Source organism: Zea mays, chromosome 5, assembly GCF_902167145.1.
Source record: "Zea mays cultivar B73 chromosome 5, Zm-B73-REFERENCE-NAM-5.0, whole genome shotgun sequence".
NCBI classification, from domain to species: domain Eukaryota; kingdom Viridiplantae; phylum Streptophyta; class Magnoliopsida; order Poales; family Poaceae; genus Zea; species Zea mays.
In genome coordinates this window covers 224,462,312-224,533,510 of record NC_050100.1, presented here as the reverse complement: position 1 = coordinate 224,533,510, position 71,199 = coordinate 224,462,312, and the positions used below count along the sequence as shown (strand labels likewise).

Genomic DNA, 71,199 nt, shown 5'->3' with positions numbered 1-71,199 from the left:
GTGACAGCTATGATGTGGACAGTGGTGGTGAAGACTCCGAAGATCGTCCCTGGCGACCAAGCCATTCAGTTTATGGTAAATCGACTATCAAAGAAAATCATCTTGTCAATATGAGAGGAAGGTATTTCCGGGATTTGTCCATTGTGAGGGCGGACGAAGGGGAAAAAACTTGCCCACATCCCGAAGAGAATGAAGTCGTAGTGTATCGAAGCTTTTTGAAAGCTGGACTGCGATTTCCCTTAAGCAGCTTCGTTGTGGAGGTGCTGAAAATTTTCGAAATCTATCTCCATCAACTTACCCCCGAGGCAATTATAAAGCTGAATATTTTCGTGTGGGCCGTGAGAAGCCAAGGTCTGAAGCCTGATGCAAAAAGCTTCTGTAATATACACGAATTATCATACGAGACAAAACCTTGGGGTAAAGAACAGTATCACAATAATTTTGGCTGCTACAGTTTCGTTTCTCGGTCCGGGTCAAGCTGCCCCGTGCCAACCTTTCGGAAGAGATGGCCCGGCGACTGGATGACAGAATGGTTTTATGTGAAGAATGATCTGACAATACGAGAAGATATCAAAGGTATAATTATGCGCCCTATTTGGCAAAGCTTCGGCCTTCGGAGGCCGAAGGTTGAAATGAATGAAGCTGCCGAAGAATGCCAGAGGGCCTTCGGCGCAGTCTGCTCTTTCATTGGAACGAGAGACTTAGTACAAGAGCATATTGCCTTCAGGGTATGGCCGCTCGCGGAGAAATGGGAAATGCCACAAGAGACCGTAAAAGAGGCCGACGAAGGTGGACTTATCAGGTTGAAGTACACTTTTAAATTCGGAGATAAATTCGTTGAGCCAGATGATGACTGGTTAAAAAGTATTGAAAATTTAAGTGATGAACTGCTTGGGGCTTATTCGAAGGCCGAAGACACTGCAATGTCAGCAGCCTTCGGAGGCCGAAAAAAGAAGAGGCTGAATCGGGTATTTGATGCAATCGGGTTTGTCTACCCTGACTATTGCTATCCCATTCGAAGACAGAAGAGAAAAAACACAACCTCTGCAAAAGAAGAAGCTGCAACTGCTCCTAGCGAGCCAGAACCGAAAAGAAAGAAGATAAAGGTCCTTACACATCGGCCGCGCTATATTGAACCAGCTTCGGTGCCTGAGTTTACCGGAGAAACTTCTTCGGCCACCGAAGCTGAAAAACCAACCGAGCCAACCTTGCTGCCAAAAGTCGCAGAAACGGCCGAAGTGCCAACAAAGATAGAATTGGAACAATCAAAGATTTTGTTATCAGAAACGAAAGAGAAGGCCGAAGCGCCATCCACAGAAAAAATGGAAGAGGTAAAAGAAGCAACTGAGGGATCCAAAACATCAGAAGTTTTGAGTCCTGCAGCAAACATTGAGACAGTAAAAAATCAAAAAGTGCCAGCAGTGACTCCGAAAAGAAAGAGAATGGCTAATGTGCTAGATGTATTGGAAACGATCAAATCTTCAAGCACACCTCCGAAGAGGGCTGCTGTCATTCCTGAAACAACAACTGAAATTTCTGGTTCTAGAGCTCCAGGGCAAGAGACTGAAGCCGAAGCCGGGCCCTCAGAGCCTGCAAAGATAAAATCCTTGGAAAGTGAGGCAGAAAAAATAACAGAGCCAACTTTTGTTGAAGAAACCGGTGTCATTGCCCCCGAAGCATCCCCCAAAATTCGTGATTATATTGTTCGTCATGCTTCGGGGAAAAAACTGTCAGAAAAAGAAAAGCAAGAGGCCCAGTACTACGCCCAAAAGCTGAAATATCCAAAGGGGGCGTTAATATTCAATGGCAGTGGAGAAGAAGACTTCTTGTATTGTCTCCCTGACAGCAAGGAAATTTCTGTCTGTCGGGAGATGAGCAAGAGCTTCGGATTCCCAACTTTAGAAGACGGGATCTCGGTGCTGTCGAAGAACGATCTGGCCGACAGCCTGGCTTACAATAGCTTAAAGGTGCGACAAATGAAATCCTTGTATTTTTTGTTGAGTCCAAAATTTTTCGTTTGTTTAAACCTATTGAGGCACACATATTTCTCTTTGCAGGGCCTGATACTTAGCAATGCCCTCAGGGCACAGAAAGATGCTGAAGACGAAGGGTGTTCTATGGCCCTGAGCAACCTTCGTTCCGAAGTTATTGAACTGAGGAACGAAGGTCTTGAAAAAGATAAAATATTACACTCATTGATAAATAAAATAAAGGAAGACGAAGCTGCTTTTAAAGGTCAAGCTGAAGCTCAGAAGCGCGAAATTGAAGATCTTCGGAAACAACTGGCCAGAGCCAAGGAAGAACGCATACTTGAAGAAACAAAGCGAGAACTCAGCGACCAATGGGCCGATCACCTAGAAATAACTGTTGAAGAGCTTCGTTCGTCCAGAAAGAGATGCTATAACAAATCTATAGAGTGTGTTAAGAAGTTAAAAGCTAGCTTCGCCAAGGTCGGCGCCTTCTCAAGCGAAGAAAACTTTACGAGGGGCAATCCCGAAGGTCCCATCGAATGGATCGACCACGAAGCTGAGGCCTTCGAAGAAATTTTAAATAGCCGAGGAGATATATGTGCCTTCTCTGGTGCTAGAGGGATTGCCACCATCTTAGAGAAGGAGGGCTGCGAACATGTAAAAATTTTAGCACAATCCGAAGCTGCTTTGTCCTTTGAAGATGCAAGAGATCCTTCGGCCGAAGCTAGTATAATTGGTGGAAAATTTTTTACCGATATCTGGGATAATGGTGGCCGAGAAATGGCCGGAGAAATTATTCGAAGAAGTGAAAAGGGCATTCACGATGCTAGAGAAGTAGCTGAGGCTGCTGAAAAGAGCGCAGAGGCCGAAGGTCAATTAGGTATTAACTAATAGTTTTTATTGTGTTGTAATCTTAGGCTTTAAGATTTGTTTGCGATTTGTAATAGCAATGTAGCCGTATCCTGTCTTACTTCAGATCCTGCTAAAGCGTCTTCGGGCCCTCAGCCGAAAGGAGACGACGAAATTAGAAAGATGGCTGAAGATATTATGGACGAAGTCGTCAATCGGCTCCTGAACGAGGCTGCAGAAGTCGTTTTGAGAGAGGATTAAGTATTTTTGTGAAAACTTCTAAAATGTAATATACTGTAACATTTTGTAACCCCAAATGTAATATACCTATTTTTGTTAGTCAATTCTTTACGATGCATGAAACTTTACACGTACCGCTTTTGAGTCTTTGACGAAAAAAACACCTTCCCTTCTTTTCATGCTTCGTGAAGAAGAATTCTTCTTTGTCACACCAATATCCAATGTTCTGATGAATAATATCCAGGCTTCGTGAAAATATTTTCCGAAGCTACACTTCCGAAGATCAATGATGTATCTTTTTGTGTCTATGATTTCTCCCTTTTTTCAAAGCGTTCTTCTGTAGATTGATAATGTGTCCACCTCTCGTGCCATGTGCAAAATGATGTATGATGCTTATGCTATGCGAAATGATGCGATGATGTTATGTTATGTGAGATGATGTTTATTCCGAAGATACATACGCATCCCTGCAATAAAACACAATCTTTTATAAGCCTCCCTTAGGAGCTTCTTCGCCTTTTACTTCAGCGGAATCAGCGTTTATTTTTCGCTGTAAGCCTCCCTTAGGAGCTTCTTCGCCTTTTACTTTCAGCGGTATTCGCGTTGACTTTTCGCGCTTCGCCTTTTACTTAGGCGGTATCAGCGTTGACTTTTCGCTGTATGCTCTGCATTCCCTTTGGAACGACTTTGGAGCAGAAAACTTACACTGCGCTCCCTTTGGAACGACTTTTTTGTGACTTCGGCAAACTTACTCTGTGTTCCTTAGAACGACTTGTTGTTGCTTCGAAGAATTTTCGATAGTTCGAAGGTCCTTTTTGTTATCACAAGTCTTTGAACTTTAATCAATATAAGCCTGTGAAGAAAATATATTTTCCTTGTAGGAATCAACGAAACTAATTACATGAAACCTAAACAATGTCCTTTATTACAAAAAATAAAACTGAATGAAAAAGATTGCTATTAAGGTAGGATATTTGTCAATAGATGTGCTTTGACTCTGGCATAGTGCTATTGACTGTACGAGCTTCGGACTGCTCTCTGAAATCCCTCTGGTGTGGAGCATACTGGCTCCCTTCTGGCTGCTGGCCTTGTTGCAACGGAGGTGGAGGCGGAGGCTGTTGCTAGGAAGCTTGAGGCTGACTCGCCGAAGCAACAGAAGCTGCAGGATGATTGCCCACATATTCTGGGATGTAGGGCGAATGATACGAAGCTGTATGCATGACCTGCTTCGGCTGAGCTTGTTGTGCTGCTGCTTCAGCTATTTCCTTTTGCTTCTGAATAGTAACATGGCACATCCTGGTAGTATGGCCTTTGTTCTCACCGCAGAATAAGCAAAAGATTCTTCTCGGTTGATCGCCAAATCTTCCTCCAAAGCCCCTGGCGCCTCTGCCTCTTGGAGCTGGTGGTCGGAAGGAGCTTTGCTGTTGCCCCGAAGCCTGTGAGGAACATTGTGGCCTTTGCTGTTGGCTTCCTCTATCATCATTTTGTGTAGAATTATGAATTGATCTCACGTGCCTCGGGTAGAACCTCCCTCCGAAGCCCCTGGTCATTTCAGAAAACCTGAAAGCCTCCTCCCTTCTTTGGCGAAAATCATTATCGGCCCGAATGTACTCGTCCATCTTCTGGAGCAGCTTCTCCAAAGTTTGAGGAGGCTTCCTGGCGAAGTACTGAGCTGACGGTCCTGGCCGAAGCCCCTTGATCATGGCCTCAATGACAATTTCATTGGGCACCGTTGGTGCCTGTGCCCTCAAACGCAAGAACCTTCGGACATACGCCTGAAGGTATTCTTCGTGATCCTGGGTGCACTGGAACAGAGCCTGAGCAGTGACCGGCTTCGTCTGAAATCCTTGGAAGCTAGTTAGCAACAAGTCCTTCAGCTTCTGCCATGAAGTGATCGTTCCTGGTCGAAGGGAGGAATACCAGGTTTGAGCAACACTCCTGACAGCCATAACGAAAGATTTGGCCATGACCGAAGCATTTCCACCATATGAAGATACTGTTGCTTCGTAGCTCATTAAAAACTGCTTCGGGTCCGAGTGGCCATCGAATACGGGAAGCTGAGGTGGCTTGTAGGACGGAGGCCAAGGTGTAGCCTGCAGCTCAGCGGATAGAGGAGAAGCATCATCAAAAACAAAATTCCCATGATGGAAATTGTCATACCAGTCATCTTCGTTGGGAAAACCCTCCTGATGAAGGTCTTGGTGCTGAGGCCTTCGGTGTTGCTCATCCTGAGCAAGATGACGAACTTCTTCAGAGGCTTCGTCTATCTGCCTCTGCAGTTCAGCTAGCCTGGCCATCTTTTCTTTCTTCCTCTGTACTTGTTGATGAAGCATCTCCATATCTCTGATTTCTTGTCCTCTGGTGGTGTCGGGCTGACAGCCTTCCTTTTCTGGCTTCGGGCCTCCCGCAGGGAGACTGTCTCCTGATTGTGGTCCAGTGGTTGCAGAGCTGCAGCCCCAGTCGCCGAAGCCTTCTTCGGCGCCATAACGAAGGTTTATGATCGCCGAAGGTGTTCAAAAAACTCAGAGTGGAAGTGAGTTCACCGGAGGTGGGCGCCAATGTTGGGGACTTGTTCTCAAATGCTATGAGTTAAGAACAAGGCAACATAGAAAATGTTAATCGTTAAAGTCCTTCGTCCTACGAAACATTATTTCCCTTAGGGTATAATGGTTTCCGGACGAAGGTTATGAAGGGTATACCTTCATAAATTCATTATATAATGACGAAGGGTAATGTAAGGAATATAAATGACAAGATGAACAATTATGTATTATTATTAAGCATAAACAGAAATATCGTTGAATTACAAGTGTACCTTCAATTGGAAGGAGATGATAGTACAAGCGTGACGCAAAAAGCGAATGCCAAGTCAGCGTGAACAGTACGGGAGTACTGTTCACCTATTTATAGGCACGGGACGCAGCCCGTGCAAAATTACATTAATGCCCTTTACACTCGATAATAATTCTATAGTAATCTGTCGAGGTCTAAATAGCCTTTTCATCTTTAAGTCGGTTTCACCTGCTGCTGTCACGCCGAAGCTTTCCTGCTTACACCCTCGGCGCTTCACCAACCTTCGTATTATTCTGGTCTACTGTGATGCCTGACTTGAGTCCGGAGATACCTGTTCGCACATTATACTCCAGAAACACTGTTAAATCCTGTTTTTGAGGACCTTCGGATGCCGAAGGTCCCCAACAACACCGTAAACCACCACAAGTTAGCATTAGTTATCTACACGTCATCGGGCATACGTAATCAATACCATTAGAAAGACGACAAATACTTTCTAGAATTAACCAGCGCAACACGGCATCACACGTACAAGCATTTACCACATTCACTTTTATCATCCATTAGTTACTTATTATTAAATTAGTTAAGTACACATAAATTTATGATGACTTACACATAGACAAACTTAGTTAAAAAGGAATAGTTGCTTAATCGGGTTTCACAATCATCCACATCATTCTACTATAAGCATACACCCTAGAGAACACACATGAGGAGATAGTTTAATCACAATTACATCTTATACTACTTTAATGACATTGGTTACTTAGTGGTATTAGCAGAAAGCCAAGGTCATGACATTATTCATTTTGTTTCCCTAATATATAACTGCACTTGCTAACTGTTGATTAAGCTAAGCAACTTATTAGACCTTAACCAATTTAGTTCACTAACTTAGTGAGATGTGTACTACTTACTTATATATAACTCAAATTATATTAGTCACTCTCATTATTACCCATGTTCAATTAAAACCAAAACAAGCAAGCAGTCGACTCAAGACAAGCACACTGGAGTGGAACAATCAATCACAATTAACATATTTAGGACAACAGCATATTAGTTGTTTCAGTCATAACCCACAAGATATTTATCCAAAATTAGCGAACCAGTACTTTTTGGAAAGCTTATTAAACTCTCTATAACTTTGGTATTTTCATCTCAAGGTGATTAGATACTTAATAAGGTTAAATAGTGATAAATGATATTTTTATTTAGATTTGGACAGATTCAGGCTTGCGGCTTAAAAAATTTACAACTAGAGACTCAGGCATTCAAATCAATTGATCTTAAACTTTCTGGAAAGATAATTAAATTGTCTACAATTCAATTATAAACAACTCAGGTTGATTTAAAGTGTATCATGGTTAAAAGACACTAGGAGTGAGTTTAGAAAAACCACACAACCTCTCGGCTCTTATGCAAGCCGTTGTAATTGTATCGAGTAGGGTGAGAGTCTTGCGAGACCATGACAATCGTGTTTGTGTCACGGCCGCCACCGTGTACCGGAGGGAACGAGGCCCGCAGCGTTTTGGCCGGAAGCTCGATAGTGGAGACGACGGGGAGCGTCCGAGAGGAGCCGGAAGCGGAGTACCAGTTGCGCGTGGAGAAGGCTCGTGGCTCTCTATGGAGTTACTTGACTGTGGTGCTTGGCCCTTGCGTAGGGGCACCAATGAGGATTAGTCGGGACCTTGCGTGGTTACGGATACCTCGTTAGAAATACTAGCGTCATCCATGAGAGTTTGTATCTCTACCTTGCTCTTTAGCTTCCGTATTTATATTAAGCATTTAAGTTTCAATCTTGACTTTATACTTATATTGTTTAGGATTGAAACTTAGCCATTGCGGTAGAGATAACAACACTTAGACAAAACCTAGGTTGCACATTCTAGTTTGATTATTTGCATAGGTTTTGCTCTAGGGTTTTATTTGTGGCCTAGTTTATAGAAAGTTTTAGAAGTCCTAATTCACCCCGCCCTCTTAGGCGTCACTTGTTTCCTTCAGTCATCTCTAAGAAACCGTGGTGATTTCTAGAACATAGTGTGGGAAGGTCCTGCAAGCAATAGATAGTTTGTTAGTTCCAAAGAGTTTGCTACTACCACTATTGTCGGCGTTTCGAGACAGGGGGGTCCCTAAGCCGACGAGTGAGTGTGCTGCGTGCCCCAGCCCAGATGGGTCGAGCGCGTGGGCGAGCGCGAAGGGGGGAGAGGCGAGGTGGCCGGAGTCGAGCGTGAGAGAGGTGGAAGTCCCGCGGCCTTCGTGTTCGTCCCGCGCCCAGGTCGGGTGCGCTTGCAGTAGGGGGGTTACAAGCGTCCACGCGGGTGAGGGAAGCGAGCGGCCCCAAGAGAGCGCCTGTCCCGTCCTCGGTCCCGCGCGGCCAACCTTTTCTGAGAAGGCCCTGGTCCCCCCTTTTATAGTCGTAAGGAGAGGATCCAGGTGTACAATGGGGGGTGTAGCAGAGTGCTACGTGTCTAGCGGAGGGAGAGCTAGCGCCCTAGGTACATGCCAATGTGGCAGCCGGAGAGATCTGGGCACCCTGCTGGCGTGATGTCGTGGCTGTCGGAGGTGCGGCGGAGCCTGGCGGAGGGACAGCTGTTGGAGCGGTCGAGTCCCTGCTGACGTCGTCCTGCTTCCGTAAGAGAGCTGGGGGCCGCCGTCGTCATAGAGATTGGGGAGCGCCATCATTGCCCCTCCGGCGGAGCTGGCCGGATGAGACGCCGATCTTGTTCTCCGTGACCCGAGTCGATTCGGGGTAGGATGATGATGGCGCCTCCTGTTGACATGGCGGTCTGTGCCCTAGGCAGGGCGACGTGGGGGTTCCTCCGAAGCTGAGGTTGAGTCTGCCTTCTGTTGCCGTGGCCGAGCCCGAGCCAAGGGGTCGGGCGAGGCGGAAGTCGTTCGGCCGAGGCCAGGGCGGAGTCCGAGCCCTGGGGTCGGGCGAAGCGGAGTTCCGTCGTCTTCCGGGTGTTAGCTCGAGTCCGAGCCCTGGGGTCGGGCGGAGCGGAGTTCGCCGTCTTCCGGGTCTTAGCCCGAGTCCGAGCCCTGGGGTCGGGCGGAGCGGAGTTCGCCGTCTTCCGGGTCTTAGCCCGAGTCCGAGCCCTGGGGTCGGGCGGAGCGGAGTTCGCCGTCTTCCGGGTGTTAGCTCGAGTCCGAGCCCTGGGGTCGGGCGGAGCGGAGTTCGCCGTCTTCCGGGTCTTAGCCCGAGTCCGAGCCCTAGGGTCGGGCGGAGCGGAGTTCGCCGTCTTCCGGGTCTTAGCCCGAGTCCGAGCCCTGGGGTCGGGCGGAGCGGAGTTCGCCGTCTTCCGGGTCTTAGCCCGAGTCCGAGCCCTGGGGTCGGGCGGAGCGGAGTTCGCCGTGGCGCCTTTGGCAAGGCCTGACTGCCTGTCAGACTCACTCTGTCGAGTGGCACTGCAGTCGGAGTGGCGCAGGCGGTGCTGTCCTTCTGTCAGACTGGCCAGTGGAGCGGTGGAGTGACGGCGGTCACTTCGGCTCTGCCGGGGGCGCGTGTCAGGATAAAGGTGTCAGACCACCTTTGCGTTAAATGCCCCTGCAATTTGGTCAGTCGGTGTGGCGATTTAGTCAAGGTTGCTTCTGAGCGAAGCCAAGGCCTCGGGCGAGCCGGTGATGTGTCCGCCATAAAAAGGGGGCCTCGGGCGAGACGGAAGTCTCTCGAGGTCGGCTGCCCTTGGCCGAGGCTAGGTTCGGGTGAAGCGTGATCGAGTCGCTCGTGTGGACTGATCCCTGACTTAATCGTACCCATCAGGCCTTTGCAGCTTTATGCTGATGGGGGTTACCAGCTGAGAATTAGGCGTCTTGAGGGTACCCCTAATTATGGTCCCCGACAACTATGCATAGAAAAGCTAGTTCCACAAGTATTTGTACCTAGCCTCGGCTAAAAAACATGTCCGGTGGCTCTCATCGTAGAACGGGACGAGGAGGTGGAACTGTGCCATCCTACAAAATTGAATTAAGGTTGGTATAGATATAAAAATACATAATATGAATGAATAAAAATATATTCTAGAAATGAATAAAAATATGAACATTGCGAAAATACACACCTCACTAATATGCTAATGACAGGTGCGTTAATTGTGACCAAGTCTACTGCACTTGCCACACTCGTACTATTCGGGTCGGTAAGAAATGGTGTTCTTCTTCCCAGCCTAGTCCTTCTAGGCAGCTGATCCATAACCATCTTGTGCCTCGTCCTCTTCTTGTATATACGCTTGTTCTAACGATTGCTTGGATCCGCAACGTACTTTGGCCCATTGTATGGAGCCACTCTCCATGGTCACAATAAGAAATAAACCGAGAACTCCAAGTCAGCACAAGCTTGTCAATAGTAAACTCAGGGGGTATCCTCCTCTCTATGTCAAAGTTACGAGCACGGGCTACTGTAATAACATGAGAACATGAAAATGGTATTGCCTCGATGCCCCACAAGTGCATGACAAGTCATTAAAGATGACCACATGCTTCCTCGACTCTTGTGATTCGTCGACGGATGTTGTACCAGCTTGAAGGAATACCTCATAAGTCCCTGACTGGAAGTCAAAACCAATTAACTGTATGTTTGACCGCCCTTTCCTTTACCTTCTCTAGGAAAGCCTTTGGTTTTGGAGCCCATCTCTCTCCATCACTCTGCAATCCCGCTGCATGGGCATATCTATCATTAAACCAGGTAACAAGCTTGTAGAAAGTAAATGACGCTATAGGAGTCACCAACATACCACGTATCCCCAACAACAATTTGTTGAATGACTCTGCCATGTTACTGCACTGGAACTCACACCTCCATCTGAAAGGGAAATAGGGTCAAACCTTTTCCTAAATGATTTTGGTGGTTGAAATGCCCAACACAAATAATTGGACTAACTAGTTTGCTCTAGACTATGTATTCTACAGGTGCCAAAGGTTCAACACAAACCAATAAAAAGATCCAAGTTAGGGTTCAAAAGAAAGGAGCAAAAGAAATCGAACAGAACCCTGGTCTGACGCATCGGACTGTCCGGTGTGCCACCAGACAGTGTCTGGTGCACCAGGGGCGATCGACTCAAACTCTTTACCTTCGGGTTTCTGGAGAGCCGCTCCGCTATAATTCACCGGACTGTCCGATGGGCCACCGGACTGTCCGATGGGCCACCGGACTGTCCGGTGTGCCAGTGGAGCAACGACTATCGAACGTAGCGGTCAACCCCAACGGTCGCCTGCAACGTGAACAGTGCGCGGACAGTTCGCGCAGAGTCAGAGCAACGCCAGAAGGCGCACCAGACAGTGAACAGTGCCTGTCCGGTGCCCCAAGATGTCAGAGCTCCAACGGTCGAAACCGTCAGAATCCTAACGGTTGGGTGACGTGTCTGGCGCACCAGACAGTGTTCGGAGGCGCACCGGACTGTCTGGTGCGCCCATCGATAGACAGCCTCCCCAATGGTTGGTTTGGTGGTTGGGGCTATAAATACCCCCCAACCACCACCACTCCAGGAATCCAAGTTTTCAGACATTCCATTCAATACAAGAGCTAGTGCAATCAATACAAGATACAATTCAAAAGAATCAAAGCCTCTACAAGTCCCAAACACACTTCAAACACCTAGTGACTAGAGAGAGTTTTGCTCGTGTTCTTTGAGCTCTTGTTCTTGGATCACTTTCTTCTTCCTCATTCTTGTTCTTCAAAGCACTTGTAATCAAAGAAGGAGACACCGATTGTGTGGTGGTCCTTGTGAGGTCTAAGTGACCCATTTGATTAAGGAGAAACTCACTCGGTCTAGGTGACCGATTGAGAGAGGGAAAGGGTTGAAAGAGACCCGGTCTTTGTGACCACCTCAACGGGGACTAGGTTCATTGGAACCAAACCTCGGTAAAATAAATCACTGTGTCATCCGCTCTATTTCTTTGGTTGATTTGTTTTCCTCTCTCTTTCGGACTCGATTTTATTTCTAACGCTAACCCCGGCTTGTAGTTGTGTTTAAAGTTGTAAATTTCAGTTTCCGCCTATCCACCCTCCCTCTAGGCGACTTTCAATTGGTATCAGAGCTCGATACTTCATTAGAGTCTAACCACTCTAAGTGATGTCGGGAGGATCCGCCAAGAGGGAGATGGAAACGGCCACAAGCCGCGGGAAGGCTCCATCAAGGGAGTCTGGCGCCAAATGAAGGGAGGACTCACCTCCCCGGGGCAAGTCGCATCGGAGTGGCGACAAGAAGAAAAAGATGAAGAAAGTGGTCTACTACGAGACCGATTCTTCGTCGTCATCCACCTTCGGCTCTGACGCTCCGTCCATCACTTCTAAGTGCCATGAGCGCAAGAAGTTTAGTAAGATCCCCCTATGCTATCCCCGCATTTCTAAACGCACTCCTTTACTTTCCGTTCCATTAGGCAAACCACCGGTTTTTTACAGTGAAGATTATTGTATGTGGAGTGATAAAATAAGGCATCACCTAACCTCACTCCACGCAAGCATATGGGATATTATTGAGTTTGGAGCGTAGGTACCATCCGTAGGGGATGAGGGCTACGACTCGGATGAGGTCGCCCAAATCCGGCACTTCAACTCCCAAGCCACTACTATACTCCTCGCCTCTCTATGTCGAGAGGAGTATAATAAAGTGCAAGGGTTGAAGAGCGCCAAGGAGATTTGGGACGTGCTTAAGACCGCACACAAAGGGGATGAGGTGACCAAGATCACCAAGCGGGAGACGATCGAGAGGGAGCTCGGTCGATTCATCCTCAACCAAGAGAAGAGCCACAAGCGATGTACAACCGGCTCAAGACCTTGGTCAACCAAGTGCGCAACCTCGGGAGCACAAAATGGGATAACCATGAAATGGTCAAGGTTATTCTAAGATCACTTGTTTTTCGCAATCCTACACAAGTTCAATTAATACGTGGTGATCCTAGATATAAACTAATGTCTCTCGAGGAAGTGATAGGAAAGTTTGTGAGCTTTGAGTTGATGATCAAAGGCTCCAAACAAATCGTCGAGCAAGGCAGCACCTCCACACCCGAGGTGCAACCCAACGCATTCAAAGCGACAGAAGAAAAGAAAGAAGAGCCTACATCAAGTAGGATCCCCATCGACGCCTCCAAGCTCGAGAACGAGGAAATGGCGCTCATCATCAAGAGCTTCCGCCAAATCCTCAAACAAAGGAGGGGGAAGGATTACAAACCCCGCTCCAAGAAAGTGTGCTACAAATGTGGTAACCTGGTCATTTTATCGCTAAATGCCCTATGTCTAGTGATAGTGATAGGGACAACGACAAGAGGGGGAAGAAGAAGGAGAAGAAGAGATATTACAAGAAGAAGGGCGGCGATGCCCACGTGTGTCGGGGATGGGACTCCGACGAGATCACCACCGACTCCTCCTCCGATGAGGACGCCGCCAACATCGCCGTCAACAAGGACCTCCTCTTCCCCAACGTCGGCCACAAGTGCCTCATGGCAAAGGACGACAAAAAGAAGAAGGTAAAATCTTGAGCCTCCACTAAATATACGACATCTAGTGACGAGGGTAGCTCTAGTGATGATGAAGATGATTTGCTTGCTCTTTTTGCCAACTTAAACATGCAACAAAAAGAAAAATTGAATGAATTGATAGGTGCCATTCATGAGAAGGATGAACTCTTGGATAGCCAAGAGGAATTCCTTATTAAGGAAAACAAAAAGAATGTCAAAGTTAAAAATGCTTATGCTCAGGAAGTAGAGAAAAATGAAAACTTGTCTAAAGAGCTTAGCATTTGCCACGACACTGTCTCTAACCTTAGAACTGAGAATGCCAAATTACTTGCTAAGGTTGAGAAGTTAAATGGTTGTGATGATTCTTTTGTCAATCTTAAAAATGATAATGCTAGTTTAATTGCTAAGATTGATGAATTGAATGAATCACTTTCTAGCCTTAAAATTGAAAATGGCAAATTAATTTCTAAGGCTAAAGATTTAAATGTTTGCAATATCTCTATTTCCAATCTTAGAAAGGAGAACACCATTTTGCATGCTAAGATTGATGAATTAAAATCTTGCAAACCTTCTACATCTAGTGTTGATCATGTTTCTATTTGTACTAGATGTAGAGATGTTAATGTTGATGCTATTCATGATCACCTAGCATTAATCAAAGAACAAAATGATCACATAGCTCAACTAACTGCTAAAATTAATGAGCATGAGATAGAGAATGAAAAATTTAAATTTGCTAGAAACATGCTCTATAGTGGGAGACGCCCTGGCATTAAGGATGGCATTGGTTTCCAATAGGGAAGCAATGTCAAACTTAATGCCCCTAAAAGACTGTCTAATTTTGTTAAGGGCAAAGTTCCCATGACTCAGGATAACGAAGGTTACATTTTATATCCTACTGGTTATCCTGAGCATAAGATTAGGAGAATTCATGTTAGGAAGTCTCATTCTGTTTCTCATCATGCTTTTATGTACAAGAATGAGGCATCTAGCTCTAGGCATTCTACCCATGTTAAAATGTCTAAAAAGAAATCTTCTATTGCATCAAATGAGCCTAATGATTCATTTAAAACTCTTGATGCATCATATGTGTTTACCAACAAATCAGGCAAATTAGTTGCCAAATATGTTGGGGGCAAACACAATGGCTCCAAGACTTGTGTTTGGGTACCCAAGGTGCTTGTTTCTAATGTGAAAGGACCCAAGACCGTTTGGGTACCTAAGAACAAGGCCTAAATTTGTTTTGTAGGTTTATGCATCCGGGGGCTCAAGTTGGATAATTGATAGCGGGTGCACAAACCACATGACAGGGGAGAAAAGGATGTTCCCCTCCTACGAGAAAAACGAAGATCCCCAAAGAGCTATCACATTCGAGGATGGAAATCAAGGTTTGGTCAAAGGACTTGGTAAAATTGCAATATCTCCTGACCACTCTATTTCCAATGTTTTTCTTATAGATTATTTAGATTACAACTTGCTTTCTGTTTCTCAATTATGTAAAATGGGCTACAACAGTCTTTTTACGGATATAAGTGTTACTGTCTTTAGAAGAAGTGATGATTCAGTAGCATTTAAGGGAGTATTAGAGGGTCAGCTATACTTAGTTGATTTTGATAGAGCTGAACTCGATACTTGCTTAATTGCTAAGACTAATATGGGTTGGCTCTGGCATCACCGACTAGCCCATGTTGGGATGAAGAATCTTCACAAGCTTCTAAAGGGAGAACACATTTTGGGACTAACAAATGTTCATTTTGAGAAAGACAGGGTTTGCAGCGCATGTCAAGCAGGGAAGCAAGTTGGTACCCATCATCCACACAAGAACTTCATGACGACCGACAGGCCACTTGAGTTACTCCACATGGATCTATTCGACCCGATAGCTTACATAAGCATCGACGGGAGTAAGTATTGTCTTGTAATTGTGGATGATTATTCTTGCTTCACTTGGGTATTCTTTTTGCAGGAAAAATCTCAAACCCAATAGACCTTAAAGGGATTCTAGAGACGAGCTCAAAATGAGTTCGGATTAAGGATCAAGAAAATAAGAAGCGACAACGGGACGAAGTTCAAGAACTCTCAAATTGAAGGCTTTCTTGAGGATGAAGGCATCAAGCATGAGTTCTCTTCTCCCTACACACCTCAACAAAATGGTGTAGTGGAGAGGAAGAATAGAACTCTATTGGACATGGCAAGGACCATGCTTGATGAGTACAAGACTCCGGACCGGTTTTGGGCTGAGGCAATTAACACCGCCTACTACTCCATCAACCGGCTCTACCTTCATCGAATCCTCAAGAAGACATCATATGAACTCCTAACCGGTAAAAAGCCCAATGTTTCATATTTTAGAGTTTTTGGTAGCAAATGTTTTATTCTTGTTAAAAGAGGTAGAAAATCTAAATTTGCTCCTAAGGCTGTAGAAGGCTTTTTACTAGGATATGATTCAAACACAAGGACATATAGAGTCTTCAACAAGTCCATTGGATTAGTTGAAGTTTCTTGTGACATTGTGTTTGATGAGACTAATGGCTCCCAAGTGGAGCAAGTTGATCTTGATGAGCTAGATGATGAAGAGGCTCCATGCGTCGCAATAAGGAACATGTCCATTGGGGATGTGTGTCCTAAGGAATCTGAAGAGCCAACTCAAGCACAAGATCAACCGTCATCTTCCATGCAAGCCTCCCCACCGACTCAAGATGAGGATCAGGCTCAAGACAATGAAGATGAAGATCAATAGGATGAGCCACCTCAAGAGGAGGACAATGATCAAGGGGGATATGACCATGACAAAGACAATGAAGATGAGCAAGAAGTCCAGGATCAAAGACCGCCACACCCAAGAGTCCACCAAGCGATTCAAAGAGATCACCCCGTGAACTCCATCCTCGGCAATATTCATAAGGGGGTAACAACTCGATCTCGAGTCGCTCATTTTTGTGAACATTACTTTTTTGTGTCTTCTATTGAGCCATACAGGGTGGAAGATGCATTAAGAGATTCGGATTGGGTGTTGGCAAAGCAAGAGGAACTCAACAACTTCACAAGGAATGAGGTATGACATTTAGTTCCACGTCCTAACCAAAATACTGTAGGAACCAAGTGGGTTTTCCGCAACAAGCAAGATGAGCATGGTGTGGTGACAAGGAACAAAGCCCGACTTGTAGCCAAGGGATATTCACAAGTCGAAGGTTTGGATTTCTGTGAAACCTATGCACCAGTAGCTAGGCTTGAGTCAATTATGTATATTACTTGCTTATGCTACTTACCATGGCTTCAAGTTTTATCAAATGGACGTGAAGAGTGCCTTCCTCAATGGACCAATCAAGGAAGAGGTCTATGTTGAGCAACCTCCCGACTTTGAAGATAGTGAGTACCCTAACCATGTGTATAAACTCTCTAAGGCGCTTTATGGGCTCAAGCAAGCCCCAAGAGCATGGTATGAATGCCTAAGAGATTTTGTTATCACTAATGGCTTCAGAGTCGGAAAAGCCGATCCTACTCTCTTTACTAAAACTATTGCAAATGATTTGTTTGTATGCCAAATTTATGTTGATGATATCATATTTGGGTCTACTAACAAATCAACTTGTGAAGAGTTTAGTAGGATTATGATTCAAAAAATCGAGATGTCTATGATGGGGGAGTTGGAGTATTTTCTAGTATTTCAAGTCAAGCAACTCCAAGAGGGCACCTTCATCAGCCAAACAAAGTACATTCAAGACATACTCAACAAGTTTGGAATGAAGGATGCCAAGCCTATCAAGACACCCATGGGAACCAATGGGCATCTCGACCTCGACACGGGAGGTAAATCCGTAGATCAAAAGGTATACCGGTCGATGATAGGATCCTTACTCTATTTATGTGCATCTCGACCGGATATTATGCTTTCTGTATGCATGTGTGCAAGGTTCCAAGCCGATCCTAAGGAAGTTCACCTTAGGGTCATGAAAAGAATCATGAGATATTTAGTTTATACACCTAAGTTTGGTCTTTGGTACCCCAAGGGATCCACTTTTTACTTAATAGGATATTCAGATGCCGATTGGGCAGGGTGTAAAATTGATAGGAAGAGCACATCAGGGACTTGTCAGTTTTTGGGGAGATCCCTGGTGTCTTGGGCTTCAAAGAAACAAAACTCAGTAGCTCTTTCTACCGCCGAAGCCGAGTATATTGCCGCAGGCCATTACTGCGCGCAATTGCTTTGGATGAGGCAAACCCTCAGGGACTATGGCTACAAATTGAGCAAAGTCCCTCTCCTATGTGACAATGAGAGTGCAATCCGCATGGCGGAAAATCCCGTTGAACACAACCGTACTAAGCACACAACCATTCAGTATCACTTTTTGAGGGATCACCAACAAAAGGAGGATATCGAGATTGCCTATCTTAGCACAAAAGAACAATTAGCCGATATATTTACCAAACCTTTAGATGAGAAAACCTTTACCAAACTCAGGAATGAGCTAAACATTCTTGATTCTCGAAACTTTGAATGACACTTTGCACACATAGTTCATTTGTATACCTTTGATCATATCTCTTTTATGTCTACGACTAATGTGTTTTCAAGTTTATTCCTATACTAAGTCGTAGATTGAAAGGGAAATGGAGTCTTCGGCGAAGACAAGGCTTCCACTCTACTCTATCGGTATTATTTATCCTTCGCCGTCACTCCGCATCACTCTCCACTCTCAATTGGTATAATCTTCACTCTTATTACTCATACCAACGGGGAGAAAGTAAACAAGGCTCACAAAGTCTCCGTTTTTGGCGATTACTGCCAAAGGGGAGAGAGTATTAGCCCAAAGCAAAAGGACCGCACCACCACCAAATTTCAAAATTTTCAATTGATATATTTTAATATATATTTACCTTCAAGTCTTTTTCAATTGGTATCTAAGTCTTATTCATATTTGTAAAAACCCTATTGAACACTAAGAGGAGAATTTCATCCAGGGGTAGTTTTGTTTTAGTCAAAGGAAAAGCATTTGAAACAGGGTGAGAAAATTTCAAATCTTGAAAATGCTTCTCGAAATCCTATACCTTTGACTATTTGCAAAAAGACTTTAAAAGGATTTTCCAAAAGATTTGCAAAAAAAGTGGTGCAAATGTGGTCCAAAATGTTAAAAAGAAAGAAAGCAGTCCATGCTTATTTAGTGAAAGTATAAATTGGTTTAATTCCAAGCAACCTTTGCACTTGCCTTATGCAAACTAGTTCAATTCTGCACTTATATATTTGCTTTGGTTTGTGTTGGCATCAATCACCAAAAAGGGGGAGATTGAAAGGGAAATAGGGTCAAACCTTTTCCTAAATGATTTTTGTGGTTGAAATGACCAACACAAATAATTGGACTAACTAGTTTGCTCTAGACTATGTATTCTATAGATGCCAAAGGTTCAACACAAACCAATAAAAAGATCCAAGTTAGGGTTCAAAAGAAAGGAGCAAAAGAAACCGAACAGAACCCTGGTTTGACGCACCGGACTGTCCGGTGTGCCACCGGACAGTGTCCGGTGCACCAGGGGCGATCGACTCAAACTCTTTACCTTCTAGTTTCTGGAGAGCCGCTCTGCTATAATTCACCGGACTGTCCGGTGGGCCAGCGGAGCAACGACTATCGAACGCAACGGTCAACCCCAACGGTCGCCTGCAACGTGAACAGTGCGCGGACAGTTTGCGCAGAGTCAGAGCAGTGCCAGAAGGCGCAGTGGACAGTGAACAGTGCCTGTCCGGTGCCCCAAGATGTCAGAGCTCCAACGGTCGAAACCGTCAAAACCCTAATGGTTGGGTGACGTGGCTGGCGCACCGGACAGTGTCCGGTGGCGCACCGGACTGTCCGGTGCGCCCATCGAGAGACAACCTTCCCAACAGTTGGTTTGGTGGTTGGGGCTATAAATACCCCCAACCACCACCACTCCAGGAATCCAAGTTTTTCAGACATCCCATTCAATACAAGAGCTAGTGCAATCAATACAAGACACAATTCAAAAGAATCAAAGCCTCTCCAAGTCCCAAACACACTTCAAACACCTAGTGACTAGAGAGAGTTTTGCTCGTGTTCTTTGAGCTCTTGTTCTTGGATCACTTTCTTCTTCCTCATTCTTGTTCTTCAAAGCACTTGTAATCAAAGAAAGAGACCGATTGTGTGGTGGTCCTTGTGAGGTCTAAGTGACCCATTTGATTAAGGAGAAAGCTCACTCGGTCTAGGTGACCGATTGAGAGAGGGAAAGGGTTGAAAGAGACCCGGTCTTTGTGACCACCTCAACGGGGACTAGGTTCATTGGAACCGAACCTCGGTAAAACAAATCACCGTGTCATCCGCTCTATTTCTTTGGTTGATTTGTTTTCCTCTCTCTTTCGGACTCGGTTTTATTTCTAACGATAACCCCGACTTGTAGTTGTGTTTAAAGTTGTAAATTTCAGTTTCCGCCTATCCACCCCCTCTAGGCAACTTTCACCATCCACCTAAGTCGTGAGCTCTCGTCCATTTCTCCAACTCATGCATCAATCTAGATAACCCATCTCTGCCTTCAACATTTGTTGCCACTTTGAGCTTCTCTAACTTTTCTTTAAAAAACTTGTCTTCTAGTTGGCGACAGGTCTTCTAGAAATGATCAAAGTTATCCTTCACACCATCCTTATGGAGAAGATTCTCAGCAATGTGCCGAGTACACCATCTGTGGTGCAAATAGGAGGGTACCCATCGATCTGCTCACGAACCGCATTGAGTATTCCTAGTGCCGATATGATATTACACCAACCTCCCATCCTGGGCCAACAACATGTATCCGAACCAGTCGCAAGAACCACTCTCACTTGTCTTTGTTGTCCCTCTCAACCAATGCAAATCCCAAGGGAACCAACTTGTTATTTGCATCAACAGATAGGCAATAAGAAGCGTGCCCTGGTATTTGCCAAGAAGAAACGTGTTGTCAATGGAGAAGACATGACAACTATGATGGAAGGACTCCACACAATGAGGAAAGCACCAGAAAGCATGCAGAATATCTATCTCCCATTAATCCATGCATTTGGTTTCGGGACGTAGTCATGATGCATGCTTGGATTAACCGCCTTCATTTTATTTAGAAGAACAGGCAGCTGCTCGTATCCAGACTCCCAGTCCTCATATATCATCTCCCAATCACACTGCTTACCAGTCCATGCTTTACCATATGTTATCTTGTATCCATCATACACATTCTCCACAATCCTCATGACTGTCCTCACCTTCATATTTTGGTTCTGAATGCAATATTCGCATAAGCTGCTTCCTAATGACGGTAGAGGTCAATTGGCGATGCTTCGTCGTTAGCTCATGTTCAGCACAATTGTGTTGCCCCACAACTTCTGTGATCTTCCACTTTTCTGGTGATCTTTTGTATCCTAGTACAGACCCTCCATGAACAGTGCTCCTTGTCACATACAACAGTGTAACGCCGCTTCTCGTATGAATGAAGCACCCTATACGGCCTCTTACGTAAGGCGACATAATGCTGCAACCACCTCTTCGCGACAGTCAGGTCCTTGAAAACCCGACCCTTTTCGATCATCATGCTAGGACCTGTCTCGGGGGCATCTAGCAACTCATCATCCCTCCTTTTTGCAAAGGCTTCATGAGAAAGACTTAGATCACTGAACTCATGAGAAAGAAACATAATACTAAGTACAAAACTTCAACATCACCTCCCCTACACAGGGAGATTTCTATAACATGCAAATTCACATCATTTTCATCACATGAATCGCTTGCATCACGAATCACTTTCATCACATTCAACGTCGTCACATAATTCACTTTCATCGCATTCACCATCGTCACTTAACAAAAACAAAACCAACAACTACATAACTAGCTAATATAAATAAAAAATAAATTAATAACTAACTACCAAGTTTAATAGATACATATTAGGTTACGACAAAATTAGTAATAAGTACATTACAAACTGTAAAGTTCAGTACCTATATTGCAATAAATTATTAACTAGAATATCATAAACCCTAACTAGATACACAACTATCTAAATTAGTAATACTTAAATTTAATACCTCGTTCACCGATGCAGGCTTGGAGGTCAGCGACGAGCACGAGGCCGAGGAGTGCAGGCGGCCGACGGTGGTGGGGAACGTAGGCCGCGACCGACAAACAGAGGGTGTGGCCGACGGTGGCGGCGGGCAGCAGAGGAGGGCGCTGGCGGCCTCACCGGCGGAGGAGGACGCGGGCGGGCTCACCGGCGGTGGAGGGCACAAGCGGTGTTGGATAATGGGCTAGCAGCGACGACGTCGAATGAAAGAGAGAGGAAGAGGAAAAGAATGTAAACCGATATATAAGGGTCGGCGTCAAGATCCATGACGCCGACCCCCCGCCACGTCACCGTGCCACACGGCCCCTCCTGGCCACGTCATCGAGACACAAGCGCTAAAGTAATTGGCGCTAATACTTGTTAGGTCGACACCAATAATGACACGTCGACCTAAGGATTCATATTCTAAATTCAAACCATAAATGATATTTTGTGAAAATAAAATGAGAAAATGGCTAAAATGGAAAAAAATTGGTTCTGCAATCCAAATCCAAGGCCCATAGTTTGCTCTCCTCTTCTCTCTAGTCTCTCTCTTCCAAAACTCCAAACCAAACAAACTCACGCCCATCAGCGGTCAGCCCATGTCCTCCGAGGACCTCTTCGACGGCCTGCCTCCGCCCGCCGCCGCCACCGCCCCGGCCGGAGGCGGAGCTGGCGCGGCCTCCCTCTTGCAGCCCCCGCCGCCACCACCTCCTCCTTCTCTGGCGCAAGCAACGGCACCCAAGCCCGCGCTGAAGAGCTCACTCAAGCGGAGCAAGCCCTCCCCCTCCTCAGACGCTACTCCCTCTTCCACTCCTGCCCCCGCGGCTGCCGCGCCCGAATCCCATGGTGAGATCTCTCCTCCATATCCTCCTTTACTTTCCAAACCGAATGATCCGCGGCTTCTGGCCTTCTGCTGCTGCTCTCGCCGCTTTGGATTGGAACCCGTAATCGTTTAATTGACCCCTATTGACTTCGAGTAAGAGACTGAGCAGCACATCGTAACCGGCCGGTAAGGGGCCTGGAGTGAGGTCGATTTGCGATTTCCTAGACCGAGGCTGACAGAGGAGGGGTTTTCATGTCGGGATTTGACTACCCCATTCCTATATTGTCAGATCCCACTTCCCAGGTCGAGGTCAACGAGGGCAAAGTCGGAAACAGAGGTCGTTTCAGTTCGGGAGATTTGGATCGGGTGGGTGGCTTGAGATTTGTTACTGGTGATGAAGCAATGGATTTCGTGAGCAAATTACCTGTATTATGTGGCACACCACTCTCCTGATGGTGGCGGTTGGAACTCGCTAACTCGTAGCCAGCCTAGCTCAAACAGTGGGAGAATAGGAAATAGTTTGATGCCGTTTCGTAGAGTATTAGAGCAACAATGTTTTTTCCGTTCCCCGCATTGGTGCTGTACGGGGGTATTTACAGGTAACCGAGGGACAACTCTACCCTATTAAAAACGATTGTGCCCTCGGTTACCTATGTTATCCTCGGAATATTCCCCCTTCGGGGGTTATGGCGGGTCATTACAACGTAATTAATTCATTACAACGTAATTAATTACAAGCACAAACAGACACACTAACAACTCTTCCCTCTTAGCGGCTTACAAGTGGGACCCTATAACATGGGCCGTTTATACGTGGGCCCCTTGTTACAACGAGCGGGTAACAACACATGGTCTTCGCGTTCCACATGCTAAGCCTTCGGAATTCTCGTCGGTCTTCGTTCTGACCCGTCAAGACGGAGGGAGCACCCAAGCCTTCGCCCGCTTTGTGCTCTCCCTCCGTAGTGGAGCTCACTCTTCAGTCTTCGCGTTCTTTAGTCTTCGCTTGAATCCCTTCCGACATGCTCCGCTTTTTGCTGTGTAGTTGATCGACTAAGTTAGCTGGTGCCGAAGTCTGTCGAGAGATGGCTGAAACGCTGCTCTCGCTCGAAGTGGTCCCGCAGGGTTTTTTGAAATGTGACCGTTGATGAGACATTTTACTGTGGGACTATTGGGTTCCCGAGGCGCTGCCCCTGGCCTATAAAAGGTTGTGCTTGGTCTGGAACCTTTTACCCGTCTGCGCACGTGTTGAAAAAACCCTAGCTTTCTTCCCTGCTTGCTTGCCCTCTTCTGTTCTCGCTCTGCTGGAGATCTGGCCCGCGTCAAGCAAACTGCTCGCCACCGCCGACGGTACGTGACCATGCCGTCTTCTTCCTCGTCGTCGTCTGCTGTGACCGCGTCCTCGACCGTGCCGTCGTCGGAGAAGACGATTAGCGATCCGGCAGCGGTGGTAAAACTACAGTACGGGCATACGGTCGAATATGGTACCTCGAGGATTTACTCGGGCCGCGTGCTGGAGATGCAACGTCTGGGCTATTTTGGGAACGGAGTCAGGCGGGCTCCAGGGGCTGAAGATGTCCCTGCGCCAGAAGGGGAGTTGGTTGTGTTCGAGGCGTTCTTTGTTGTCGGCCTTCGCTTGCCGGCGCATCACTTCGTAGTTGAAGTTTTGTGGAAGTTTGAAGTTCAAATTCATCAACTGACACCGAATGATATGGTTGCATTGGCGAAGTATATCTAGGCAATATCCTCATACGGTGGAGAGCTGTCTGCTAAGGTCTTCGCCAAAAATTATTGTCTGCACTGGCAGAAAAGGTAGATAGGTGGTTTGATTGCTCAGTTTGAGTCCTGTACTTTCACGCCGAGGACTGGAAAGACTTCGGGTGAAGTGGTTGAGATTGTTCCTTGTGCCAAGAATAAATGGGGTAACTGGTGAGACTTTTGGTTTTATGTGGCGCCCGAGGATGCCGAAGGGTTGCCTACCTTGCCCCCGACCATTTTGTGCTCTCATTGCTATGTGGCCTTTCCACACTTTAAGGTGAAGAAGGGGGATCGGCACGAGGAGGCTCTTCGCTACGCGGCCCGGCTGAGCAGCGGTTGTGATTTGGTGGAAGAGTTCGTCGCCTGCGGAGTGTGGCCGCTAGCGCACGGGTGGGTTTTGGGCGAAATTAGACCTCGCCGGATGCCGACGCTGGGGGATAAGATGGTGCGGAGCCCGGCCTTCGCTGTTGACTTGCGTGGGCGGGACGCGCCGCCTTCGTGCGAGAAGTGGAGTCGGAGGCCATTAAGATTGTTGGAAATTATGTGCCTAAGACTGAAATGATAAAGAGTTGGGATATCCGAGGTTCCAACGTGAGGTTGAACCGTGTTTTTGAGTTAAATAGCTTTCCCTACGATCCCTACCCGGAGGGGACTCTATTGACATCGGCGATGACTGAGGAAAGCAGGTGAAGATCCGGCCTGCAGAGGGCACCTCGAAGGGGAAGACTGTTGTTGCAGGTACCCAAAAAAGGAAAATGGATTTGCAAGGTACGGGGGATGATGAGATGGGGCCGAGGGCCTTTGGGATTTTTTGTTGAGGAGTTAATGGGGACGTGCACGGGTCTGGGGAGGTGATGTCTTCGTCCGAGCTCCGGGAAACATCTTTGCGCATGCTGAAGGTTGCTGGGGGTCGATGGCATAGGAATGACCCTATACCCTGGGCCGCTGGAGATGACTATTTTACGTCTTGTTTGGCTCGTGAGCTGAGAATTTTTCCTTACGGGAGAAACATTGGTGCTTTTGTGTCAGCAGTGATGGTGAAAGATCGTCAAGATGTCCAGCGGAAGAAGCGGAAGGTCCCTCTTCGGCTGGTGGACCCATGCCGAGATGCTAAGGTGGTGCGGCCAAGGGCGAAGGGGGTCGCTCCGTCCGCGATGATGCCTACCTCCGCGGTGCCGGCCGCCGCTGCAAGTTTGCCCTCGCCGCCGCACATAACTGAGACGGCGGTGTCGAGGACCGGGGGGATAGGCCAGGAGTTGTCGGTGGACGAATACCTGGTGGGCGGAGTCACCATGTTTGACACCCAGACTGGGCTGCCGCCTGCTGGTGAGTTGAAAAACTTTTGTTTCTTAGCCGGGTGATTCTATATTGTCTAACTTGTTTTTGATTTAGGGGCGGAGGTTGGGCAACTGACGGTGGTACCAGCTACGATGCCCGCCGGTCTGGTGGGTGCAGCGAAGGGTGACACATGGACTTCGCTGGACCCATGGTCGAAGTTTTGCGCCGCCGCTGATGGCGGAGGCGAACTTGCCTCGGCTACCGCCGCCGCCGGCGTAGCTGCGTCTGTCGCGCGGCAGCTGCGATATGTGAGTTATTATTATTATTATTATTTAACTGAGTTTGGAAAATTTCGATGTCAGGTGACAGCCTTCGCCGACCAGGTTGCTTTGGGGGCGCTGACCTCGCAGCTTGTTTCCGAGAGGAAACAACTTGAGGGTAGGGTTGAGTGCCTTCGGACACATCATACCGAGGCAATCAGGGACAAGTTGGTGGCCGAGAATAAGAGCCGAAACCTTCTCGAGAAGGTGACAACGCTTGAGAAGAAAAAAGAGGACCTCAGCCGCCGACTTAATGATGAAAAAGAGGATGCAGAGAACGCCCGCGCGGAGGCCTAGGCTGCCCGCAAGCGTGTTGCCGACTTGGAGCTGGAATTGAAGAATATGCGCTGCCAGCGCGAGAGGACGGAGTCTGCCACCCGTGCTGGGGTGGATCGGGCGCACACGCTTTTCGTGGATGCGTACCGTGACCTCGGCGCGTAGACTGCCCCCTTCGACAAATCAGGGGAGGAGGTGGGGACCCGCTTCTTAGGGTGGCTGCAGGATGAGCTAGAGTCGCTCCCGTCCATTGTGATGGGCCTCATGTCCTATGCGTCTCTTGTGACCTGTGAGGGGGCTGTGAATGCTTTGTCCTGCGAGGGATGTAGGCATTTTGAGACATTCGATCGGTTCAACGAGGAATTCAATGCTGGTGTATTCCAGACCGAAGACGACGTGTTGAAGCGCTCTGTGGGGGCGCTTTACGATAGGATGTGGGACCCTCATGGCCGCGGTGTTGTCCGAGAGAGGGCCAACCGAGCGCTAGCACATGTATGTTTTGGGTTTGGCGAAGGTATTGTGTATATTCGTTGTCTGAAACGTTATTGTGATGTCTTCACAGGCGATGAGGGAAGAAGAAGTGGAGGACCTCGCCGGCCTCGAGGGCTCGGCGGCCCGGAAGGATGATGCGGTGGAGGCGGGAGCGGAGGAGCAATCCTTGCTCCAAGGAGGCGGCGCTGAGGGTCCTGCAGTGGCGGATGCTTCTGAGGAGGTTGCAAGAATGTAATAGGAATAGATTGACATTGTTCGCTTTGTCGATGATACTGAAGATCGGTTGCTGCGCAGGTTTCGACGTCTGGGCCTGCGCAAGCAAACCGTGACGATAATGTGAATGATGATATTTTGGTGGATGGAAATGTGGTGTTTCTTAGTAGTGACGCGTCTGGTGAATATGATGTTGGGTCGTGTTCTTCAGAAGATGAAAAGTTGGGGAGCCTGTTTACTTGGATAGATGACGAATCTTCAGAAGATAATTTAGATTATTTTGCGGCGCTAGATTTAGCTGCAACGGAGTCTCCGTTGAGGGTTGCCCCAAGCGCCGGCGACTTCGGGCGGGGTAGCCCCTGGTGAGCAGGGGGACGAAAAAAGATTGGGGTATCGAAACAAAGTGTCGGTATGGTAGGAGAGTCTTCCCAAGGTATTAGAAGACATCGCCGAATGGGCATGGAGAGGCCGCGTCTTCGGATTGGACCGCGTTTGGATCAAGGGACTCGCCGTGTCTTACTGGTGCCGACGGCCGGGTCGTGCTTCGGGGAGGGGGATCTGCGGGCTCTTTTTGACGGCGAATAATTGAGACTGATGCTATTTAATTTTCGAGAAGCTGGTCTTATTCCGAAACAAGAGGCAATGTAACAAGTGATGGGTGCCCGCCAGTTAGATTTACTATTCGGTGACCGTCGGTGTCTTGTATTATTTGCAGGCCCTCGATGTTTCTTACGGCTGGTGTGCCGATTGTGTGAAAAAATACGTCGGATGGCAAGGGTTTGCCCTTCGCTGCTGCTTTGGCTAACATGTCAGCTTCTTCGTTCTTGTTCCGCTCAATGTGTTGTAAGGTGAATCCTTTGAACTGCTTTTCTAGACTTCGGACAGCAGCGAGATATTGCATGAGTACTAGTTCTTTGGCGGAGTAGTCTTTTTCGATTTGGCCGACAACTACCTTGGAATCAGTTGACTGTGCATGTGGTTACTCCGAGGGCTCGCAGCTTGCGAAGGCCTAAGATGACTGCTTCGTATTCAACGATGTTATTTGTGCATTTATCTGAGTCTAGTGCGAAACGGAGACGTGCGACGTATCTGTGTTTGAGTCCTGTGGGTGATGTAATGATTGCTGCAGCGCCGGCGCCCGCGTGACACCATGCCTCATCGCAGTGGATGGTCCAGAGAGTTTCTGCACGAAACTGTTGTGGCTCCGAAGGCCCTGTCCAGTCTACTATGAAATCGGCCAAAACCTAGGATTTCATTGTTGTCCTGGGCTCGAAGGTGATGTTGTAACCAGAGAGTTCAGCGGCCCATTTGGCTATTCTGGCGGTCACCTCCAGATTTCTGAATAACTCTCCAAGACCTCGATCTGAAGTGACTCGGACTTTGTGTGCCTCGAAATAATGTCTTAGCTTACGCGAAGCCATGATGACAGCGTACGCTATCTTTTCTAACTCTGCCATGTTGCACTTGGAGGTTGTAAGTACTTCGAAGACAAAGTATACCGGGCATTGGTGGGTCTTGCCCTTTCTGCTCCTTTCTTGGACCAAGGCTGCGCTGACTGTGCTGGGTGAAGCTGCGATGTAGAGTAGTAGGGGTAAGGCTGGGTCTGGGCTGGTTAATGTTGCCAGATCAGACATATATTGTTTCAAAGACTCGAAGGCTACAATATGTTCTGGGCCCCAAGTGAAGTCCTTTACACCGCGCAACGTTTTGAGGAAAGAAAGGCTTCGCTCGGCGGATCGCGAGATGAATCTGTTCAGTGCAGCTAATCTGCCTATGAGCCGTTGTATGTCTTTTGTTAATTGTGGCGGTGTCATGTCCATGATAGCCTGGATTTTGCTGGGGTTGGCTTTGACTCCCCTGTGCGAGACGAGGTAGCCAAGTATATTGCCTTGGCGGACACCAAAAATGCATTTTTCCGGATTCAGCCGGAGTCAGGCTCCACGCATGTTAGCGAATGTTTCTATGAGGTCTGATAGGTGGTCTTCTTTGTTTTTGCTCGCAATGACTATGTCATCAACATACTTGAAAACGTTGTAGCCCATCTGGTCTTCAAGGATTTTTTTGGTAAGGCGGGAGAAAGTTGATTCGACGTCTAGACTGTGCTGAATCAACTATCTTGTCAATTCGTGGTAAAGGAAAATTATCCTTTGTGCGGGCTTTGTTGAGGTTGGTGAAATCGATGCACATTCTCCATTTCCCATTTTTCTTCTGGACAATGACGACATTGGCGAGCCAGGTGGGGTAGGCAATTGGCTCGATAAATTCCGCTTTTCACGACTTCTGTCTTTTCGTCGGACATTTTCCTCAGTCGATGTTTCCTTGGGCGCACAGAGGAGTCGATGTCTAGACTGTGCTCAATGATTGTGCGAGTGACCCCAACTAGGTCTAAAGCAGACCATGCGAAGACATCCTTATTGCAGTTAAGGCAGGAGAGACGTCTTGCTTCTTCGCTTGGCAGGAGGTCTTCGCTGATCAAGACTGTTTGCTTGGGGGTCGTGGGGTCGAGGGGGACTGTCTTGGTTCCCTCGTTACTCTGTAGTTGTGCGTTAATTTTTTTTGTTTTTGGTTGTGCGAGGACTGCTGGTGTCTTCGCATTCTGTCGTTAGACAATGCACATTGCGCTGGCCTAGGACGAAGTCTCTTTCTATGTTCCTAGCTGCCTGTTGATCTCCATATATTGTAATTACACCTTGAGGGCCTGTTATTTTCATGCATAGGTAGAGTCCGTGTATTGCTGCCTCAAACTTATTGATGGATCCTCGCCTCATTATGGCGTTGTAAGGATAGACCATGTCGACTATGTCGAAGGTGACTTGCTCACTTCACGCGTTGGGCGCAGTGCCGAAAGACAATGATAGCTCTATTTTACTGATTGGAAAAGTGTCTTTGCCTCCAAAACCTTATAAAGGATTATCTGTAGGCTTGAGTAGGCTGTGGCTGATGCCCATGTGGTCGAATGCGTGCAAGAAGATGATGTCGGCCTGACTGCCGTTGTCGACAAGTACCTTGTGTAAATCCCAACCTGCCACCCGACAGTTGATCACCATGGCGTCTGCATGTGGCGCACTGCGTAGGTCAACGTCTCTTGCGTCGAAGGTGATTGGTATATGAGACCATTTTGTCTGAACCATCGGCCCAGTGAGGGTTACGTGATTGACTCTTCGGTAGTGATCTTCTATCGTTTAGTGTCGAAGTCTACGCTCGATCCCCCGGTAATCATGTGAATGACCCCACGGAAAGGTTGATCGACGAAGTCCTCTTGTTTGGGTGCTGGTGGGGGAGGTGGAGGATTTTGGTAATGTGGTGGTGAAGGGCTTGGATCTGTTGGTGTTGCTGGTACATATGGTTTTGCTGGTGGGGGTGGAATGGTTCATTGTGGAATTGTCGCTGGTGGTATTGTTGGGGGTGGTAGGTGTGTGCAACAACTCGTTGGTTGTCGACTGGTTGATTTCTGGTCATCCTGTTTTTGGTGGCCTTGGTTTCAGGGCAGTCCCTGGTGGGGTGCGCGGAGTCTTCGCCGTGAAAAAGGAGTACAACCTTCGCGGTTGTGGGACTCGACCTTTGCCTCTGCCTCTAGGGTTGGTGTCGTGGCCCTGTTGTGTGGGGTACTCTTGGTGACGAGTGGTGTCTCAAGTCTGTTGTTGATTGGCTATAGTGTTCACTTGTGGTTGATTGCGGTTTGGCCGGCCGGAGTCGGACTGCGCCGGTCTGACCCATGTCCTACTAGACTGCGGGGTGTCCTTGGGTTTTCGTTGCGATTCAATCTTTCGCTGGTGGAGCTCTTTGGACCGGACATACTTTTCGAATAACTGGTATAACTCTTGCAAGTTTTTGGGTGGGGCTCTTATGCAGTGACTGTATAAAACGCCGACGTGAAGACCACTGATTGCGTAGTGGATGGCTATGTGATCATCGACAGATGGCAGTTGTGACTTCAGCAGGAGGAACTTTTTGTAGTACTCTCGAAGGATTTCTTTCTCCTGTTGTCTGCAGAGTGATAATTTAGCTAGGGCATATGTGTCCGGCCTGTATACTTGGAAGTTTAACAAGAACTTGTCGCGAAGTGTTTTCCATGACTCGATTGATAGTGGCGGCAGTCTGGTGTACCATGTCAGGGCTGGGCCTTTGAGTGCTATGATGAAGTATTTGGCCATGGTGGCGTTGTCCCCTCCAGATGATGCGATTGCAACCTGGTAGCTCATGATGTATTGTGTTGGGTCTGTGCTACCGTTGTACTTGGGGTAAGCACCTGCTCTGAAGTTGCTAGGCCAAGGTGAAGCCTGGAGCTGTGGTGCAAGTGGGCTTCGCTCGTCAAGGTAATTAATCCTCTGGAAAGTGGTCGGAGTGATGAGAGGGCTCTGCTGCATGTGGTGTGAGCCTTCGCCTTGCATATCCGCAATTTGTTATTCTAGCTCTCTGGCCTTGTGCTCTTCATCTAGTATCATCTGTCTGACCTTGGCTTGCATGGTGATGCGTTGGCGCATGGCTGCAAGTATTTCTTTTTGTTTCTGTAAATGATTGTTCTTGATGTGCAGGGCTCACAGTTTGAGTTGGTCTTCGGCTGAAATGCCTAAGATTTCACCGTCTTCGACGATGTCTTTCGCCTCTGGGGGGTGAAGCCTGGCGGGGGTGTCCAAGGCACTCCCTCAGAGCTGCAGGTGCGCACGGTGCCCTCCGGTGTAGGCAGATTGACTTGGCATTGCCTTTTGCTGTTGACGGCCTCATCGTCGAAGGCCTCCTAAGGGATGTCGTTCGCAATGGGAGCCTTGCCTTTCTTTTCAGCTAGAAGGGCCGTTTTCGCTGCATCGTCGATGGAAGTGGCAGCCTTCGAAGTCGCTCTCTTGGGGGCCATCGTGGGAATGGTTTTTCGTAGCACGAACGATGGGCGCCAAATGTTGGAACTCGCTAACTCGTAGCCAGCCTAGCTCAAACAGTGGAGGACAAGAAATAGTTTGATGTTGTTTAACGCAGAGTATTAGGGCAACATTGTTTTTTTCCCGTTCCCCGCAATGGTGTTTACGGGGGTATTTATAGGTAACCGAGGGACAGCTCTACCCTATCAAGGACGATTGTGCCCTTGGCTACCTACGTTATCCCCGGAATATTCCCCCTTGGGCGGTTATGGCGGGCCATTACAACGTAATTAATTACAAGCACATGCAGACACACTAACAACTCTGCCCTCTTAGCGGCTTACAAGTGGGACCCCGTAACATGGGCCGTTTATACGTGGGCCCCTTATTACAACGAGCGGGTAACAACACATGGTCTTCGCGTTCCACATGCTAAGCCTTCAGAATTCTCGTCGGTCTTCGTTCTGACCCTTAGTATCCGGGAACTGGGAACTTGGCCACGTTCCTCGTTCCGGGAACGTTCGTTCCCTTCCGGGAACATGGGAACAATCTCGTTCCAGTAGTGTTAAATCCTAGTTTTTTAGCGTACCGCGTACCACGTTCCCGTTCCTCAATCCCATCGATCCGGGAACCTGGTCACTAAGTTCTGACCCGCCGAGACGAAGGGAGCACCCAAGCCTTCGCTCGCTCTGTGCGCTCCCTCCGTAGTGGAGCTCACTCTTCAGTCTTCGCGTTTTTTAGTCTTCGCTTGAATCTCTTCCGACATGCTTTGTTTTTTGCTGTGTAGTCGATCGAGCGAGGGGGCGTTGCTCCTTCGACCCAACAGTGCCGCTGAAAAAGGGAAGTGATTTGAGTCTTTTACAGTTCGGTGATGATTGGAGGATGTAATGCCTTTAATTTTGCGTTAGACTTTGAGCTGATTTTGCTGCTGTCAAGGGTATTTGTCTTGTAATGATGATGTTACCTGAATGCTTTAACGGTTGGTCCTTGTGATAATGTAATGACTGGTGCTGTTGCCTTGAAACTCCAAAAAAAAATGTGGCACGCTACTAAGATCAGCGTGACTCTCCTGCTGCATTGGCTTCTGCTGCCCTACTACCCTAGGGCCTATGTAAGACCCAAGTAGTTATAACCTACTCTTAGTTTTGCTTTTGCACCAGGACGATAATGGCTTCTTCTCATTCTTTCTTTAGAATAAAAACAGTGTAGCTGTATACTAGAGTTAGCGATGCACTTTACCCATCCACAATGTTAAGGGCAATGATAGGAATCCACAGCCTGGTTTTTAAGTTATGAAGTGGTATCTGTGTGGATTTTGTCGCTACCAATATCAACCTCTCCTCACTGAGTTTTTGGAGTGTTACTTGCAACTTGCAAGAAAGCACACCTATGAACCCTGAACGGTGTATTCCCACGTAGTAGGGCTTTGCAGTATCCATTCGGTTCTGTGCTGGAGCTGGACATATTTGCCTGATTGCACCATTTGATTCCCTGCCATTGTTTTCCTTTGACTCTCTCGTTGGTAACTGTAACTCTTTTTAAGTGTTTCTGCATTCTGTTTTCGTTAGGCTGTCTCCAGCAGCTCTCATATCTCATTTCCTATCTCACATTTTATTTGAAATGCCACTCTGCAAACAGTATATCTACAGTACAAAACAGTGTTTGCCCGATCTACTGTACACAGCCCTACTGTTCCATTAACTGTGCTAGCACCTAGTTCATTGCAGTATTGCACTATGCCAGTGGCAGCATTATGTGCAAGAGAAAAAAAAAGTGACAATCTGAACCTGCACAAATTCTTACTTGTTATTTTTCCAGCTCAGCTTTGGTTATGTAACGTCTTTATGTATGGTCTCCTCTAACCAATTTCTTGTCACAAGAACAAATAAGCAAATTCCTTTACTTGGCAGATAGTTATTATGCCCTAAATTTCATACTCTCTTGCAGTTCCTGAGAAACGTCTTCGGTTCAGAACAACCGTTGATGCTTCAGAAACACAAGTGATTGAGGCTATGCAGAAGATAGCTTCACACATAGGGAACGCTTCAAAATTCAGCAAGGCATCAAAACTAGCTTTGCAACTCATCGAGGCTGGAAGCGTCAAGCCTGGAACAATCGGTCATTTCTTTGCTATACTAGAAGCTGCGATGTCTTCACCGGGAGTGTGCAACGAGCCTTCTGTACGAGCAGACTACCACAAATTGTTCGATGCTGCTCAGGGTGTAACAGAGGTGAAGTTTCTGATGTACCTGAAGCGGATAGTTGCTCGGTTGTGTCAGCTTGCTACTTTCACTAATAACTTGCGATTAAACGTGCAGTTACTCAACCAAGAGCAGAAAAATCGATTCAACATATGGGTGCTGCATGCAGTGGTGGCTAACGATCTTTTCACTGATGACAGCTTTGTGGTGAGTATATTGTTTTTCTCTGGACGCCACATGTTGCTCGTCTTGGCAGCCTAAGTATGAAATAGTTTACTAGATGTACTTGGCAGCTGCTGCAGACATGCTGCCATAACCCGATACATATCACCCGGCCTGGGGATACTGAGCATGTTCTTGCTCTTATTTTTGTAGTTCTCAAAGGCTGTAGGAAAGATCAAAGATGCCATCTCAGCCCTGCCAGTGGCAACGGTGGATGACGACAACGACGAAGCTGCGGCCCTTGCTGCTGCGAGCAAAACTGATGTGGCGACGGATAACGAAGCAGGTCATGGCGTCCCAGCCGCAGCTTCTGACTCTGTGGTGGATGATGGCGCGCATGCCGTGGCCTTGGAGCCGGAAGAAGAATCCTCCGACCCTTTCGGTTTAGATGGGCTTCTTGAGCACAGGCCTAAGAAGACGTCTGGGAGAGCTCGAGAGAAGGCAGTCGCGGCTCTGAACAGAAAGACGGTCGAGGAGGAAGCAAAGAGGGTTCTCAAGTCGCAGCGGGAGGCCCTTCTGAAATGCCTGGAAATAGCCGCTCGGCGCTACAGAATCCCGTGGTGAGTTTTTGTGTGTGTGATAGATAGATAGAGCACCGTCCATTTGCTTAGCAGTATATTTCTGTTTTGTTTTTTTTTTTTTGGATTGAGCGATATTATCTTGTTGTGTTCGCCAGGACACAGACCGCCATTGACATTTTGGCGAAGCAGGCGTACGACGACGCGGCCCGGTTCACACGGCGGCAGCGGGACGCGATCGCTAAGCTGTGGAACTCGATCAAGGAGCAGCAGATCCGGCGGAAGCAAGGCAAGTCGGTGAGCGGGAAGCTGGACGTGAACGCCTTCGAGTACCTCCAGGAGAAGTACTCCCGCGAGAAGATGAGCATCCGGCACAGCGTGGGCGGCGGCGGCGATCGTCGCGCGACGCAGTGGCTGGGCTAGGCCGTGCGTGTGTGTGATGGTTTGTGCCTTTGGCTTCATCAGCGACACGGCGTGGGAGTTGTTTGTGCTTGGTTTTTCGTAGAGGAGAGGAGAGAGTTGACATGATCTTCCCCGTAGCATGTGATGGGTGGCTCTTGGTGTAACGTTACGTACTAGCTGCACTGAACTCGTTGCATGTCTTTATCAGTGCTGGAACTGGAAGCAGCAGCTGAAACTGCTGACAACGACATGGCAGTGCAGCACAGTGCGGCTGTTGGGGGCAAAATGCTTTGTTTATGCCGGCACCCGGCAGCACATACTACTAGAGTAGCAGCAGTCTATCACCACCCTTATTTGATTTCTCTGTTCGGTTCGGATTAAAACTAACTGTTTTAACTACTGTAGCTCTAGTTTATAGAAACAAAATATTATATACTAATGTAACTTTAATCTATAAAAATAAAATACTGTAGAAACAGTCGATACATATTAAAGCCATCATCTCCTGCCATGAGCGAGCCTTCCTTTCCCCCTACTAATGTCCATATTCATATAAATAATTATCAACCTAGGCATATGTATAAAACACATACATTAATTATTGTATGAATCTAGTAAAATGAATTTTAATCCCTAAAACCTATTAAGATGATAGTGTGTAGACCATGAGTGGAACCCATGCCTCTGCCTCGACGCCTATACAAAAATCGTCCAAAATTATCGTGTTGGGGGATCGAACCCATGCGGCTGATAAAGGTAGCACGAGACACTAGTTGTGCTCTGTTAGCCACGTGAGCCCAAACAAGTTTGTGCATAATAGTCAATAGGTGTTATAAATATGTGCAGTTTTTAAAATAATAAAAAATAATCATGTCAGATCGGGCTGGCACTACGTGTCGTGACAACGGCCCAAGCATGGTACGCGCTCTCGGGTCGGGCTCACACAGGCCTCATTTTAATAGTGTTGGACCGGATCACAACACTATTAAATGAGTCGTGCCTCAGGCTGACCAGCTAGGCCGGACCCATTTAGCCATCTATACCAACGCCCCCCCACTCCGCGCCATCGTCGGTCACAAGCCCCACGCACACCGCGCTCCACGCACCGCCGCACATCCCGCGCTCCTCGCCCTCCACGTACATGCCAAACGCCCACCATCCTCGCCTCCCTCCACTCTGGCCCCCGCCTGCGTCTGCCACCGCGTGTTGCCCCTCACTATGCACCCCGCCCCGTCATGACAGACCCCCTTGGTCCCCTCCCTCACCTTCGCCCTTCGCCTCCTCCTCGATGCCCACGCCTCCGTCAAGGATCTCGAGGGGCTTGTGGCTGCATCGAGGCGTTCAAGACTCCATTCAGGGCCATAATGGACTGCCTTATCCGTAAGCGCGCTACTTCCATGAGGTGGACGGGGAGCTGATGCGCAACCTGATCTAAGTCAACGTCAAAGGTGTCACGCGGGTCACGCACAATGTGTTGTCAGGCATGGTCAAGACTCAAAAGGAAGTGTGACGCCATTGTCAACATCGGCTCCAGTGCCACCTCTGACGTGCCTTCCTATTTGCTCTATTCTGTCTATACCGTCACCAAAGCCACAATACTAATAAGTGTTTTCCTCACATCTCTCTAGCTAAATCGATAAGGGCCTGTTCGTTTGAGCCGAAATTCACCCCGGAATTGTTCCAATTGATCAAACCCTATATAAATTAGACAAATAATCTGGCTAGGAATGGTTATGGGTGACCATTCCTCTATGCATGCATGTCCCAAATTTGCAATAAAGATAATAAATCAAGGTGATATATCACTTGAAAACTTGTATCGTCCATCCTACACTAAACATGTCATACTATCAAGCTTTATACATGTCCAGCAAACTTTAAATAAGAAACATCGGGTGACTAATCTTTTTGAATTTTAATATATTTTGTTATAACATGTTCACTCTAGCGAGCATTGATTTAATTCAGTCCCTCTTACTTAATTTTTTTGGCTTTGTCCCTATTTACATGTGTCTTACTTATCTTTTGAGATGTTTGTCATATCTCAACATTGCTGGCTTTATGTCTCCAACCGGTCTTGATCGTCGAGTTGCTGGACTCGTGAGTTCGTGACTGAGCCTATAGACGTTTCTGTTCAGGTCAATATAATGTTCTTGAAATCTGATCTAGATAACCATGATATATATTATTGAGAATTAGTATATGGGAGGGGAGGAGAGTGGAGAGTATATAGGTAGGATATTTTAGGCCTAGCTGCAGGTTGTGGTGGCAGCTTAATTAAGCCAAGCAACTTAAGAGCTTGTTTGATGTTCTAGTATTCATCCTAATACATATGGGTTGAGAGAGATTGAGATATTGAATTCTCTCCTCAACCAATGTGTATTGGAATGAATACTATAGTATTCAAATAGCTCAATTTTCCTTAACCCATGTGTATTGGGAATTGAGATGAATATTAGAGTATCCAAATATAGTCCAGGCTTCTTTTCTTTAACACAGCATTATTAACACGGCGTTTGCTCCGATCCCTTTGAACCAGACACCGCCCTGCCCTACTTCTCCTCCGGGCTCCCCCTCCTCGCCTCCTTCCCCACCTCTCCTCGAGTTGCACCGGTAGCCCACAAGCAGGGTGCAGCTTGGGCGTCCTATCCTACCATAGCTAGTAGCACCAGTAGCTCGGAGAGATGCGCCGTGCGCGACGACGATCGACTAGCTAGCTAGCTAGTTAGCTCTTCCTTTGCTAGCTTTTCCCTTTAATTATTTGCGCCAGTGATGACGACGATCGACATGGCCGGAGCTGCTGCTGCCGCGACGGGCTCGGGGTCTCCGTACGTGCGGCGCGTGCAAGTTCCTGGGCCGGCGGTGCGTGCCGGAGTGCGTGCGTGTTCGCGCCCTACTTCAACAGCGCGACCACGACCAGGGCGCCGCGCGCTGCCGCGCTTCGCCGCCAACCACAAGGTGTTGGGCGCCAGCAAAGCAACACCTCCAAGCTGCTGTCCCACCTCCCCGTCGCCGACCGCTGCGAGACCGTCGTCTCCATCACCTACGAGGCGCAGGCCAGGCTCCGCGACGGCGCGACCCCGTCTACGGCTGCGTCGCCCAGATCTTCGCTCTCCAGCAGCAGGTCGCCATCCTGCAAGCGCAGCTGATGCATTGCAGACCAAGGCGCAGCTCGCGTGCGGCGTCCAGGGCGCCGCGCATTCGCCTGCGAGCCACCACCACCAGTGGCCGGACAACGCCAGCATCAGTGCTGGGAGGCGGGAGGAGGCGCTAGCTGACATGTGCGTGGTTCGGCTGCAGTTGGGAGGTTAATCCTGTTGCCGGCTAACAGTTTTCGTGACAAAAAGCATGGAGTGCGTGATGATAGACGAAGATACGCTAGATTAGATAATAATCTATCTCAGCTCATCTTATAGCCAAGCCAAACCTGCAGGGGGATCGGAGAACTAACCTTCGAGAGCGCGCGCAGCGGGGGGTGCGGATTGTTATAAAACAACAATAAAAAATGCACAAATACGAAGAACAGAAAGTATTCCGTAGAGAGACTCCGTAAAGGGACTGATGCTCAAGGCATAAGTAGCTCCATTCATACGAGACATCTCGTGTGTATATTCGATGTAGCCGTATAGAGTCGATGCAGTCTCTCGAACGGTCGTCATAAGACGAATAGCAGCACACGTCGCCTAGGGAAGACGACGAAGAGCAGGATGTAGATGAGGCGCTGCTGTGTCGAACGGATCACACGAGCAGTCGCGAGTACGGTCCCCAAAAATATGATATCGTCCGCACACTCGCACAAGTGTATATCTGGAGACGGCGATTTCGGAGATCTGCTCTCCCACTTTCTCTGTGCTTGGGCATGGCCACGGCCTCGGCCCGACCGGTGACGCGGGCGCGCGCATGCGACAATGCTTCGTCCTTTTTTCTCAACTTCTTAATAGATGTACTAACGGTCCACCTATCTAAATTGATTGATTTGTTTCTTGAAATTCTAATATAATGTTAAATTATTAGTGCACCGTAGCATTAAAATGAGTCATTAACAATGAATGTTATTAAATATTAATTAAGCTAAGCCCACCTTAATCCAACACGGGTGACAGTCCGCCGTGGTGGTCGTCGGAGAGCCTCATGCATATGGCGTCGTCGTCAAGTCCTAACCACAGATCTTCCCCGCGCTGGTGCTGGCAGCGTACGAACCATGCGAGTAACAGCCTGCTGGCGTCCAAATAATGACCCTCTTTATTTTTTTTTTGTGGGCACCAAGGTGAGGTCTCCTTGGGAAGAAGTTTCCATGGCACTGGCATGGCATGGATCCCCGTCCTCAAAGATTCCATGGGCAGGACCGCAGGATGATCAAAAAATATCTTCCACGTCTGTCCTTGTTGCTTGGTTTGGTTTGGCCCCCATCCTATCCAGAGCAGAGAAAGAGCAACAATTACCGACTGCAGAGATCGACTGATCGAGAAAGCGTTTACAGTCACAATTACCAACTGCCAGGACAAATGCAGTACGACTACAGGAGGAGATGTAAAAAAAAGATGTTCTTGTAATCTCCAACCAAGGATGCAGACATGTCATGGAAGTAAACGGAGGGCCTAGCCATAAAACGGCTTTGCTTTTATTCCAAAGTCCAATACAAGTCTTTGGGTAATTGGGCACAGAAGAGGAGACAGAGAGACGGAGAGGGGAGACCCGGTCACTGCCAATGCCAAGAACAAGAAACCAGAGAGGACAGTCGTCAATCCAATCCGAGTCTCCTCCAAAAACCCATCAATCTGCAGGAACGAGAGCAGCAGGAGAGCATCCTAGGAAAAAAGTTAGGACCAACTGACCGAGCAAAAAAGGTAGCATCTCTGTATCACCAAGGCACCGCCGATCACAGACCAAATCCCTCCCCCCTCCTCTGGTCCATCCCACACGTAGAGCAGCCGGTATTTCTTCGATCCGTGCTTGCGCTTTTTTTTTCTCTTTGTAAAGATTTCGTTTCCCTCCCTTTTAACTGTTGTCGAGAAGTTTCGACAAGAGTGGTGTGAGTGTTGAAGAGCTCCTCAACATGATGGATCCGGCCTTGCTTGACGACGTCATACGCCGGCTGCTGGAGGTGAAGAATCTCAAGCCTGGGAAGAACGCGCAGTTGTCGGAGTCGGAGATCAAGCAGCTCTGCGCTGCCGCCAAGGAGATCTTCCTGCACCAGCCCAACCTGCTGGAGCTCGAGGCGCCCATCAAAATCTGCGGTATTTGCCCCCCTTCTCCCGTGGCTCCTGAGCAGTTTCTTCGTGCCGCTAGCACCCAAGACGACGTATTGGGGAGGTCAACGGGGTGTCGCGCCGTTTGGTCTTTGCCTTTTGGGGGTCTTGCTCATGTCCTAAACCCGATCTTCAAGAACCGGTTGAGGGCTGGAATATGGGTGTGCATATGTTGGTTGCTGTTTCCCGTTTGTAGTGATTATCAGGCATACTTGGAATAGAGACCCTCTGATTGTATTTGCCGAAAGGAAGCCACTATTTTTTTTTATCATCGATCGGATGGTCCTATTATATATTTTGCGTGTATCCTCAACTACTGATGCTAACTCTTGAGGTATCAATGCTAAATGATCACTGCACTTGTATGATGAGATGCAATATCAAGATCACATTTTGTCAGAATGTTGAAGTGAACAACAAAGATTCCCATAACCATGCATCCTATGAGAAACGAAAGCAGTATACTTGAAATGAAAGTTCACTAAGCATATTATGTAAACTGGATGATTATCATCACTGTCTCGCACTAAAGTCTTGAATGCTTGGTTGTTCGTATGTCTCGCTGATAAAAATGCACGCAAGATAACAATTGACAGTGTTATATTGCTGAGAAAACACATCTACTTTATCCGCTTATATGTTTTCATGCTGTGGCATTATTGTATTTGATGAACTCGTGCTCCACTGTTGTGTCGGTCATACAAAAAATGATAATACTTTCTTTCATGCTACATAAAAGTAAATCATTCAATTAATAAATTGTCAATTAAAAAGAATCTCAACAGTATTTGAGTACCTGTAATGATATATGCAGTGATTCTGGTTAATCTGAGTATGAGTTACCCTGAAATTCCTTTAGCGGAGCTTCCTGATGAATATCAATCTCACATATTTTCTTCTGAACAGGTGATGTCCATGGCCAGTACTCTGATCTCCTGAGGCTATTCGATTATGGTGGCTATCCGCCTCAGGCCAACTACCTTTTCTTGGGTGATTATGTGGATCGTGGAAAGCAAAGCTTGGAAACAATATGTCTTCTTTTGGCCTACAAGGTCAAGTACCCAGAGAACTTCTTTCTTCTAAGGGGAAACCATGAATGCGCATCAGTAAATCGCATCTATGGTTTTTATGACGAGTGCAAACGCAGATTCAGTGTAAAGCTGTGGAAAACATTCACTGACTGTTTTAACTGCTTGCCAGTGTCAGCATTGATAGACGAAAAGATCCTCTGTATGCATGGTGGTCTATCTCCAGAGTTGAACAAGCTCGAACAAATACTTAATCTGAGTCGCCCCACAGACGTGCCTGATACTGGATTGCTCTGTGACCTTCTTTGGTCTGATCCTTCTAATGAAGCAACAGGATGGGCCATAAATGATCGAGGTGTTTCATATACATTTGGTCCTGATAAAGTTTCTGAATTCCTTGAGAAGCATGATTTGGACCTCATCTGCCGAGCCCATCAGGTTGCTGTGCTCTGAAAGAGTGTGACCTACTTATTCCCTTATAAAGTGTATCAACCGTTTACTCATGTTTTTGCCCTGTTAAATTCAGGTTGTCGAAGATGGATATGAGTTTTTCGCTAGCCGCCAACTCGTAACAATGTTTTCAGCCCCTAACTACTGTGGAGAATTTGATAACGCTGGTGCCATGATGAGTGTAGATGAGACATTGATGTGCTCCTTCCAAATACTGAAACCTGCGAGGAAGGTGTTGGGTGGTTCAACTAATAACAAATCAGGCTTCAAGGTATACATCATTAACATGAAAACTGTTTATATGTATCATGTAGTTAGCACAATTTGTTGTCCTATAAAAATGTTTGGTCCCTTCCCTCTAGAAATGATTAGTGTTCTTAATTTTCAAAAGCATTATAAATTGATAGTGTGGCATGCTAGCGGTTCCGCTCACTTTAAAATGATGTAGCCTGTCATGGGCATCATAGGGAGCGGTCACCACCATGCAGTCCGCACCCGCAGGAAAGGAAAGAATAAGATTGAGATGAGCTGGGATAAGGCTAGAGAATAAGATTGAGATGAGAGAATTGTGGAGAGTTAGTTAGCAGCAGATAAGTCCAAGAAAGTAGGAGTTAGTTGAGAGTTTGTAGGAGAAGTTGGTTAGCCATAGGGCTATTTATAAGCCGCATGGCAGCAGGGAATAAATCAAGCAAGATCATTATCAAACCAATCTCTCTCTTGCAATGACCCTCCCAAGCGCCTAGGGCTGCTACCCTAGAGCCAAGCCTTCTGCAGAGGGGTATAACCTCACCGGAGAAGACAGCTATCCCCATGGACCGAAGGTCCATGACATAGCCATTTAATATCTGAATGCATGATTGTTCAAAAGCATTTCTCAGTCTTAGAGCCAAACATTTCACCAGAAACTCCAAGATATGACATGTCTTCTTTCTTCCATTGTATGCAATTGCATCATTACTAGTATATAGTCTGCAAAACTCAGTTTCCAAGATGAATGTGGGAAAGTTCTCATACTGGAACTTCAATTCTCAATGGCATTTCCAAGATGACTCGGCTAGATGTCATGGTGATTTATAGGCATTTGTTAAGTCTCTCTCTTGTAGTAACCTATTATATCAGCAAATGGCTGCAAATTCCTTTACTCTAAGCTTGGCAATAGGAATATGATGGTCTAAGTTGATCCTCTTTCACATTTATCTGGGCAGGTTTCAATTTCTGCCACTATCTATTTTCTAGTTTTATACTGCGTAAGTGCATGCCATTGTCACTGAGGGCATAGTTGGTTTTGACAGTGATCTTTCCTACACTCAACACATATTGATAGTTGACCCTCGTATTTCAAGTTGATCTAATCTTGTTCTGTTCCTCACTGAGTATGGCACACAAGGTTATTAAAACGATAAAACGTTGAAACACTCATGGGTGAAGTTTGACTTTTAAATGTTTAAACGTAGTTTTAAACAACATAGAAAAAATATCAATATATCATAATTTCAGACAATAACATGAAGTTAAATACCAAAACAGAGACGTTAGTGGCTTACCAAAACTTCACCCATGAACCGGATTGGACCCAAAAGAAACTTAACAGACTAGGCTCAAAAGTAGCTAATGGTCTAAAACACATGAAACACTACGTTTTACAGTTTAGAACGTCAAAACACCAAAACGTGGGTTCAACCTCTAATTAGCGTTTTGACATTTAAACATAGTTTAAACGTAGTTTTAATAACACTGATGGCAAAACAAGAATATGACAGATGCTTATGTGTGTTAGGCTAATTAGACCTTGCTGATAAATTGTAGCTACTAGATGTGTTAGAACGGGAATTTAACCTTCAGCATTGGACGATGAGAGTTAGGTCGGAGATAACGAGGTAGACAGTGGCGGTCCTCCTTTCACTGACCACGTAGAGATAGATCGGACCTCTAGAGTTGTGTTTGGGAGAGAAGATACAAGGAACGCTGGTTCACGTGCCGATCCGCTTCCTATTTAATACATGCGGTGTGAAAGGGGCCGCAACCATAAGGTTGTTGTGCCCTCGACCAGGGTGCAGGGGGTGAGTTTGGTTCGGTCCCTACCTAACATTCTCCCCCTTGATGTCATACTTACTTGCTTATACTTAAAAATCAATTTCTTAACTGCTTATTTCTTTAATTGGTAATTCTAATCCTCAATAGATTAGTACATCAAGATCAATACATCACAACAGCCAGTCATACACTACTGAACTCAATGACTATATTGTATCTTTCTATCTCAAAGCAGAGAACTCAATCTCTAGGAAGATGGTTGCATTAATGACCCCTTAATCTAGAATCATATGTGCTCCATTAACCCGATTATGGCTACGTGTTTTCTAAACACGCTGGGTGGAAGCTTTCAAGTGAGTGGATCCATGAACATTTGCTCTGTTTTATATGCTCAAGTTCAATTATTTGATCATGATCTTTCTCCTTTATAACATAATAATTAATGTCAACGTGTTTGGCAGCAACACTTGACTTGTTCATTACCATAGTATAGCTTTAGTGGTTTTGATAATGTTGTTTACCACTTCTAAATTGGGTACAAACTTCTTAAGCCACATAGCCTGACCCGTTACCTTATAACATGCAATGAACTCAACTTACATTTTCGACGACACATTAATAAATTGAGATTTTCCATGAGCATGAATATGTAACCTAACGTGGACTTTCTATCTTCTTCACACCCACATAATCTGAATCTGAGTATCCTATAATCTCAAGAATACTCGGTTTTTTGTATGTTAACATGAGAAAATTTGTACCTCGTAAATATCGCAAGACTTCCTTAATGGATTTCCAGTGTTCTATTCCTAGATTTTTCTGAAATCTGCCAAGCATCCCGATCATGAATGCCAAGTCATGGCAAGTACATATTTGAGCATACATTATGCTGCTGGCAACCGAAGTGTGTGGAATCGGTTTCATTTGATCGACCTCATATTCGTTCCTAGGGCTTTAGATTACTCCCCATCTTATCGTGGTTGGCTACTAGAGTAGGTCTGCGATTACACGCATGCATAGTAAACTTCTTAAGAACGTTTTGTATGTATGTCTTTTGCGATAGAATAGAACTAATTAGAACTAATACCGTTTTTTCAGCGAATCTCAATTTGTAAGACAGATGGCTCCACGAAGTCTTTGAAATGCGAGGACAAAAAAAATTTGGTCTCTGATAGCAGATTCTTATTGATGCTTGCTAACAAGATATCATCCACATAGCACAAGAAAGTTGAATATCCCATTCTTAAACTTTGCATAAATACAAATGTCCTCTACGTTTTCCTTAAAACCAAAGTTGTTAATTGTCTTATCAAACTTAAGATACCACTGTTCCAACATTTGCTTTAATCCATAAATGGATTTGTTTAGATGGCATCCTAGTTTTTCGGTGCCCTTCATGACAAAATGTTTGAGTTGAGCCATGTATACAATTTTAACTAATTCACCATTAAGAATGGTTTACCTCCATCTGATGCAACTCTAAATCATAATGAGCGACAAGCATCATAATTATTCTTATTCTAAAAGTGTCTTTCGTCGAAACAGGTGAGAAGGTCTCATTATAATCGATTCCTTCTCTCTCAGTGAAACCTTTGCCTATAAGCCTTGTTTTAAATCTTTCTACATTCTCTTTGGAGTCATGTTTCATATTGTAGACCCATTTGCAGCCTATTGTTTTGACTCCCTTAAAAATTTTCAGTAAGTCCCAAACCTGGTTGGTACTCATTGACTTTATTTCATCCTCCATGGGCCATGACCTTGAGTGGCCTCTCGGCGGTGCCCTAAGGCCCGCACGTGCCGCTGTGCACAAAATCGGTGGTTGTGTCGCCATCGCCAGCTAGGTAAGCCTTACTATCGCCCTTCCTTTCTCTGTGTGTGCTTGGGATGGGAAGTTAGGGTTGGGGTTTTAGGGAGGTAAGTCTTACTACCCCTGTCGGTACCCCAAATATGGGGTACCCACTTTTGCTGGGTCAAGGTGGGACCCTTGTGGCTACCCGTAGCCATGGATGACGAGTGGTCTACCCCGGCTTAGGGCCTGGGCCCGTCCGGCAAGGTCGCAAGCCTCTGGACCGGTGTCACCTCGGGTCCCGGATCCTCGTGTGTGCATCCGGACCTCCGACCAGGGGAGGTCTGATGCCGTCACGTGTACGGGCCATTATGGAAGGACCCAGACTTCCCTAAGTCTCAACCAGGGGAGGTCAGAAGCTGCCACGTCTGCATGCGCTCCCAGCCACTGATCCCCGCTCAAGCGGATACCCGATGCTGCCACGTGGCTTGTGGTGCGTGATGTAAGTTGTCGGGCGGAGCCTGACACAAGCCTCTAGCGTGGAGGCCACCCTCATTCAACGTGAGTTGGTCGCCCGCCTGTTCACACCAGTGGCAGACAACATGTGCCCTGCATTAAATGCGGGTGGTGTGTGCAGTCCGCAAGGCCTGGGGGCGTTAGTAACCCGCGTGTTACCGAGGCAAAGACCATTGACCCGCTGCTCCGCGCGTGGGCAAACCCCATCATGACTTCTACTATTCCCGCTACATTGCAGGCAACGGAGACATGCGGATGGGACTGGACGACACCGTCCACCTACTCCCCTACACAAGCCGACGAGCCAGCCTACACTGCAGCATACAACGCTGCTTCGCTCGCACGCTAACGAGACAGGACGACGGTGCGGCTGATCGAGAATCAACACGACGACCAAATAAACACCTTGGACCGCAGGATTAATAGCTCCATGCTCCGTTTGTTGCACAGCTGAGCCCCACCTGTCGGGGTTCCTCAATACCCATGTTCGTGCCTCCCCCCCCCCTCGGTTATAAAAGGGAGGGCACATACGCTACTTACTTAGGCCCACTCCCCGGGGGCACAGGCTCTTCGGACATTTTCACACTTAAACTCCCTCGGAGACATCTCCAACCAGTCCCAGGCTTTCTCAAGCTCTCAGCAATACAACTCACAAATGGAGTAGGGTATTACGTTTCGGCGTCTCAAACCACTCTAAACTCTCTCGCGCGTTCCTGCCTTCTTCCTGGCGGTCATCCAAACCTTGGGCAGTCGGCCCGTTCCCAGGATCAGGGACGACAACCCCCTTCATTTGTTTGTGTGTGCTCGGGTTGGGAAGTTAGGGTTAGGGTTTTGGGGCATTTGGAGAAAACCTGGTAAGGGTTCAATCTTCCCTTCTCCTGCTTGCTTTTCTAATGGATGAGTTTGTGTCTTTGAAGGGTTTTGTCCAGGTTCATCACTAAATCGAAGGCTTTGAATATCTAGGATTAGGTCCGAGTCCGACCGTAAACCATGGCTTTAATACCACGCTAATTAGACCTTACTCATAAATCCTAGCCACTAGATGTGTTAGAACAAGAGCTTATACCTTCAGCATTGGATGGTGATGCCATTAGGGCGATTGGAGTCGGCTCAATGACTATGAGGTAGATAGCGGCAACCTTCCCTTTACTGATCGTGTAGAGATAGATCGGATCTCTAGAGTTGTGTTTGGGAGAGGGGGTGTGACGAACGTTGGATCACATGTTGGTCCGCTTTGTATTTAATGTACGCGGTGTGAGGGGGCAGCAACCATAAGATTGTTGCGCCCTCGATCAAAACACGTGGGGTGAGTCCAGTTCGGCCGATGAGATCAACCTAACAAGGTGAAGGAGCTGGCTTATTTGGTAACTCTATATGAATATGAGTAGTATGTAAGGAATTATCTACACATCCTCAGATAGTTGGACGAACTGTCCATAAAAAAAGGTTTTCAAACAGAAATGAGGAACTCACCTGGTTCTGGCCCTCTCACACATTACACTGTATCATACTTAATTGGGATGGGTAACCTGGATTTTAAATTTTAGCATACACTTAGGAAAAAATGTTTCAAAATCATGTGTACTGTTGGTTTGCTAACTCTATATGAGATATGAGTAGTATGTAATGAATTATCTACACATCCTCTTAGGGGAACGAGAAAGGTGGCCAAGTTCCACATTCCCGGTTTCATTTTTACCACCCACTTGTCTTGTTCGGTTTAAAGTGGATTGAGGAGGATTAAATCCCCTCCTATACAAATTTGTATAGAAAGGGATTAAATCTCATTCAATCCTCCCCAATCCACCTCTAACCAAACAAGGCCTTAGGGGAAAAAATGATTCAAAATAACCAGGACTATTAGTGGCTTCGTGATATACCAATATGTGACAAAATAGTTGATGACACGAGCATCTAAATGGAACTCAATTTCATGTGTTGACTCTTTGTTTACAGTCATCGAGAGGATGGTGACAATGGCAAGCCTGATATCAGGTTGGTTGGTGAGCAGCACGCCAGTGGTCGACGGGGGGTTGTTCCATCATAATCATATTACAGCGGCTGCAACTGACAGGCCCAATGCATCTTCTCTTCCATGTTGGATCAACACTCTTGTAATGTATTATTTACTGTGCGGATCTGAGAGGATGTGAATGATTTCATTTGCGTCCTCAAGTTCAAAAGATTCAGGAAGGCATGCTTGAAATAAAAATAGCCAGAAACATGCAAGGTGCTCCACGACGCAGCACGGCATTTCCAGTGTTTTCTTTTTGCTGTCTAGTTCTGAATATATTTTACCGCCAGACCAGCACGTAAGCTTGCCTGGCAATGGTTTTTATTTGTTGCTATGCCATCTCAAAAGTCAAAACCATGGATTTATATCAAAAGTCAAAAGACTTTGAGAAGTATTTATTTGGTAGCCTAGCTACAATGTTCCTCCTCTCTGATGCATAGCATAGGGGATGGGGATGGGGATGAGATGGAAGAAGAGAAATCTGATGAGTCTTGGGCGGCTGTCGTGCGTGCCGTCTACGACAGGCGCAAGCCGCACTAGGCGACCTGGTTCCATGGACGCTGACGCTGCCCGAAGAAAATAGGGGCTGCAGCTGCAGTTTTCTCGTTGAACTGACCATCAGAATTCAGACACATCCACATCATCAACAGCAAGAGTTGAACTGACCACCAGAATTCAGACACATCCACATCATCAACAGCAAGAAATACAAGCCGTGGCAATCTGTGCCAAAGAAATAACAAGCATATTTATAAGAATATCCATTTTGGCACTGGAATTTGGCCCTACTTCAGTTTACTAAATTATGATCTGCCACTGCATGTCACTCCTGTCCTGTGTACATCCATCAAGAACAAGAGGCAGAAGAACGAAGCTTAATCTATCTATGTATGTAAAGCCTAAACTCCCACCCAAATTAACAATGGATCGATCAATTGGAGTCCAAGGCAATCAGTGGTAACAGCAACAGCTCTATATATACTGTTTTTCTATCAGCATCTCAAATCCTCAACTCTATAACAATGGCGCCAGCAGCACAGGGAGGCATCCATCCATCCATGAGTCTGAGCCATCAGTCACCTGGGGGCGATGGAAATGGAGATGTCGGTCGGGACTTTGAACTTGGCGGCCCACTCCTGCGCCTCCAGGAAGAGCTTGGACACCTTGGCGGCCACCCGCGACATGTCCGGCCGCGCCAGGGGGTCCTTGGCGACGCAGAGCAGCGCCAGCGTGGTGAGCGACTGCGCTGCGTCGACGGGGAACGAGTCCCTGAGCCTGCGGTCCACCCACCTCCGCATCCCCTCCGCGACTGCGGCCGCCGCGGTGTCGATCAGCGACGTCCTCTCGTACTCGCCCGTGCCCCGGTTCAGCAGCTCGTACCGCACCGGCTCCTGCCCAGACACCAGCTCCAGCAGCACGACGCCGAGCGCGAACACGTCGGAGCGGCGCGACGGCGGGCCGCCGGCCACGAGCTCCGGCGCCATGTACCCGCGCGTGCCCTCGATCCGCCTCCCCCGGCTTCTGGTGCGGCGGTTGTCCCCGGAGCCGGAGGAGCCCCTTGACCCTCCTCCTCCTCCGTCGTCGTCGTCGTCCTTGTGCTCGACCGGGAGCTCGCCGGCGAGGTCGGCCGCGCCGAAATGCGCGATCTTGGCGCGCGGGAGGGGCCCGTCTCCGCAGACGAGGACGGAGGACGCGGAGAGGCGGTTGTGGACGGTGTCGGCCTGGAGGTGGACGTAGTATAGCGCGTCGCAGACGTCGACGGCGAGCTGGAGGCGCGAGTGCCAGGACGCGAGCGGGGTGAAGGACGGGTTCTTGGGGTTCCGGAGGAGCACGGACAGCGGGGACGCGTTGGGGACCAGCTCGTAGGCGAGGAACAGCGTGGTGCGATCGGGCGACGCGGCGGCGCCGAGGAGGCGCGCGATGGCGGCGTGGTGGCAGTGGCCCAGCGCGGCGAGGCGCGCGGCCACGTCCCGCGCGTCGCGGCGGAGTGGGCGGCGGAAAACGGCGGCCGGGTGGCCGCGCAGCGCGCAGCGGAAGGAGTTGGAGGAGGGCGCGGCCGGGACGAGGCGGTGCGCGGCGGAGAAGTTGGCGGTGGCGGCGGCGAGGTCCTGGAAGGTGAAGAGGAGGGGCAGCTCCGGGAGGGAGTCGCGGAACGCGGCGAGGGACGACGCCGTGAAGGAGGAGGAGGTGGAGTAGGAGGACACCTCGGGGAAGGAGGTCGAGGTCGTGCGCGGAGACCGGTGGTGCCGCGGTGTGGATGCCGCCATGGCGGAGGAGGAGGTGGAGGCGGCGATGTCGCTCTTGGATTTGCACATCCGATCCGGCTTCCTGGGCTTGGGGCCGGCCATGGGAGGCCCTCGTGAGTCCGGGGCGTGCTTGCTAGTCGATACAGAGAAGGAAGCTTGGTCCTTTTTCGCTGTCTGTCTCTCGCTTTCGCCGGCGTGCGTGAACTGGGATGGATGGGTTGTGGTGAGGGCAGGGAAACATCTGAACAAATCTAATATTTTAATCTACATATACATAGAATTTAAAATTAATGTTTTGTAATGTTATTAAAAATATGGAGTATTTGAATAATTTTTTAGAAATTTTTATGTACACTATTTCCTCACTACAACAAAAAAGTGAAAAAATATCTGAATCCATATTCGATAGACATCCGAAATTTATATTAATTATTTAAAAAGATATAGATTAAATTTAATGTTTATTTTTTGAAGATTAATAGTATCAATGCTAAAAACAAGAATATACATTTACATAGTAAATTTTATATGTTATTTGTTTACAATTGAAAAAAGGAATAAAAAAATTGACATCCAAATAAGTATCCGGATTCATCCCTAGTTGAGGAGGCATGAGGTGCCGCAAAGCCCTGTGCGACACCCGTAGGGCTGGGCATTTAGTTTTTTAGAGCTTCAGTTCGGTTTTTCAGTTTTAAAAAAACTTCGGTTTTTCAAATATTAGAAATCGATCGGTTTTCTAGAAAATGAAAAACCGATAAGTTCGGTTTCGTTTTTTTACTTCGGTTTTTGGTAAAAACCGAATACCAAACTTATACACAAGAAGACTATATGACAACACATTACACACAATTTTTAAAAGTAAAAATTATATAGGTATAAATATTTCAAGATATATCATACATCACATACAAATAAGTGAATAACAATTTGGTTGCATCACACATTTAGTTCACATAATTAAATTGTCAAAATTTTGAATTCATAAAGTTTGGTATACGATGAAAACCGTTTACGATACCAAATACCGAAATTCTCAGATATAAAAACCGAAACCGAACCAACTAAAAAACCGAAATTTTGGTTGGGTTTGCTATATGCTTACTGTTACGGTACAAAAATGCGCACCCCTTGACACCCGCTCTAGATTCCTTACGCGTGGACGGCCCTGTCATCGGACGATGGTTGAGACGACGAACGATCGAGGCCGCGTTGACGGTTCAATCGGTGCTCACAGCCTCACACCTACCAAGGCTAGGGTGGCTGGCCACAACATTGACGAAGCACATGTTCTTGTCAATGGCGGTCTTGCCGTCGACCATCGTGCTGGTGGCGCTCAGCAATTACGGCTGTTGTTTGTGCCGACATCCGACAGTCCACTTCTCTTTTTTTTTCCAACTTTCATCAGCAACTGCAGTTGTGCAGTAACTATTCGATCAAATGCCCAGAAGCAAATTTTGCAGATAAGCAAACATCAAGTTCAGTGATACTTGTTCTGTGAATCTGGTCAGTTAACTGATACAACCGCTATAATGTCAGCAAAGGATTGATGCTCTACTTTGGGCAATCTCTGTTACAAATAGCAGTTCAAGGACATCGAGCAGCATCAGCTACAAATAGCTGTCATCATAGTGATTTTTCCTATAACAAAACAATACAATCATATATTTCAAAATGTAATTTCCTAACAGCTGATGCAACATCTTGGTCAACTCCAAGTAAAAGACTTGTGTATCCTCCAAAGGGGATCGATGATGGAATCACCACGGCTGAAGATTGACCATACACATCATTGGAAAGGTTTGGCATGCAATTACCATCACCTGGGTTGTCATTGAGGTCCTACGCCATAGTATTTGGAAGTGTCCATAAATATGTGTGCAAGTAAATAAATATACAGAAAGTAAAATTTATCTAATAGGCTTACCATCACTTGATTTGGGTCAACCCATCTGTCTTTGTTTGCTATTGCATTATTTGAATACTCTCCTAAAATTAGTAATATAAGTTAAACCAATGAAGAAGAAATAAAATAAAATGCAGGTCGCATAACATTGAAAAATTTGATATTATTAGTAGGTTCATATCTTTGTCGGTGCCAAATAAATGATGGAATTGATTCATCAAATATCAATGCAGCTCCAAAAAATTATTGTTTACTTATGACGATGATTGCAACCGAGAAATGGAGCAAAAGTCATTTCAAACTTATTCGTTTGCAATGTGGTGTCAAATGACACAGCGTCACCAAAACATGCATAATCCATTAAGGATTGAGAAATTAGCTATACGACTAGTTTCCTCATCAATATCAACTGCATAAAAAATGTAGGATCCTCTATCTGCTTATTCCTCAAATAATTGCATAGTGCTTGTGCATCATTAAATTATAAGTACTTCTTGCGCTCACGATCAATCTAGTTAGTCCAATCTATCCTTGAAAATGGCACCTTGTCGGATCCTCCATAAAATTCCTTCATGAACTCATACACTTGGGCAGGTCTCATCCTAGCCTCCCGTATTTGTCCAAATAGCTTTGTAACCGCTTCTGTTACACGTTGTTGAGACCTATCTTATTTGGACAAGTAAGATAATAGTGTTAGGATTTATGGGCTAGGCCCAATTAAGAAATTCTAATAAATCCCAGAAAAATCTCAAAAGCCCATACAAGTGGATGGCTAGGGAATTGGTGGAACCAATAGCACCATATTGCTAGTTCTAGTGGAGTAGAGCTAGCTTAAATATGGAAGTCACACTCACTCACCAAGTTATGGATGAGAGGAGAGAGTGTGGAGAGCCACACGCGCGCGCTCGCTCGCCTGGCCGGGCCGGGGCGGGGCGAAGGGCGCGGGCGCACGACATGCGCGTGAATGGTCTGCCGAAATCCGGCCCCTCGCCTTGCGGGGGCGCGACTACCTTTTGCCAAGCTCGGGGGTCGCGGACTCGGCCCTATAAAAGGAGCCCGGCAGCCAGCCTCCAAATTATCCCAGTTTCGCTTTCGCCTCTCTTCATAGCTGAGCCGCCTTTTAGTTCCCTTCGTCCCGACCGCAGAGGTGCATCTGCGATCAGGAGAGCAGGTCTCCGGAACCCTTCGTCTTCTAGATCCTGCACCGGGAGAGGGCGAATAAGGTTTTTGGGAAGCGTCTTCACGCGACTGCTCGTGATCTTCTGACCTCGTCGACCCTGCTGATTTCGCTACTTCGACATCGTCGACCCTGCTGATTCTGGCGCGCGCCATCTATCAGTAAGTCTAATCAGTACGCATCATCTGATTTGAGTTGTTATTTCAGTTCTTCTGATTTGGTCATGTATCTTGCTGGTGCAACAAGGCCCGATATCTCGTTTGCTGTGAGCAAATTGAGTAGGTTCATGTCAAACCCTGGGACTGATCATTGGCATGCACTTGAGCGGGTTATGCGCTACCTGCAAGGTACAATGAGTTATGGAATTCACTATTCTGGTCAGCATGCAGTACTTGAAGGATATAGTGATTCGAACTGGATATCTGATGCAGACGAGCTTTATGCCACCAGTGGTTATGTCTTTACTATTGGTGGAGGTGCGGTATCATGGAGGTCATGCAAGCAGACCATTTTGACGAGGTCAACCATGGAAGCCGAGCTAGCTGCACTTGACACAGCAACCGTTGAGGCAGAATGGTTGCGTGAACTCTTGATGGACTTGCCGGTGGTTGAGAAACCAATACCAGCTATCCTTATGAACTGTGACAATCAGACAGTGATTGCTAAAGTGACGAGTTCTAAGGATAATGGAAAGTCATCAAGACATGTCAAAAGACGTTTGAAGTCTGTCAGAAAGTTGAGAAACTCCGGAGTTATAAGTGTGACTTATATTTCAACAGATAAAAATCTGGCAGATCCTTTTACCAAGGGACTACCACGTAATGTGATAGAAATCGCATCGAGAGAGATGGGTATGAGACCCGAATAAAGTTGCCATGGTGGAAACCCAGTCTATGTGATCGGAGATCCCGTGAATTAGGTCCTGGGAAGAACAAGCCATTGGTGAACTGAGGAGAGTAACCTTTGACCCTCTCTAAGTAAAGATGCAATACTCTCAAATGCTGTAAGGCAGGTTGGCTTTGTGCCTTAATGTGTTCTGTTGGCTTGTATTAGCGAAGATGTTGTCCTGCAGAACATTCTTTGAAAGAACACACCTATATGAGTTAGACTGTCTAACGTCGCAGTCTATGAGATTTGGGTGATCTCTAGTAAACTCATGAAGAGACCTTGGAGTACGACATATATGCTCCACCCGAGAAGGGGACTACTGGTAGCCAAGTACTGGTCATGACTTCAAGTGAAACCCATTCACGCAAAACTTGCAATTCAAGGCATAGTCCATTGTCCAAGTTGTGGGTTGGTGTAGCTTGGAGTTCTAGGCGGAAGTTCAACTTAACAGTCTCTGCTGAAAAACTAGTATATTAAACAGTAGTGAACAGTGGCGAAAATTGCAGATGGGCATTTGAGATCTGGTGGGGGATTGTTAGGATTTATGGGCTAGGCCCAATTAAGAAATTCTAATAAATCCCAGGAAAATCTCAAAAGCCCATACAAGTGGATGGCTAGGGAATTGGTGGAACCAATAGCACCATATTGCTAGTTCTAGTGGAGTAGAGCTAGCTTAAATATGGAAGTCACACTCACTCACCAAGTTATGGATGAGAGGAGAGAGTGTGGAGAGCCACCCGCGCGCGCGCTCGCTCGCCTCGCCTCGCCTCGCCTGGCCGGGCTGGGCCGGGGCGAAGGGCGCACGACATGCGCGTGAATGGTTCGCCGAAATCCGGCCCCTCGCCTTGCGGGGGCGCGACTACCTTTTGCCGTTTGATTTTTTGGTTTCTTGGCTGTTACGCTTATCCTAACCGATCGCTATAAAATCTCAACTAATCGCGAGATTTTTGTGGGCGGATAAGCTCGGGGGTCGCGGACTCGGCCCTATAAAAGGAGCCCGGCAACCAGCCTCCAAATTATCCCAGTTTCGCTTTCGTCTCTCTTCATAGCTGAGCCGCCTTTTAGTTCCCTTCGTCCCGACCGCAGAGGTGCATCTACGATCAGGAGAGCAGGTCTCCGGAACCCTTCGTCTTCTAGATCCTGCACCGGAAGAGGGCGAATAAGGTTTTTGGGAAGCGTCTTCACGAGACTGCTCGTGATCTTCTGACCTCGTCGACCCTGCTGATTTCGCTACTTCGACATCGTCGACCCTGCTGATTCCGGCGCGCGCCATCTATCAGTAAGTCTAATCAGTACGCATCATCTGATTTGGGTTGTTATTTCAGTTCTTCAAACACAAGGGCATATAGAGTCTTTAACAAGTCCTCCGGACAAGTTGAAGTTTCTTGTGACGTTGTGTTTGATGAGACTAACGGCTCTCAAGTAGAGCAAGTTGATCTTGATGAGATAGGTATTGAAGAGGCTCCGTGCATCGCGCTAAGGAACATGTCCATTGGGGATGTGTGTCCTAAAGAATCCGAAGAGCCTCCAAATGCACAAGATCAACCATCCTCCTCCACGCAAGCATCTCCACCGACTCAAAATGAGGATGAAGCTCAAGTTGATGAAGTAGAAGATCAAGCAAATGAGCCACCTCAAGATGACGGCAATGATCAAGGGGGAGATGCAAATGATCAAGACAAGGAGGATGAAGAACAAAGACCGCCACATCCAAGAGTCCACCAAGCAATCCAACGAGATCATCCCGTCGACACCATCCTCGGCGACATACATAAGGGGGTAACCACTAGATCTCGTGTTGCACATTTTTGTGAGCATTACTCTTTTGTTTCCTCTATTGAGCCACACAGGGTAGAGGAAGCACTACAAGATTCGGATTGGGTGGTGGCGATGCAAGAGGAGCTCAACAACTTCACTAGGAATGAGGTATGGCATTTAGTTCCACGTCCTAATCAAAATGTTGTAGGAACCAAATGGGTCTTCCGCAACAAGCAAGATGAGCATGGTGTGGTGACAAGGAACAAAGCTCGACTTGTGCCCAAAGGATATTCCCAAGTCGAAGGTTTGGATTTCGGTGAAACCTATGCACCCGTAGCTAGGCTTGAGTCAATTCGTATATTATTGGCCTATGCTACTTATCATGGCTTTAAGCTTTATCAAATGGACGTGAAAAGTGCCTTCCTCAATGGACCAATCAAGGAAGAGGTCTATGTTGAGCAACCTCCTGGCTTTGAAGATAGTGAGTACCCTAACCATGTTTATAAACTCTCTAAGGCGCTTTATGGGCTCAAGCAAGCCCCAAGAGCATGGTATGAATGCCTTAGGGATTTCCTTATCACTAATGGATTCAAAGTCGGAAAGGCCGATCCTACTTTATTCACTAAAACTCTTGAAAATGACTTGTTTGTATGCCAAATTTATGTTGATGATATTATATTTGGGTCTACTAACGAGTCTACATGTGAAGAATTTAGTAGGATCATGACACAAAAATTCAAGATGTCTATGATGGGGGAGTTGAAGTATTTCTTAGGATTTCAAGTGAAGCAACTCCAAGAAGGCACCTTCCTAAGCCAAACGAAGTATACTCAAGATATTCTAAGTAAGTTTGGAATGAAGGATGCCAAACCCATCAAGACACTGAAAGGGAAATGTGCCCTTGGGCCATTTCTAAGTATTTTGGTGATTGAGTGCCAACACAAGTGCTTAAATGTGAATTTATGCTCATGGATGAACAAAGTGCAAATCAAGAGTAAAGGTATGTTTCTAAGCCTTAGTACATTGGTTTTGTATAATGATATACTTGTCTAAGTGTTAGAAACAGAAACAAGAAGAAAAGAAGAGAGGAGGAAAAAGCTTGGCTGTGTACAGCCAAGACTCAGCTCGGTCTGGCACACCGGACTGTCCGGTGGTGCACCGGACAGTGTCCGGTGCGCCAGGCTGACTCGACGTGAAGAGGCCGCTCTCGGGAATTCGCTGACGGCGTACGGCTATAATTCACCGGACTGTCCGGTGTGCACCGGACTGTCCGGTGAGCCAACGGTCGGCCGGGCCAACGGTCGGCCGCGCGATCTGTGCGGGACACGTGGCCGAGCCAACGGTCGGAAGGGGGCACCGGACTGTCCGGTGTGCACCGGACATGTCCGGTGCGCCAACGGCTCCCAGATCTGCAACGGTCGGCTGCGCTGTTTAAGGAAGGAAATCGGGCACCGGACAGTGTCCGGTGTGCACCAGATTGTCCGGTGCACCCGACGACAGAAGGCAATATTGGCCTGCCAGATTTGCTCTCAACGGCTCCTAGCTGCCTTGGGGCTATAAAAGGGACCCCTAGGCGCATGGAGGAGGACACCAAGCAACCTTAGAGCATCCTTGATCATCCACACTCGTTCTTTGCGCATTCGTTTGTCATTCTCAGTGATTCGAGCTCCGTTCTAGTGAGAACTTTGAGATAGTCTTTTGAGCTCGATTCTTGGCCGTGTGTGTGCGCATTTTGCTGTGGATTTGTGTGTGTTGCTTCCCTCCCTTACTCCGTGCTTCTTTGTGAAATTCAATTGTAAGGGCGAGAGACTCCAAGTTGTGGAGATTCCTCGCAAACGGAAAAAGATCAAAGTAAAGAAGAACACCGTGGTATTCAAGTTGATCATTGGATCACTTGAGAGGAGTTGAGTGCAACTCTCGTCCGTTGGGACGCCACAACGTGGAGTAGGCAAGTTTTGTACTTGGCCGAACCACGGGATAACCACCGTGTCATCTCTGTGATTGATTTCTTGTGGTTATTGTGTTTTGACTCCTCTCTAGCCACTTGGCAATTATTGTGCTAACGATTAACCAAGTTTTTGTGGCTATAAGTTTAAGTTTTACAGGATCACCTATTCACCCCCCCCTCTAGGTGCTCTCAATTGGTATCAGAGCCGTTCTCTTCAAGAAAGGGACTAACCGCCCGAAGAGATGGATCCTAAGGGGAAGGGAATCGTGATCAACGATAAGGAGAAGGAGTCCTTCGTCAACGAGCCCAAAGATGACAAGCCTACCGACTCCGGCTCGGGCCATAGACGGAAGGAAGGGAAGAAGAAGAAGACAAGGCGCATCAAGGAGATCGTCTACTACGACGATAGCGACGAATCTTCCTCTTCCCAAAAGGACAACGACGACAACGACTATAACAAACAAAAGACGGTTAACTCAAACTTTTCTTTTGATTATTCGCGCATTCCGCATAGCTCAAATGCTCATTTGCTCCCCATTCCACTTGGCAAGCCTCCTCACTTTGATGGAGAGGACTACGGATTTTGGAGTCACAAAATGCGTACTCATCTATTTTCTCTCCATCCAAGCATTTGGGAGATTGTGGAAAGTGGAATGAAATTTGATAGCTCGGATAGCCCTTCGTTTATTAATGAACAGATCCATAAAAATGCACAAGCTACTACTGTGTTGCTAGCCTCTTTGTGCAGGGACGAGTATCACAAGGTGAGCGGCTTGGACAATGCCAAGCATATTTGGGACACCCTCAAGATCTCTCATGAGGGGAATGATGTCACCTTACTCACCAAGATGGAGTTGGTGGAGGGCGAGCTCGGACGATTCGCGATGATAAGGGGCGAGGAGCCGACACAAACATACAACCGGCTCAAGATCCTTATCAACAAAATAAGGAGCTACGGAAGCACGCGATGGACGGATCACGACGTCGTCCGCCTAATGCTAAGGTCATTTACCGTTCTTGATCCTCACTTAGTGAACAATATTCGTGAAAATCCTAGGTACATCAAGATGTCGCCCGAAGAAATTCTTGGAAAATTTGTAAGCGGGCGAATGATGATCAAGGAGGCGAGGTACGTGGACGACGCGTTGAATGGCCCAATCCATGAGCCTCAACCCATTGCTCTCAAGGCAACAAGGAGCAAGGAGGCGCTACCCAGCAAGGTGGCGCAAATTGAGGCGGCCGGTCTTAATGATGAAGAGATGGCCCTCATCATCAAAAGATTCAAGACGACACTAAAGGGTCGCAAGGGACAGCCGAGCAAGACTAAGACCAAGGGAAAGCGATCATGCTTCAAATGCGGTAAGCTTGGTCATTTTATTGCTAACTGTCCCGACAATGATAGTGACCAGGAACATGGGAGCAAGAGGGAAAAGAAGAAGCATTACAAGAAGGCCAAGGGCGAGGCACATATCGGAAAGGAGTGGGATTCGGATTGCTCCTCCTCCGACTCCGACAATGAAGGACTCGCCGCCACTGCCTTCAACAAGTCATCCCTCTTCCCCAATGAGCGTCACACATGCCTTATGGCAAGGGAGAAGAAGGTATGTAATCAAAACAATGTCACTTATGATTCTTCCAGTGATGATGAGTCTAGTGATGATGAAATAGATTACTCTAGTTTGTTCAAGGGATTGGATAGAACTAAAGTAGATAAAATTAATGAATTGATTGATGCCTTGAATGAAAAAGATAGACTCTTAGAAAAACAAGAGGACCTTTTGTATGAAGAGCATGACAAATTTGTAGAGGCACAAAAATCTTATGCTTTAGAAGTTAAAAGAAATGAAGTGCTTTCTAGTCAACTATCTTCTTGTCATGAAACCATTGCTACTTTAAAGAGTGTTAGTGATAACTTAAATGCTAAACTAGAAGTAGCTAGTAAATCTAATTCTTGTGTAGAATATATTGAGATTTGCACTAGGTGTAAAGATTTCGATGTTGATGCTTGTAGTGATCATTTAGTTTCAATTTCCAAATTAACTGAGGAATTGGCCAGTCTTAATGCCCAACTTAAGACTAGCAAGAATGAATTTGATAAACTAAAATTTGCAAGGGATGCCTATACGATCGGTAGACACCCCTCAATTAAGGATGTACTTGGCTTCAAGAGGGAAGCCAAGAACTTAACAAGCCATAAGGCTCCCATTCCCGCTAAGGAGAAAGGGAAGGCCCCTATGGCTACTAGTGCTAAAAAGAACCATGCCTTTTTGTATCATGATAGGAGACAAACTAGAAATGCTTATAGGAGTTATAATGCGTACGATGATTTTTCTCATGCTATGTTTGCTTCTAGTTCTTCATATGTGCATGATAGAAATGTTGGTAGAAGGGATGTTGTTCATAATATGCCTAGGAGAAATGTTGTTAATATTCCTAGGAAAGTTAATGAGCCTTCTACAATATATCATGCTTTGAATGCTTCCTTTGCAATTTGTAGAAAGGATAGAAAGGTAATTGCTAGGAAGATAGGGGCAAAATGCAAGGGTGATAAAACTTGCATTTGGGTCCCTAAGGAAATTGTGACTAACCTTTTAGGACCCAACAAGAGTTGGGTACCTAAGTCCCAAGCCTAAATTTGCCTTGCAGGTTTATGCATCCGGGGGTTCAAGCTGGATTATTGATAGCGGATGCACAAACCATATGACGGGGGAGAAGAAGATGTTCACCTCCTACGTCAAGAATAAGGATTCCCAAGATTCAATCATATTCGGTGATGGGAATCAAGGCAAGGTAAAAGGGCTAGGTAAAATTGCAATTTCTAATGAGCACTCAATTTCCAATGTGTTTTTAGTTGAGTCTTTGGGATATAATTTATTATCTGTAAGTCAATTATGCAATATGGGATATAATTGTCTTTTTACAAATATAGATGTGTCTGTCTTTAGAAGAAGTGATGGTTCACTAGCTTTTAAGGGTGTATTAGACGACAAACTTTATTTAGTTGATTTTGCAAAAGAAGAGGCCGGTCTAGATGCATGCTTAATAGCTAAGACTAGCATGGGCTGGCTGTGGCATCGCCGCTTAGCACATGTGGGGATGAAGAACCTTAACAAGCTTCTAAAGGGAGAACATGTGATAGGTTTGACTAACGTGCAATTCGAAAAAGATAGACCTTGTGCAGCTTGTCAAGCAGGTAAACAAGTGGGAGGAGCACATCACAGCAAGAATGTGATGACCACCTCAAGACCCCTGGAGCTGCTACATATGGACCTCTTCGGACCTATCGCCTATCTAAGCATAGGAGGAAGTAAGTATGGTCTAGTTATTGTTGATGACTTTTCCCGCTTCACTTGGGTGTTCTTTTTGCAGGATAAGTCTGAAACCCAAGGGACCCTCAAGCGCTTCCACAGGAGAGCTCAAAATGAGTTTGAGCTCAAGGTGAAGAAGATAAGGAGCGACAACGGGTCCGAGTTCAAGAACCTTCAAGTGGAGGAGTTCCTTGAGGAGGAAGGGATCAAGCACGAGTTCTTCGCTCCCTACACACCACAGCAAAATGGTGTGGTAGAGAGGAAGAACAGGACGCTAATCGATATGGCAAGGACGATGCTTGGAGAATTCAAGACCCCCGAACGTTTTTGGTCGGAAGCCGTGAACACGGCTTGCCACGCCATCAACAGGGTCTACCTTCACCGCCTCCTCAATAAGACGTCGTATGAGCTTCTAACCGGTAACAAACCCAATGTATCTTACTTTCGTGTTTTTGGGAGCAAGTGCTACATTCTAGTGAAGAAGGGTAGAAATTCTAAGTTTGCTCCCAAAGCTGTAGAAGGGTTTTTATTAGGTTATGACTCAAATACAAAGGCGTATAGAGTCTTCAACAAATCATCGGGTTTGGTTGAAGTCTCTAGCGACGTTGTATTTGATGAGACTAATGGCTCTCCAAGAGAGCAAGTTGTTGATTGTGATGATGTAGATGAAGAAGATGTTCCGACGGCCGCGATACGAACCATGGCGATTGGAGAAGTGCGGCCACAGGAACAAGATGAGCGAGATCAACCTTCTTCCTCAACTATGGTGCATCCCCCAACTCAAGACGATGAACAGGTTCATCAACAGGAGGCGTGTGATCAAGGGGGAGCACAAGATGATCATATGATGGAGGAAGAAGCGGAACCGGCACCTCCAACCCAAGTTCGAGCGATGATTCAAAGGGATCATCCCGTCGACCAAATTCTGGGTGACATTAGCAAGGGAGTAACTACTCGGTCTCGATTAGTTATTTTTTGTGAACATTACTCCTTTGTCTCTTCTATGGAGCCTTTCAGGGTAGAAGAGGCCTTGCTAGATCCGGACTGGGTATTGGCCATGCAAGAGGAGCTCAACAACTTCAAGAGGAATGAAGTTTGGACGCTGGTGCCTCGTCCTAAGCATAATGTTGTGGGAACCAAGTGGGTGTTCCGCAACAAACAAGACGAGCACGGAGTGGTGACGAGGAACAAGGCTCGACTTGTGGCAAAAGGTTATGCCCAAGTCGCAGGTTTGGACTTTGAGGAGAATTTTGCTCCTGTGGCTAGGCTAGAGTCCATTCGTATCTTGCTAGCATATGCCGCTCACCATTCTTTCAGGTTGTTCCAAATGGATGTGAAGAGCGCTTTCCTCAACGGGCCAATAAAGGAGGAGGTGTACGTGGAGCAACCTCCTGGCTTCGAGGATGAACGGTACCCCGACCACGTGTGTAAGCTCTCTAAGGCGCTCTATGGACTTAAGCAAGCCCCAAGAGCATGGTATGAATGCCTTAGAGATTTCTTAATTGCTAATGCTTTCAAGGTTGGGAAAGCCGATCCAACTCTGTTCACTAAGACATGTGACGGTGATCTTTTTGTGTGCCAAATTTATGTCGATGACATAATATTTGGTTCTACTAATAAAAAGTCTTGTGAAGAGTTTAGCAGGGTGATGACGCAGAAATTCGAGATGTCAATGATGGGCGAGTTGAACTACTTCCTTGGGTTCCAAGTGAAGCAACTCAAGGACGGCACCTTCATCTCTCAAACGAAGTACACGCAAGATCTGCTGAAGCGGTTTGGGATGAAGGACGCCAAGCCCGCAAAGACTCCGATGGGAACCGACGGACACACTGACCTCAACAAAGGAGGTAAGTCCGTTGATCAAAAAGCATACCGGTCAATGATAGGGTCTTTACTTTATTTATGTGCTAGTAGACCGGATATTATGCTTAGCGTATGCATGTGTGCTAGATTTCAATCCGATCCTAAGGAGTGTCACTTAGTGGCAGTGAAGCGAATCCTTAGATATTTAGTTGCTACGCCTTGTTTCGGGCTCTGGTATCCAAAGGGGTCTACCTTTGACTTGATTGGATATTCAGACTCCGACTATGCTGGATGTAAGGTCGATAGGAAGAGTACATCGGGGACGTGCCAATTCTTAGGAAGGTCCCTGGTGTCATGGAACTCTAAGAAACAAACTTCCGTTGCCCTATCCACCGCTGAGGCCGAGTATGTTGCCGCAGGACAGTGTTGCGCGCAACTACTTTGGATGAGGCAAACCCTACGGGACTTTGGCTACAATCTGAGCAAAGTCCCACTCCTATGTGATAATGAGAGTGCTATCCGCATGGCGGAAAATCCTGTTGAGCACAGCCGCACAAAGCACATAGACATCCGGCATCACTTTTTGAGAGACCACCAGCAAAAGGGAGATATCGAAGTGTTTCATGTTAGCACCGAGAACCAGCTAGCCGATATCTTTACCAAGCCTCTAGATGAGAAGACCTTTTGCAGGCTGCGTAGTGAGCTAAATGTCTTAGATTCGCGGAACTTGGATTGAATTGTCGCATACATGTGTTTATGCTTTTGATCATGTTCATTCTGCATTTTGTTGCTTATTGTGGTGATCAAGTTGTACAAACACTCCCTGGACCTCACAAGTCCGTTGCAAAGTGATGCACATTTTTAGGGGGAGTCGTGTTACAACTTGACTCTTTGAGACTAACCATATGCTTGAGTTATGCTTGATTTAGTCTCAAAGGAGAAGTGAAAGGGAAAAGGTGGACTTGGACCATGAAAGACTTCCACTGCACTCCGATGAGAGGGTAACTTATTCCAAGTCCATCTCATGAACTTTTATTGCCATTTGATCTTAAATTGAAGATTTTGGTGAGGCAATGGGGTTAGAGGGCCAAGATTGATCCCGTTTTGGTGCTTGATGCCAAAGGGGAGAAAATAAAGGCCAAAGCAATAGATGGATCAGCTACCACTTGAGAAACTTTGAAAATAGTAGAGTAGAGCTTTTGGTTTGTCAAAAACTCTTTTATTGTATCTTTTGTCAAAAGTTGGCTTCTTGTGGGGAGAAGTATTGATTATGGGAAAAAGGGGGAGTTTTTGAAATTCTTGATCAAACTTCTTTGAAATACCTCTCTTTATGTCTTAACATGTGTGTTTTACTTAGAGATAGAGATTTGAGTTTGATTTGCAAAAACAAACCAAGTGGTGGCAAAGAATGATCCATATATGCCAAAATTGAATAAAACTCAAATTTATTTTATTTGAAGTGATTTTGCACTTGTTCTAGTTGCTTTATGTAGTGTTGGCATAAATCACCAAAAAGGGGGAGATTGAAAGGGAAATGTGCCCTTGGGCCATTTCTAAGTATTTTGGTGATTGAGTGCCAACACAAGTGCTTAAATGTGAATTTATGCTCATGGATGAACAAAGTGCAAATCAAGAGTAAAGGTATGTTTCTAAGCCTTAGTACATTGGTTTTGTATAATGATATACTTGTCTAAGTGTTAGAAACAGAAACAAGAAGAAAAGAAGAGAGGAGGAAAAAGCTTGGCTGTGTACAGCCAAGACTCAGCTCGGTCTGGCACACCGGACTGTCCGGTGGTGCACGGGACAGTGTCCGGTGCGCCAGGCTGACTCGGCGTGAAGAGGCCGCTCTCGGGAATTCGCTGACGGCGTACGGCTATAATTCACCGGACTGTCCGGTGTGCACCGGACTGTCCGGTGAGCCAACGGTCGGCCGGGCCAACGGTCGGCCGCGCGATCTACGCGGGACACGTGGCCGAGCCAACGGTCGGAAGGGGGCACCGGACTGTCCGGTGTGCACCGGACATGTCCGGTGCGCCAACGGCTCCCAGATCTGCAACGGTCGGCTGCGCTGTTTAAGGAAGGAAATCGGGCACCGGACAGTGTCCGGTGTGCACCGGACTGTCCGGTGCACCCGACGACAGAAGGCAAGATTGGCCTGCCAGATTTGCTCTCAACGGCTCCTAGCTGCCTTGGGGCTATAAAAGGGACCCCTAGGCGCATGGAGGAGGACACCAAGCAACCTTAGAGCATCCTTGATCATCCACACTCGTTCTTTGCGCATTCGTTTGTCATTCTCAGTGATTCGAGCTCCGTTCTAGTGAGAACTTTGAGATAGTCTTTTGAGCTCGATTCTTGGCCGTGTGTGTGCGCATTTTGCTGTGGATTTGTGTGTGTTGCTTCCCTCCCTTACTCCATGCTTCTTTGTGAAATTCAATTGTAAGGGCGAGAGACTCCAAGTTGTGGAGATTCCTCGCAAACGGGAAAAGATCAAAGTAAAGAAGAACACCGTGGTATTCAAGTTGATCATTGGATCACTTGAGAGGAGTTGAGTGCAACTCTTGTCCGTTGGGACGCCACAACGTGGAGTAGGCAAGTTTTGTACTTGGCCGAACCACGGGATAACCACCGTGTCATCTCTGTGATTGATTTCTTGTGGTTATTGTGTTTTGACTCCTCTCTAGCCACTTGGCAATTATTGTGCTAACGATTAACCAAGTTTTTGTGGCTATAAGTTTAAGTTTTACAGGATCACCTATTCACCCCCCCTCTAGGTGCTCTCAGACACCCATGGGAACCAATGGGCATCTCGACCTCGACGAGGGAGGTAAATCCGTCGATCAAAAGGTATACCGGTCGATGATAGGTTCTTTGCTATATTTATGTGCATCTCGACCGGATATTATGCTTTTCGTATGCATGTGTGCAAGATTCCAAGCCGACCCTATGGAAGCTCACCTTACGGTCGTAAAACGAATCTTGAGATATTTAGTTTATACTCCTAAGTTTGGGCTTTGGTATCCTAGGGGATCCACATTTGATTTGATTGGTTATTCAGATGCCGATTGGGCGGGGTGTAAAATCAATAGAAAGAGCACATCGGGGACTTGCCAGTTCTTGGGAAGATCCTTGGTGTCTTGGGCTTCAAAGAAGCAAAATTCCGTAGCTCTTTCTACCGCAGAGGCCGAGTATATTGCCGCAGGTCATTGTTGCGCGCAACTACTTTGGATGAGGCAAACCCTTAGGGACTACGGTTACAAACTAACCAAAGTTCCTCTTCTATGTGATAATGAGAGTGCAATTCGCATGGCGGATAATCCCGTTGAGCATAGCCGCACTAAACACATAGCCATTCGGTATCACTTTTTAAGGGATCACCAACAAAAGGGAGATATCAAGATTTCTTACATTAATACTAAAGATCAATTAGCCGATATCTTTACCAAGCTTCTTGATGAACAAACTTTTAACAAACTTAGGCATGAACTAAATATTCTTGATTCTAGGAACTTCTTTTGTTGATTTGCACACATAGCTCCTTTATATACCTTTGGTCATGTCTCTTTCATGTGCTATGACTAATGTGTTTTCAAGTGAATTTCAAACCAAGTCATAGGTATTGTCGAGGACCATAATTAGGGGTACCCTCAAGGCTCCTAATTCTCAGCTGGTAACCCCCATCAGCATAAAGCTGCAAAGGCCTGATGGGCGCGATTAAGTCAGGGATCAGCCCATTCGAGGGACTCGATCACGCCTCGCCCGAGCCTAGCCTCGGACAAGGGCAGCCGACCCCGGAGGATTTCCGTCTCGCCCGAGGCCCCCCTCCAACGGCGAATATATTTCCGGCTCGCCCGAGGCCCTGTCTTCGCCAAGAAGCAACCCTGACCAAATCGCCGCACCGACCGACCAAATCACAGGAGCATTTAATGCAAAGGTGGCCTGACACCTTTATCCTGACGTGCGCCCCCCAGCCGGCAGAGCCGAAGTGACCGCCGTCACTTCGCCGCTCCACTGACCGGCCTGACAGAAGGACAGCGCCGCCTGCGCCACTCCGACTGCGGTGCCACTTGACAGAGTGAGACTGACAGACAGTCATGCCCGGCCGAAGGCACCATAAGAAACTCCGCTCCGCCCGACCCAGGGCTCGGACTCGGGCTAAGACCCGGAAGACGGCGAACTCCGCTCCGCCCGACCCAGGGCTCGGACTCGGGCTAAGACCCGGAAGACGGCGAACTCCGCTCCGCCCGACCCAGGGCTCGGACTCGGGCTAAGTCCCGGAAGACGGCGAACTCCGCTCCGCCCGAACCAGGGCTCGGACTCGGGCTAAGTCCCGGAAGACGACGAACTCCGCTCCGCCCGACCCAGGGCTCGGACTCGGGCTCAGCCCCAGAAGACGACGAACTCCGCTTCGCCCGACCCCAGGGCTCGGACTCCGCCCTGGCCTCAACCGACGATCTCCGCCTCGCCCGACCCAGGGGCTCGGACTCGACCTCGGCCACGGAAGACAGACTCGACCTCGGCTTCGGGGGAGCTTCCACATCGCCCAACCTAGGGCGCAGACCAGCCACGTCAACAGGAGGCGCCATCATCACCCTACCCCGAGCTGACTCGGGCCGCAGGGAACAAGACCGACGTCCCATTTGGCTCGCTCCGCCAGATAGGCAATGATGGCGCCCCGCATACTCTGTGACGACGGCGGCTCTCAGCCCCCTTACGGAAGCAAGAGGACGTCAGCAAGGACTCAACCGCTCCGACAGCTGTCCCTCCGCCAGGCTCCATCGCTCCTCCGACGGCCACGACATCACACCAGCTGGGTGCCAAAATCTCTCCGGCTGCCACGACGGCATGTACTTAGGACGCTAGCTCTCCTCCGCTAGACACGTAGCACTCTGCTATACCCCCCATTGTACACCTGGATCCACTCCTTACGCCTATAAAAGTGTCGGGGACCATAATTAGGGGTACCCTCAAGACTCCTAATTCTCAGCTGGTAACCCCCATCAGCATAAAGCTGCAAAGGCCTGATGGGTGCGATTAAGTCAGGGATCAGTCCATTCGAGCGACTCGATCACGCCTCGCCTGAGCCTAGCCTCAAACAAGGGCAGCCGACCCCGGAGGATTTCCGTTTCGCCCGAGGCCCCCCTCCAACGGCGGACACATCTCCGGCTCGCCCGAGGCCCTGCCTTCACTAAGAAGCAACCCTGACTAAATCGCCGCACCGACCGACCGAATCGCAGGAGCATTTAACGCAAAGGTGGCCTGACACCTTTATCCTGACGCACGCCACCCGGCAGAGCCGAAGTGACCGCCGTCACTTCGCCGCTTCGCTGACCGGCCTGACAGAAGGACAGCGCCGCCTGCGCCACTCCGACTGCAGTGCCACTTGACAGAGTGAGACTGACAGGCAGTCAGGTCCTGCCAAAGGCACCATAGGAAGCTCCGCTCCGCCCGACCCCAGGGCTCGGACTCGGGCTAAGTCCCGGAAGACGGCGAACTCCGCTCCGCCCGACCCCAGGGCTCTGTCACACCCGGTTTTAGAAGGCAAACCGAATGCGAACCATGTACGTGCCAGGATCAGAACTCACGTACACAGCGATTACATAAATGAACATCATCGCACAATGCTCGAATAATAACATAAAAGAGTATTAACTTATTACATCACAGAGTCATAGACATCCACATAGTCATCGTCTTAACAGGTAAATCAAAGTACTAGTGAAACGTAGTAAAGATAAGGCCTCCACAGGCAGCTGACTGGGGGTTGCCGCCAACCCACACCTAGAATTCGTCGTAGTCTTGGAACTCCTGGAAGTCTCCTTCCACGGCTTCGCCTTCTCCTGAGCAGTGGTTACAATGCGGACAACCTGGTGTTTTGTGGTAAAGCAAGGATGAGTACACATCAACGTACTCAGCAAATGTCCCGTTTGGCTGTAGTGGACTAGCTTTATGTGGGGTTAGGCTCGAGCAGTTGCTTTTAGTTGGTCAGGTATTTATCATTAGTAGAAGCCAGATTTTAGCATTATTCAACCCGTAAACCATTTCCTCATCGAGGAACAACATCATCATAGTCGAACCAAAACCATAACATAATCCTTGTATCTCGAACCATCTGTATCTCTAATCAAAGAGGATCCCAAGGCTGCTCTTAACCGTGAGCACGACTGATATATCAGTTTCACTACCCTCTGCAGAGGTTGCACACTTTACCCATGAGCCATGATTCCCTTTCTACCCAGGGAGAGCTAATCCCCATTGACCACTACCTAGGTGGTCCGGCAGGGCATCACTACGTAGCTTTTACAAAGATTCCCTAGAGATCATAGCTGCCCGTTAGGTTTCTCCAGTTTGATAAACACAGTACCCCTCCCCGCAGGAGAGTGACTAACAAAGAGCAAAACGAAAGAACCTCGGCACTCAGCCTCGGCAGAGCAAGCACTGTGCCTGGACCCCATTGACGGCACGACGGCTAAGCAACTACACCTCTAGTTCATCTAATTAATCAGCTAAGGGCATCCCATTTCACCCTCATGGTTGCACTGTTATCCCGGGTGGTCTCTCAACGAACAAGTCCTTACAGAGAGGTACTCAGGAAACAGCCTGAGCCCCCTAGAGTATCACAAGATCATCAACATCATCGGGGTAACAGTATCATAAATAGTCACATCATGTTCATTGATTAAGTTAAGGCAATAGCAGAGTGCTAACCATAACAGCCCATAAGGTCATCAAGGATAAAGTAAAGTGTAAATCTAGTCAATCCTTAGGTTTCAAGTAAGTAATGCGGGGTAGTAAGTTATAAATGTATAGGACATAATGGGACAGAGGACACTTGCCTTCACCAAGCTGCTGATCAGGGATTTCCTCTGAAACCTCCTCGGGAAACATAGACTGCTCGTTGTCTACGTAAAGTAATCATTCACACTATGCACTTGGGAAGATAACAAACAAAAGCAACATACAAAACATATGCAGCAAAGAGATCACAAGTTCATAGCAGAAAAGGGATATGCACTCTGGTGTTCCCTAGGTCTGGGGTAGAGGACTATACAAAGTGATTCACTATCCACTAATCAGGTTTAAGTCAGTGGTGGGATTAAATCATTGCATGGTTTAAAGTTCCTAAACTTAGGTGTTTAAGTCCCTAATCTTAAGTACTCCAACTTTTATTAAAGTCTACCAATTTCTAATTATCTCAAATAGGGTTCCAATAACCTTAATCCTATCCTAATGATTAATTATTAATTGGTACATGGAAACAGCAGGGAAACATTGTTTAAATAGATAGACAAAACATCATGAGCATTTTGCAATTTGAAGCACTTAATTTGGAGTTCATATGACAAAGTTATGGATTTTACAAGTTTAGGGGTTAAAAATATACCCTAAATACCTATTTTGAATTAAATAAAAGGTCCAGGGACCTAACTGAGAGAAACCAGGGACGGCGGGTTCAAATTCTAGAAAACCGGGGGTCTCTTTAAGAAAACGCGCGGGCGAAGGGGTATCGGGCTCCTACGGCCGTCAGATCTAAGGCGAACGACCAGGATTAGATCCTGCGGGCGGGCGCGCGAGCGCGCGGCGGCGCGGGCAGGCTGACAGGCGGGGCCGGCGGGCAGAGCGAGCGCGCGGGTGGGCTGACAGGCGGGGCCCAAACGACAGGGAGACGGGGTGCGGGGGAAGTGGGCCTGGGCCGCTGGATCTCCGGCGGACGGCCAGGATTAGGCTTGGCCTAATCAAAACGGGACCGCCCGATCTGGGACGGACGGTGGGGATCGGGTGGCCGGCCTGGGTTTCTCCTACGGCTAGCTGGGGCGGCGGCGCTCGTCCCCGCGGCGGAGGACTCGCCGGAGACGAGAGGCGCGGACGTTTGGCGGGCCTCCGAGGCGACCTGAGCGGCCGGGAAGGTTGGGGAGGGCACGGGGAGTCCTCTGGTGGGGTCTGGGTCGGGGCAGGGGCACCGGAGGGGGCGGTTCACGGCGGAGCGGCTCGGCGGCGGCATAAAACAACTCCGGCGAGGAATTAAGCGCAACAGAAGGCAATACACGGGTCGATAGGGGCGGGAGAGGTTCTTTACCTCAAGGCAGGCTCCGGGGACTCCTCGGTGGCGGCAATGGCGCGACGGTGGCCCGGGGCGACGGTGGCGGACCTCCGCGGCTGCACGGGGAACGGCGGGTGAGCGCGGGCAGAGAGAAATAGGGAGGGGGAGAGGGAATTGGGGCGCGTCCCGGGTTGCGGACGCCGGGGCGAAGCTCACCGTGGCAACGGACACGGCGGAGCTCCAACGGCGGCCGGGAAACGAGCTCGGGACGGCGGGGATTTGTGGCGGCGGTGCTCTGGCGTGCGCGCAGCGAG

At 47.4% G+C, this 71,199-nt stretch overlaps 3 protein-coding genes across 3 annotated transcripts; all 3 read left to right on the top strand.

The window, feature by feature from the left end:
• The first annotated feature begins 21,941 nt into the window (after positions 1–21,941).
• Positions 21,942–35,054, top strand: LOC100279809 (uncharacterized). The gene is made up of 5 exons (NM_001367374.1): positions 21,942–22,232; positions 33,344–33,627; positions 33,715–33,804; positions 33,973–34,379; positions 34,496–35,054. The coding sequence occupies exons 1-5, from the start codon at positions 21,986–21,988 to the stop codon at positions 34,758–34,760; spliced, it is 1,293 nt and encodes a 430-aa protein (NP_001354303.1). The 5' UTR covers positions 21,942–21,985; the 3' UTR covers positions 34,761–35,054.
• Positions 25,564–26,712, top strand: LOC109940017 (uncharacterized). Its single transcript, XM_020538748.1, has 2 exons — positions 25,564–26,330; positions 26,401–26,712. The coding sequence occupies exons 1-2, from the start codon at positions 26,094–26,096 to the stop codon at positions 26,563–26,565; spliced, it is 402 nt and encodes a 133-aa protein (XP_020394337.1). The 5' UTR covers positions 25,564–26,093; the 3' UTR covers positions 26,566–26,712.
• Positions 35,055–39,401: 4,347 nt separating the features above from the next.
• On the top strand, positions 39,402–48,140 carry LOC100283013 (uncharacterized). Its single transcript, NM_001371891.1, has 5 exons — positions 39,402–39,673; positions 39,768–39,976; positions 40,895–41,454; positions 41,543–41,737; positions 47,759–48,140. Exons 2-5 carry the CDS (start codon positions 39,796–39,798, stop codon positions 47,774–47,776), a joined length of 954 nt encoding a protein of 317 aa, NP_001358820.1. The 5' UTR covers positions 39,402–39,673; positions 39,768–39,795; the 3' UTR covers positions 47,777–48,140.
• Positions 48,141–71,199: the final 23,059 nt, after the last annotated feature.

Bases quoted from the DNA above. Each gene is read 5' to 3' on its own strand.
- LOC100279809 (NM_001367374.1), top strand. From the start codon at position 21,986: ATGTCCTCCGAGGACCTCTTCGACGGCCTGCCTCCGCCCGCCGCCGCC. The intron at 22,233-33,343 runs GTGAGATCTCTC...ACTCTCTTGCAG, and splicing joins TGCCGCGCCCGAATCCCATG to TTCCTGAGAAACGTCTTCGG. The intron at 34,380-34,495 runs GTGAGTTTTTGT...TGTGTTCGCCAG, and splicing joins CGGCGCTACAGAATCCCGTG to GACACAGACCGCCATTGACA.
- LOC109940017 (XM_020538748.1), top strand. From the start codon at position 26,094: ATGGGCCTCATGTCCTATGCGTCTCTTGTGACCTGTGAGGGGGCTGTG. The intron at 26,331-26,400 runs GTATGTTTTGGG...ATGTCTTCACAG, and splicing joins CCAACCGAGCGCTAGCACAT to GCGATGAGGGAAGAAGAAGT.
- LOC100283013 (NM_001371891.1), top strand. From the start codon at position 39,796: ATGATGGATCCGGCCTTGCTTGACGACGTCATACGCCGGCTGCTGGAG. The intron at 39,977-40,894 runs GTATTTGCCCCC...TCTTCTGAACAG, and splicing joins GGCGCCCATCAAAATCTGCG to GTGATGTCCATGGCCAGTAC. The intron at 41,455-41,542 runs GTTGCTGTGCTC...TGTTAAATTCAG, and splicing joins TCATCTGCCGAGCCCATCAG to GTTGTCGAAGATGGATATGA.